The 50,769-nt window shown below is 34.1% G+C and overlaps 1 protein-coding gene across 1 annotated transcript; it reads left to right on the top strand.

The window, feature by feature from the left end:
• Nucleotides 1-2,135: 2,135 nt before the first annotated feature.
• LOC128870145 (purine-rich element-binding protein gamma-like) lies at nucleotides 2,136-20,479 on the top strand. The gene is made up of 4 exons (XM_054112749.1): nucleotides 2,136-2,270; nucleotides 2,340-2,495; nucleotides 19,601-19,732; nucleotides 19,802-20,479. Exons 1-4 carry the CDS (start codon nucleotides 2,151-2,153, stop codon nucleotides 19,961-19,963), a joined length of 570 nt encoding a protein of 189 aa, XP_053968724.1. The 5' UTR covers nucleotides 2,136-2,150; the 3' UTR covers nucleotides 19,964-20,479.
• Nucleotides 20,480-50,769: the final 30,290 nt, after the last annotated feature.

The following is a 50,769-nucleotide window of genomic DNA, read 5'->3' as shown; positions in this document are numbered from 1 at the left end:
AGAGGAGCGCCCCCTAGTGAGGGAAGTTGAGCTCTTATATTTCCTCGTAAATAGGACGAGCTCCGTCTTAAGAGGATTCACCGACAGGCCACAATTCGTGTTTGATATTTATTTTTTGAGGATAATATCTTTAAAATTTTGGCCGTAACTAAGCCATAATTCGCTTAGCCGTAAATACCAATTTTGAATGCCTCGCTGGAGGGCTTCGGTGGATATCTCGTGGATAACGTTAGTAGTGTTGACTTCAAATGCCTTAATCGAAGCTGGTTTATCCAAAAAGCATTTAGACTTTATCTACCCTCAGGAATAAAAGTCCAAGTGTGTGATATCACACGATCTTGGGGACCAATCCACTGCTCCGAGACGAGAGATAAATTGCTCACCGAAACGACGACGCAGTAAGTACATTGCTTCACGGGCTTCAACTTCCGGCATCAAAAAATCGTTTATTATGTCGCGATAGCGTTCGCCATTCACTGTTACATTGGTGCCAGCCTCATCTTTGAGGAAATATGGGCCGATGTTTCCTCCAGCTCATAGACCGCACCGAACGGTTGTTTTCAATGGAAGTAATGGTTATTCTTAAATGACTTCGGATTACTCGTGAGCCCAAATACGCAATGTAGTTATTGACGTAGCCGTTAAACCAAAAATGGGCGTAATCATAGAGCATCGATTTTCATAATACAGTTGTACGATTTGTAAACGTGGTAGAGGCGAGGGTCTTTCCATTATGAAATGTCAATGAATACTGAAAAAAAATGTATGTATGTAAAATGTCTATTGGAAAAAGTACCTCCAATCTGATCACTCTTTATTAATTAAATAACTCTGAGCAGAAAACTTCAGTCATGAATATGTCTAATTTTTTCCAGCTAACATGATTTTGTAACAGGGCGTTTACAGTGAATATTGTATGGAATCATTTTCGTCTGGACTCCAAGTTGATTGCATATACCCTTATTTCCCGAAATCTTTGACACTGTGTCACATATAATACTTTTGTGTAAACTCGGCTGTCTTGGCTTTCACTCGGTTTTCTTTTTATGGTTAAAATCTTATCTAAGGGAAAGGTGTTGTCTGGTTACAATTGAGAGTGAATATTCTGTTCCATTCATTGCCACTTCTGGGGTACCTCAAGGTAGTATTTTGGGGCACTACTTTTCGTCTTATTTATAAATGATATGGAAAGATGTTTTTTATTTACCAGGCACCTATGCGGTCGACTTAACATTTTTTGCCTCAATAGAAACCCAGAGTATGTGCTTAGACTCCAGGCTGACGTTAAAGAACCCTTTAAATTAAAAAAAAAAATTCAAATCCCTTACTCTAAATCACCTGATATTCTACAATCGTAATATAATATCTCTAATAATGTCCTCTAATCTGTGCATGAGATCAAAGACCTTGGTATTATTTTCGACTCTAATTTTTCTTTCTTTCAATTAGACCCAAATCTCAGACCCTTACTCGATGAAATTACTGTTTACCGCGTTTGATCAACATGGGTTGGAATATGCGTCATTTATTTGGAGACCTTATCACCAATTTGCTTTCCCAAGAGCAGAACGGGTACAAAATATGAGTCTTAAATTTTCCCTAAGATATTTAAATTTTTCTGTCCCATTTCCCTGTTATAGCTCCCGCTTGTTATTAATTGGATTAAAGTCGCTTGAGTACAGAAGGTCCATTCTATAGCTTTTTTTGTGTTTAATTTAATTCAATGTGACATGGATTGTGCGTTTCTTTTGCAACGCATAACTTTCTTATTCTGACGAGATCTTTACGAAGCTCTTACCTTTTTTATCGCAAGATATTCAAAACGAATTTCGCGTCCAATGCGCCTGTTGCTTGGTTGTTTTGATCAGGTTGTATTCTAGTTATAATTCGTTTTATTTGTTGTTTTATTAATAAATGTTTTCTGTTATTAGCACTAAGTCAATAGTGAATAAGAACTGCGGTTTTTTTTTTTAATAAAATTAAATAAATAATGCATTTTCATTGTTGAGCCGACGGTATTCTGTCGATTTCTAATAATACGATACAGGGTCCTTTGTTTTGATATCAGAAAGAAATTATTTTTAATTATAAGCTTTTTGAATATTTCCATTTTAATTATACATTTTTAATCGAATTATATTTACTATTATATGTATTTTAATAGATTTAAAGGTGATCTGCCGGAAGAACGCCACATGAAAGTGGACAATAAAAATTTTTACTTCGATATTGGACAAAATAATCGTGGCGTTTACATGCGCATTAGTGAGGTAAAAATATTTCAAAGACGAGTAATAATTTAAGCATACTCAATAATGATCTTTTTTGATCGATTTTAGGTAAAAAGTAATTTTCGTACTGCTATAACTGTGCCAGAGAAATGTTGGCTACGTTTTCGTGACATTTTTAATGATTATTGTGACAAAATGAAGAAATCGTCCGACACATCGTCTATCACTGCCGATAATAATATTCAAACTCCTGCAAACAGTCTAAAATAAAAATAGCGGCATAAAAATAAATAAAACAATTGTGGAGAGCTAAAAGTTGAAGAAAAAGTTATTTTTAACCAACAAAAAGGAGAATAAACAAAAAAGTGAAGCAAGATATATTTTATTAAAAATCCATACTTATTAAATTAAATCTTATTTCATGTTGGAATTTAATAAAAAATTAAAGAACAGAGAACTAGTTACTACTATAAATGTTAGATTAATTGATAACAAAAATGGAGGACACCAGTTGCGTTGATTAGAGGCTGCTCTAAAAGCGACGAAGTTGGTAGAATTTAAATTAACAGTCATGCTTTCTGAACTTTCTTGAACTTTTGAAGCCAATAGTAATTCTTTATATTATCATTTAGATGCTACATATGCAAACCCGCGCAGTTCCAAATAGTACCTATAATATATGGCAACAGATGTAAAATCTAAACTCTTATATTCATTATTTGATTTTCATATATATATATTTTAAGAAATGTACGATAGTTTTAACAATGCTATTATTTTATTCTAAAACAAAACTTTAACTGAATACAAACCCACACATATTAGAAAAATATTTTTGGTAAAAATAAAGTGGAAAGCTATTTCAAATATTCAGTGGTAATAAAAGGCCTGTTGTAAAAGAGATAAATATAACATATTAGAAATTATAAAATAATAGAATTAAAATAAAGTGATAATATTATATCAAAAAAAATTATAATTTAAGTTTTATGTTACTTCTAGCTTTTTGAAATCTTAAGTGTTTACATGTAATGAGAAAAGAAAACACAGAATCAAATTCTAAATGTGTAAAAATATATATTTTAAATTGTTTTAAGTAATTATAATTGTTGATTTAAAATTCTTGAAAATTTAAAGAGTAAAACAAATAAAACCAGAAAAATCTGTGAATGCTGCACCATTAACAATATTGTATTATATGCAAACGTAAAATAGAACAAAATGTTAAATAACTAAATTAATAAAAATAATTTAAAACAGAAATAAATTAAAGTGAAATTTAATGTGTAACTCGTAAATGTTAAGATCAATAGTATGTCAAAAACGGATATTTCAGACCAAAAAGTAAAAATAAAATAAATAAAGAAAACAGAAAGTTTTGTTAAACAGTAAAATAATCATTTCCGTGCAAAATGTTAAAAAAGTTTCTTAACAGTTATCAGATGTAGTATATCAAAAATTACTACGAACAATTTGATGGTACACACAGGGGTATAATATTACTGCTGTGGCAACTTCTGGTAGAAATTGCAACAGTCGATTTTTATTTTTAACGAATGAGAGCGGTTCATATTGTGCTCCCGTTATTTTTCCCATGCCGTTAATTTTTTCATTCCAACAAGACTTTCCTTCAGCGTGGTAATTAAAGACAAAAGTTCTTAATTAGTTGTAAAATTGGGCACTTATGTTTTGACCATTAATAAAATTTTTGTAATAAACTGTGAAACGTGTTATCATTCACGCACCAAAATTGGTGACCCCGCATTAGAACATTTTAATAAAAATGCGTTAGTGGGTGTGAACTTTAACAAAATGCCTAACTACGAGGAGCTCTCAACAGAGATTTAGTCGCTTAAAATTCAATTGAACGTGGCATTGGCAATCGGGGCACAACAATCGGCAGGTCAGATCAACTCATCTACATAAAGCCAAATAACATCGATCTTGGAAATCAAATTCACGTAGTTTTGCAAAATCATCGTAGAGTCACCCTTTGAGCCCCGAAAAGTAACCTGGAACAAGTCAAAGTACTTGCACACAGTTGCAAACTTATCAAACAAATTCGCATTGAAAGTAAGGGAATTGCTTCTAGAATCATTCTGCGATGACAAGTATGACAAATTGAAGCTACAACTCTTCAATTTACTCCGAGTCTGCGACTATTAAATTTGAGAAGTTGATTTCAAACGAACCGCTAGGTGATATGAAGCATTCTCAGGCACTACACAAAATAAAGTCACTCGCTTCGAAAGATGTTGGAGACGATTTCATCATAAACTTAAAGTTAAAAAAATTGCCGCAAACAACGAGAACAGTGTATATGTCTAGACCGGAAAAAACTCGACCGTTTGAAAGGATGCTGTAAGCAATACAACAAAAATTGGGCAAATTATACACACGGTTAAATGCAATCGAAACTTAGAACCGGACGACACGTCGACTGCGTGGCCGTTCATCCAGTACCAAGCGGAACGAAAAAGAAAGGATCGATGACAATGATTTGTGTTTGTATCGCCAAAAATTAGGAGATCGTGCCAAAAAATGCCATTCACCTTGCTCATTTAACCTACAACCAAAAAACAAATTCGTGCGTTGTCATCGACACTATGCACGTCTTCAAAGCGCCTGTTCATACACGATCTGCTATCTGAGCATGATTTCCTAATCGACTCAGGTGCTGATCACTCAATCCTAAAACTGAAAACTGAACTCTACGCAGTAACTACAATAAAATCAATACAGAGGAGTACGCACATTACTACGTCGCAAACCGATCGCCGATACAAACATATGGTAAACATATGCCTTGGATTGAGACGCGAATTTTCATGGAATTTCTCTATACCAGATTGCTCATTATCAATAATCGGTGCAGACTTTCTAAACGAATATGGTTTTCTTGCAGACATCAAACGTAAACTGGTAATCGATCCATTGACTGGAGCGTCTTCCGAAGGTGACGATTTCACCTCAGGTAACTACGGTCGATGCAACTAACAATTTTTTATTTCTTTTATCTGAGTTTAAGGAATTACTTGATGATAAAGCCTCTTGCGAGTTAAAGAACGAGCTAATGTAACGCACTTCATCGAAACTACGAGACCACCGGTCACAGCAAAAGCAAGACGATCATCACTAGATGAACTAAAGATTGCTAAAAATAAATTCAACGAACTGCTCGAACTCGGTATCTGCAGACCATCAAAGACCAACTACGCCTCGCCGCTGCATATGGTACTAAAAGGTAATGGGGACTGGCGTCCATGTGGTGACTAACGGCAGTTGAATTCACATACAAAAGCCGATAAAAATCCAATTCTTTACCTGCAAGATTTTCCAAATACCCTTTACGAAAGCGCATAGCCGCATCGACTTACGCAAAGGTTACCATCAAGTCCCAATCGAAGAGTCGCATAGTCCAAAACGGCCATCATCACCCCATTTGGCTTATTCAAGTATGTTTTTATGTCATTCGGATTGCGAAATGCGTCACAAGCATTTCAGCGATTAATTGACGAAGTACCACGGGGAATCGATTAGGTTTCTACGTACATAGATGACATTTTTATCGCATCCGAATCTTATGAACAGCACGTCGAACACATTCGAAACGTGTTGAAGCGCTTCTGTGACTATGGACTTGGATCATGGATCAACGCTGAAAAGTGTACATTTGCTACTAGCAAAATAATATTTTTAGGTCATGAAGTCACAGCTGAGGGTGTTAAGCCGCTACCTGAAAAGGTGGAAAAAATATTGTCCTTGAAAGAACCGACTATCGAAAAAGATTTAAAACGATTCATGTTAATGATTAATTTCTAACGTCGCTTTATTAGAAATGTAGCTGAAACGCAACAACGATTAGAAGTTTTAATTTGGAATAATAAGAAAAACGATAAGATACATATCTCGTGGACTGAAGATGCAAGACAGGCATTCCATCAATACAAGGAGCAGTTAGCAAATGCTTCGTTATTGGTTCACGCAGCTGCAAACGCTCAGCTAATTCTGGCAACGGAGGCCAGTTCAACTGCTATTGGAGGGGTTGTTCATCAAGTTGAAAACAACATTTGCAAACCGCTTGGGTTTTTCTCAAAATGGCTCAGCGACACCAAATCCCGCTATCTATCCTACGTTCGACAGAGTACTACTGGCGATTAATCGTTCAATAAAATACTTCGAGCACTTACTGGACGGACCCCACTTTGAAGTTTACTGAGATCACAAGCTACTGTCATTTGAATTCACTAAATTTAGCGAAAAAAATTATTCCACGTCGAGCAGCGTAATTAAGTTATATCAGTGAATTCACAACTACCACCATTCGCCACGTTCCAGGAAAGAACAACGTAGTTTCTGATTTGCTCTCAAGAATAGACTCTATTGAACTAAGAAACAATAATTTTGAAGAAATGGCCGTCGAAGAAGAAAACGACATGTCACTCTACTCACTACACAACAACAACATTACAAGTTTTCAACTCAGTCAAATCACAATTCCTGGTACTAGTACTGAACTAACATGCGATATTTCTGGTAACCGTATCCGCTCTTTTGTTCCTAACATATTTCGAATCCCGTTATAGGCAAACTCCACAGTCTAAGTCACCCAGGAGTACGTGCTACCACGAAGCTGATTCAGCAGCGATTTGGTGGGCCAACATGCGACGAGATTGCAAGCAGTTTTTGCGTAATTGCCTTGCATGTCAGAAAGCTTAAGTTCATCGCCACAAACGATCGTCAGTCGAACATTACAACACCAGATGTGACCGCTTTGACCATATCAACAATGATCTTGTTGGGCCACTACCCGAATCTAAAATCAGTTTTTATACATCCAGAGATGCTGAAGCCAAGGTCCGTTCTCGTCCGTATTAGCGGCCATAAAACACAATTGCAAGCCCCATTGAACGGCCCATTTAAAGTTTTAGAACACAGAGTTAAGCACTTTAAGGTAGACATCAATGGCGAGCATAAAATTGTTTCAACTGATCGCCTTAACCCTTTCAATACTGACGGGGCACATATGTCCCAATGAGTGTTTTCGTTTTACTAAATGCCAAATATTTCTTTGCATTGCTGTGTATTTTCTCCCATCAGTTTTTTACGAGATATACCATCAATTATGCTCCGTATGACCCGTTATACTTTGTATTTTTCTCTACACATGTTTTGGACAAACGACAATTATAGATCTACTGAGTGTTCATTACGGGTGGGACAATGTTTTCCCAGGACATTTTCTCAATTCCTAGAAATAATTTCTTTATTTATACAAGAGGATATACTATTTAGATCACTAGTAATAACTTTTCATGGTTAAATATTTTTTCCCCTTAAAAAAATCCGTATTGAAAGGGTTAAACCAGCGATTGTCGAGAACTTAATCGACAGACAAGCAATTAGCAGTTTCTAAACCTATTACAATCGAAACCTAGCCAATCAAATCTACAAGATCGGGTCGTCGAATCAAACTTCCTGCTCGATTGTGTAATTAGCGGGGGAGTCTTGTGGCAACTCTTAACGAACAGCAGCGGTTCATATTGTTATTGTTATTTTTCTCATTCCGTTAATTTTTTCATTCCGACAAGACTTTCCTTCAGCGTGGTAATTAAAGATAAAAGTTCCTAATTAGTTATAAAATTGTGCACTTATGTTCTGAACATTAATACAACTTTTGTAATAAAAACGGAAAACGTGTTATCATATGTACTAAATGGACGCAACAGTTTAATATAAATACTAATAATTATTATTAATGGTATTTATAAAACTTAAAATAATTAGGTAATGAATAATCGAACTGGCACAATTACGTACCGGATACTGTGGCAGGTTAGGTTTCTACCTGCTCAGGATCGACCCTGACCTACTCAATGTATGTAGGTTAGGGTGTCCCAGGCTACAAGGGGGAATTTTTTTTTTCGGAATTTCAATACGCATACCCTTTATTTTTTTCCATTTGACTCTAAAAACTTAAATATAAAATATTATTGAGATCGGATGCCATTAACCCGTGCCGACTTGATGTCAAACTTTAAGTTTAAAAGTTAGTATGAAAGCTATAGGCTCACAATAGAGAAAAGTTTAATTGAATTTTTAGATTAATTAAATAAATAAAAATAAAGCACATATTTCATATTTATTTTCTTTTTATTATAAAAGGGACATCAACCATCGAATTTACTATTCAAAGTTTGCTTTTTACAGTCGGGATATACCTGTCTGTGTTCTTGTACGCAACGTAATAAAAATTGTTTTTGCTCCTCTTGAACAGTGATCAAACCATGGAAGTCTTGCATTAACTTAACCGCTCTTTCTGCCGTATCATTAACTGCTTTCAGTCCTAGCAGCTTCTTTTTAGCCTGTAGAAACGAATCATCATTTGACCACGAAGAGGGGCACTTGTTCAGAAAACTGTCGGCAATCTGGAGTCGATTAAACAGGAACTTGCTTTTGACAGAGACGAAGTCATCAATGTTTCTCTCTGAAATTAAAACAGATAGATCAGTTATCAATTATGCCTATTAGCAAACTTAGTCATAGTACAAAATCAAAGCTTAATTAACGTACCAAAAAGTGGGCCACAGAGTTCTTCTTTGGATGGAATGTAACGTTTATTGTGGGCTGTTGGGTGTTCTCTAGTTAAGTTAGCAATCATTTTTACTTTAGTTTCTAGATCGAAACCATCATCAAATAAAGCCAGAATAGATACTTCATCTGTCAAATACCACCATTTTTCATGGCCTTCAAAAACACAAATCCTGATACGAGCCTGGTGCATAGCACCTGGAGGCCGAATCTTATATTTCTTCTCTGAATCTCGATTTCTTTGGTTTATTCAGTTTTGTAGAATTCTAGCAGCTTGCCAATTTCCAAAACATTAAAACAAGATAGCTTTCCTGTACAGCTTTGTTTTCTCTCGGGTTCGATATTTTTCCAGTTTCCTCGGAATTTCTTGAATAATGGGATGTCTGGGCTTGTAGTTACTTGACTTATTTTCGCTTCAAACATGCCTTTAAGTACTAATTCGTAAACGTGATGACGGCAAGCAAAAATAAGCACTTCTCTTCCCAGTTTTTGTTCGAGAAGTATACATGCTCCATTTATGCGGCCTGTGTTAGAAGCAGTAGTATCCCAACAGAGAATCTGTGCTTTGTCTTCAAGGTTCCAGCTCGTAATAGCATCCCAAACTGCGTCTGCCTGTTCCCTTTCTGTCGAGCTATCCAATTTAGGAACAGCAATAATTTGTTCTTTATTATCGTACGTAATAACTACCGGTAGGCGTTCTTCTTTACTTTTACGTGAATCTAGAGCTGGCAACAGTTTTCCGTCCCAGTGGACAGTTACCGTGTCCGGGACTTTGTTTTGAAAATCAATTTTTATAGCTTCAACCCGTTCTTTTCGCATTTCCGTACAAACTCTCTGGATGGAAGACTTGCTTATGGGGAATTCATCCGTATTGTGCCCCAGAGCCTCGATAGTAGCTTCAATTATAAAGACAGAATCCCTCACACTTAACTGACACCTGTCTAATGCGGCAACTAACTTGGGAGTTATGATATTTTTCCGCATAGAAGTTTTATCGGGCTGAGAGGAGGCTTCTCTTGCGCTGGGCCTAATTTCTTCTAATTCTATTATTTCAGAATCAGAAGATGACTTTTCTAGTGGTGGTTCGCAAGATGATGTTGATGGTGCTAAGGATGCAAAATTTTTAGCACGTCGCTTTTCCTCCTCGATGATTCTAAGGCGCGTCCTTTCCTCTTTTTTTTGTTAGTTTTTTGTCCACTCCGGCTAAGTGACCGGGCCGACCTGGTTCTCTTTGGCGCTGCAAGAAGATCTTATCTTCATTTATTTTAATCGATTGAAGAGCATTGGCATGTGCGATGTCAAACAAATTGTTTAAGTTTGAAACAAACTCCTGTTACGCTGTTCAAACACTTCTAGAGTTTTTTTCGCATTTTTTTGCAATTCTCTCCAAACTTGGTATAAGTTAACTAGTTTCTTAACACAGTTAGATATTTATCTGGTCGGTATACGTGCCTTTTCCCAATAAATAATACACTCACGAATTGTGAGATTTGCACTTTCATTGACACTTAAGTTCACTTCACGAATATTATAGAACAAAACTGCCAGTACTTGCCCGTTAGAGGGAAGTTTAGAACCGGTGATTTGATGTTTTACGTCCCCTATTAAAAATATCTCCTTTTTGGAACTTCGAAACTCCACTGACATGTAGACCACAAGAAAAAAACGCGATTACTAATAAACCAAACAAGTAATTACACGCAATCAATCCGACACTTCGCGCGCGCAGTACTATACAAGTACCGTTAGGTTTCCGCGCAACTCGGCACGGGTTGCCGTGATTCTAAAGAGACGAAACTTTATTTTTTGATGTTTTGAGACCATTCAAACAAAATAAGAGGGTATGCGTTAAAAAAAAACACTTTAATATTTTTTGGGACACCCTAATGTAGGTATGTTCGGCTTTTGATGGTACCCCGTATTAAAGATTGTCACTTCAGCGAGAATGGTTATTGGGAATGAGTATGATGTTGCACCAACAACTGGGTTGACAGACGTGCTTTTAACATGTTATTAGATGAGCTCAACTTCAATTGGCGGACGCACTGAGATTTTTTGGGGGAAAGTGGATTCCAATGTGCCTTGATAAAAAAGTTCTGGGAATATATTCAGAAAATTACAAGTTTATTCCTCAAAAGTGATATTATTTCCCTCAAAATACATCCCATCGAAGAGTTTATCTTATATTTTTTCTTTGATACACAGTTTGGATAATTTAAGTAGGCTGCTAATTTTTTGATCTGCCACATTTCTAATTTGAAAATGATGCTGAACCTAAACAATTCATTCATGTTCTGCTAAGTGCAGGGCAGTGGCAGTGAAATGAGTATGAGGAATAACGTAGCTAGCGAGTGAACGTTTAAACCTTTGCATATTCGGCTTTGGCCATAAGGCCTTTCAACTAGTTGTTCTGTTGTCATTAGCCTAAGTGCAGACTTCTTTGCAGAATTTTTTACTACTAGGTCTATTGGGTGGAGGTCAAGTATCTTGTCCAGTACTGTTGTGGGAGTGGTGAGCATTGCAATCGTTATACCCAGCTCTGAGACTCTTTGTACTTTCTACAGTTTGTTAGGGTATGCCTTCTTGTTCAAATTTGCCTACCATTCTAGAATGCCATGAAGCATTATTGGTCTTACTACTGCCGTATAAACCCAATGTGTAAGTCGTGGAGGTAAGTTCCATGTCTTACCGAGTATTTTTCTGCATGCGTATAAGGCATTGAGTGCTTTCTTCGTTCGTTTTTTCACATTGAGTTTCCACGTTAGTTTGCTATGCAGCATTACTCTTAGGTACCTAGTATATGTCTTAACCTGTAATGTAATACTGTCCAGACGAGGTGGGGTCTAGTTCGGAATCTTGTACTTCCTGGTAAACAGTACTAGGCACGTCTTCTCAGGATTGACTTTCAGTCCAGCTTCAACTGCCCACCCGCTAATTTCCTTGAATGCCTTTTCAAGAACTTGACTTATAGTTTTAGGCATCTTTCTGAGATGATAATAGCCAGGTCATCTGCATACGCAGTTAGCTTTGCTCATTTTAAGTAAGATCCTGTTTACTACCAGAGTGCATCATATAAAGGGGAGAGTACACCTCCTTGTGGTGTACCGCTATTAGCTCTCCGATACAAAAGATACCAAAGACCCCCACACTGCGCGACAAATCAATAGGTTGCCTATCCAGTTTTACATTGATGGATGTGTGTCAATTGACCCCAGACTCTCAATCAGTGCCTCCTTCGACACATTGTTGAAAGCTCCAGATATGTCAAGAAAGACTCCAATCGCGTATTCACAGCAATGTATGGCCATTCTTATCTGCAATACACAGACGCAGAAGTCTCGCCAAGAGCTCCTTTTGGTCCTCCTAATCTCCTTTTTTATAACCTGCGTAGTACGTTACATTCCCTCCAACACTCATCACAATCTGCAAGCTTAGCTAGCTTCAGAAATTCTCTAAGCTGTCTTCGTCTTAGACTTACCTCTGAGCCTTGTGAGCGAATAGGATTTTTGGTATGCAAGAAGAGTTTTTGAAGTTAGAAGTTTATAGCTGCTTTTATGTTTCTGCTGGAGAGTATTTGGGGGGATAAAAGAGTGTAATCGTTTCGCAAAATTTCATAGAGGTCCCAGCTTTTTTTCCTAGGATTCCTAAATGTTGCTTTTGCCTTCGGGATTTTGCCAGAAAACGTAAAACTAATGTACTTAGGATGTGAATAGGAGGGTTGCTGCAGCACTTTCCAGTTAAAGATATGTAGGTTATTACCGTAAAAGAGAGGGATATCCAAAACTTCTTCAGAACTTTGACCCTTAAAAGTCGGTATATTATCCCTATTAGCCAAACTTATATTGTTTTCTAATATATAGTTCAAAAGGCACTCACCAAGATCGTTTATATCCTTACTGCAGCATTAAAGGTGGTGCGAGCTTGCATCTACTCCTCCCCACTGATGAGCTTCTCTCATGAGGTGCCGTAGTTCAATTGGTAGTACTCCGACGTTATGGGCTATGTAGCAGCAAGCGAAGATCTTTTGTCCCTCGTTCCCCTCTAAGGCTATCACCGTCAGGTCATCCGTGCTTAATCTAAGGATAAAGTAAGAGTTAGTATTTTTCCTCACTAAGATGACAGATCTAGTCTTCCTTACTGTAGGTGAATAGAACAGTGGAAAATTGTTTGACTCTAATCCACATACCTTTTTGACGGAAGATATCCATGGTTCTTGGATTAGAGCCACATCGTAGTCACCTTCCTCAAGCGCAAGGAGGAGTTTTACCTATGCTGTCTTACTGTGGTGGAGGTTGATCTGCAGGTCTTTCCCTCCATTTGGATCAATGTCTTGTGCCATAGGAACGGCTATTTGCCGATTGCACCTTAGCACGAGGAATACACGGAATGTAGTCTCTGTCGACTATTTTCAGCTCCGAAGCATCCCACAGGCCCCTCAATATTAGAACCACTTCCTTTATTCATCTCAATGTCGTGTCGTCGTTGCATCTGAGCATATATAGCTATATACCTATGTACCAGCCTACGCCTTCAAAAGAGGGCGATGGTTTGTCGGGCTCATTGACCACTCTTGCAATGACGGCTTCTGAAATTTTGGTGTCAACCCGTTTCCACTGCTCCGCCCTCATCTGTTCATTAGGGTGATGAAGGTCAATCATGCCACGGTCGAATGCCGTTTGGCTATTTCACTGACCGCCAATGCCTTCTTCGACATCGTTGGCTGGCCAGCATCGTTCTTCATCTCCCCCATGGAAGTGACTGGCTGGTCCGCTAAGTTAACTGGTTTCTGCGTTTGCTGACGTTTGGCCTCGGGTTTTTCTTCATCCTTGGACCGCTTTCTTTTAGGCTCCTTCAAGCTCTTAGCGACTGCTTCTTCGTCGCGACTTTTTTTGTTTTGCGGGAAATGCTCTCTGCCTTTCGCTATTGTTGCGTTTGCCCATTTAAGGCCCTCCCGCTTCGTAGGCGAACGAGTAACCTTACCGTTCATGCGCAGTTGATTTAATTTGCTGCTTTATATTGAGCTAGAGCTTTCCGCCCCTTCTTATTGACCTATTTCATGGTCGCAAAATGCTGAAGGGAGACATGCATACTTTGCATCCTGTTTTTGCTAAGCCTGCTTTGCTTCCCCCATCCCTGCCCCCATACCAACCCAAAGTTTGAATACTTTGTTGTTAGCACAGAAACATGGGTGCGGGAAGCAAGATCTTGGATGAACTCACCATCTCTTCTGAAAAATTTAAAACACGAGATCAAATATCTTGAAGTAATTCTTAGCTTTAATTTTTCTTTCTCAAGCCACTATCAAATTTCTGTTTACCGCGTTTGATCAATATAGGTTGCAATATGCGTCATTTATTCGGAGACCTTATCACCAATTTGCTTTCCCAAGAATAGAACGGGTAAAACAGATGTTTCTTAAATTTGCCCTAAGATATTTACATTTTTCTGTCTCATTTACCTCCCACTTGTTATTAATTGGATTAAAGTGCCTTGAGTACAGAAGGTCCGTTATTCTGACGAGATCTTTACGAAGCTCTTACCTTTTTTATCGCAAGATATTCAAAACGAATTTCGAGTTCAATACGTCTAACAATTACTAAAATCAATTCTCTTCTTCGTTGAATGCACGATTCAATTCGCTAATGTAATTTTTGTTGTTTTGATCAAGTTTTATTTGTTACTAGCGTACCCTCGCCCGCTTCGCTAGACGATAAATTCAATGATTTGCTGAAAGAGAATAAAATTAATACGAAACAAAGCAAATTCTTTGATACAATTTCATTCGAACTTTATTGTAACACTTTTTGGTAGACAACGTTTTTGGTTTTTTCATCTTTCGCGTGAATAATGACGATGGTTTGCCAACTCGTGAGCAAGCTACATACAATTGTCCATGAGAAAAAATTGGGTATTCTAAATTAATACCGCACATTTGTAGAGACTGTCCTTGCGCCTTATTAATTCTCATAGCGAAGGCAAGGCGAATAGGGAACTGCAAACGTTTGAAATCGAATGGTAAATCCGCCGGAATCAGTGGAATTCAGGGTATCAAAATGTCTTCTCCTTTGTACTTCCCTTTCAAAATTGTTGCTTCGATAACGTTACCCATTAGCTTCTTCACAGCGAGTCTGGTACCGTTGCAAAGTCGGGGCACATTACTATTGCGCAGCATAATAATCGGTGCTCCAATTTTTAATCGTAAATTATGAGGTGGTAAGAATGGCAAATCGAGTGAGTTTAAGAATTCAGTTGGATAATTTACGACCTCATCTTGATCAGTAATAGTGTCCATTGACTTATACGCAACTATGTCACCAGGTATTTGATCTAAAATAGCTGAATTTATATCATTGACGTCCTAATTTGGTTTTTGTAATGTTGAACTATGTTTGGAAATACACTCTGTATCAATGCCTCTTTAGACTGTGCAAAAGTGCAGAAATTGTTAGGCAATGTTATCATTCCTGTTGTTTTTGAAAAAAGGTTTATTTTTTTTGGTTAAAAAGTGTTTTTTGAAGTTTTGAAAAACACTTCGCTCTAACAAATTTCTTCTCAGTTAATTGCTGAAAATTAAATATTTTGAAAAAACAATTTTTTTTTAATTTAACGTTTTTGAGAAAATTTTGTTCTTGAAAAAATTGCATACTTTTGTAAAAGTTTAAATTGATTTGTTAAAAAGGATTTTTTTCCGCTTTGAAAAACACCCCCTCGAAAAAATGTATTCTCTATTAATAGTGGAATATGAAATGCTTTGAAAACACCATTTTTTTTTAAATTTGGTAGGTTTTCAGAAAATTTTGTTTTGAAAAAATTTCATACCCTTGGAAAAATTTATTTTATTTTATTTGTTTAAAATTTTTGAAATTTTTGTTTTTGTAATTTTAGAAAAACATCTCTTCGAAGAAATTTCTTTTATCTTTTTGAGGAAAATTTGGTTTTGAAAAAATTTCATGCTTTCGAAATTTTTTTATTTTACTTTATTTCTTCAAAATTTTTGAAAACAATTTTTTTTATAATTTTTGAAAAACACCCCTTTGAAAAAATGTTTTCTATGTGTCATAGTGGTATTCCATTAACTTTTAGGATTATAGTCAAATACTTACAAATATCTACGCTTTCACAAATAGCAACAATAAACAAATTTCCTCAAAACCAAAAAATTTACTTTTTTCTAAAAAAATTCTAAACAAACAACGTAATAAATTTAGAATTTTGTGTTCACGAAAAAACAGTATTGTTTTTATTGTATCAACTGAAAACCAAAATGTTGCAAAAAATCAAAACAAAACTAAATAATTTTTTTGTGTTCATTTGGTCCATATGTTCCATAAAAAGTTGATATGGTAAATAATATGCAGGGTCTGATACACGCAAATTTCCATTGACCATTATAGTGACAAAATTATCGATCACCAATTCCAACAGGATTTCAAAATCAGAGTTGGAATGAGTTGTTGTGTGGTGTACTTCTGAAAAAATGAGAAATAAACAAAATAAATCTAAAAATTCGAATTCTAACTTTATCTTGTGCATGTTCTTATTACCTTTGAATTTTTCCAATGAAGCACCATTCATTTTAAATTTTCCAAGATTTTTTTTATCATTTCGGGTTTCTTTCCTTTTTCATTCGATTCCAACATTTGTTCATAGCCGAAAACATCGTTTGCAAACGCATTCATTTCCATATAGAATTGGTCAAAGAAAGCATTGCTCAATTGAATTGAAACATTATTTTCATAAATACTTAGGACCTTAACTAATGCACCTTGGTACATACCTAACGCAGATATTCATCGCGACCTTGACACCGATACTATTGATGAAACAATACAAAGCGCTAGCAGAAGACACATAAATAGACTATTAACACATACAAATCCTATGATGAGAAGACTACCAATTAAAGAAAAACCTACCCAAAGTCGGCTTAACCGTCAAACACCAACAGATCTTGCAAAATCCTTGTAATCAATTGTCAACTAATCGTATATGTCATTGTTTGTTAACCACTTGTTTTTAAATAATATGTATATATTTCTTCTAAATGAGCTTGGGGCATTGGCCCTTCAATATCACTCTCATTCCATCTTTTTGTAAATCAAATTACTTATTGTCTAACGACAGGTGTAATATTTTATGGAAGAAATAAAAAAAAAAAAAAATTTTCATTCGAATCATTTGAAATTTCTGTATACAATAACGAAAAATTCAAAAAAAGTTGTACACATAAAATGAATGTCAATTCGAAACTTACTTTAATCTAAGAATCGAGCAAGTTTTGTTTTGTACAATATTTTGATTTTTTCTTTTTTTTATATGAAGAAAATATTTAAAAGAAATTTTTTTTGCTAAAAACCTTCCCCTAGTGGATCCCTATAATATGAAAAAAGAACGAATAAAATTGGCCTCGTATCGGCCCAAAAAAATGCGTACAAACGAACATCATTTCATTTTTATATATATAGATTTTATTAATAAATGTTTTCTGTTATTAGCACTAAGTCAATAGGAAGTAGGAACAGTGGGTTTTTTTTTAACCCTAGAACGTCATCCTTATTTATTGTACACTAACGTCATCCTTCGTCATTTTGACTACGATGTATTTTAAAAAGCTGTAAAAAAAGTTGTCAACAAAAATAGGTATCAAAATTGATTTGTTATTTTTATTTAGATACTTTAAAATTAATATTTAACGAAACTCATAAAATTTTATTATTTTTTTGGCGTAAAATTAACATTGAATAGCCTTCTTTCAATTGGCATGGTTTTTTAAACAACTTATTATATAACATTTCAAATAAAAAATAAATCACATTTTTATCCATTAAGTCTTATAGTTTCTTATAAATAATACATTAAACTAAAAAAGGAACATTAGTTTTAAGATAAATTATTTCATATAAAGCATGAGTCACAAACTTCTATTTTGTGCTCGCCGCACAGCCTTTTCTTGCACTTTGCACAAACGACGTTTGTCATTCTTCGTTTAGCAGAAGGACAAAAGGCGCATATTTTTCTTTTTCCAGTTGAACTTTTTGGTATTTTGTTTTCAGATTCTGTAGATTTATTTATTTGAAGCTGATTCTCGATATCATTTCTCACAGTGGATGTTATTGTTGGCATAACAAGCCTGTCCTTTAGTTGCTCTTTTATGAGTTCCGCAAAAAGTTTTTTCATAAAATTAACGCGATTTAGTGGCTTTTGACCACCTTGAAACACATTATGGGTATAAATTATATATGAATTAATGAAAGCTATGTTTAAAATTCCGAAAAATTGACATAATGGCCATCTGTTAGTTTTTCTTAAACAGCTCATAACACTGCACATCTGATCGAATGTATCAACTCCTCCTTTGGTACTATTATAAAACTCCACCATGTTGCGTTTATTTGTATTGGAATTGATAGTGCCCTGTTCGTTACATGAGGATAAAAGATAAACCATTTTGTTTGGCTTCGGCTTATACGATAACAATGTTAAGTTGCTGTCGTAGCAAAACATGGCCGAACCGCACTTACGACCCCGAATATTTGGCAGGCTTATTCGGGATATACATCTTGAAACTGCACTTGCCTCGGAAAGCCAAAAGCTGTTCGTCCACTGTAAGGTATGGACCAGGACTGTAATTTTCCCTGCATTTTTTTACAAACATTTCCCATATTTTTCTGATGGGTGCGAATTTATCACCCACTAATTACAGGCGCAGAGATTTATCGTCGAACCGCAGGCAGGACATAAGAAATTGAAATCTGGCTTTGGTAAGAACGCTTGCGTAGATGGATCCAGAATAACACCTGTCAAATAATTCCTCCACAGATAAATGCTGATCCTTTTTAACAGCGGTCAACACCAATATACCCATAACTGCATATATTTCATTTGCATTTGTGTTACGTCGTTGTGTCTGATCCGTATTTGCTAGTAAGATTGATTGGCGTTGATTTATTTCAACATTTGTCCACTTTACAACTTCGTCGACGATATCTCCTGTTATGAACAGTTTGAAACAGTCGAACGGATCAATTACGTTTTTACACTGACGGGTAGGCCCTCGACTTTTATGTACGATATTTAGCCCATAATGATGAGTTGTACCTTTAACTGATGACCATTTATGACCATTTTTCCCTCGAAGTATAGTTTTCTCACATGTAATAACGTTATCTTCATCCTCATTAGTTGCTTCATCTGATGAGCTGGTGTTTGCAACGAAATCCTCTTCCTCAACTTCTGTGTCACAACCTATTTCACTGTCATCGCTTTCAAATTCATCGTTGCTATCACAACAAGAGAGAAATTTCTCAATTTGTTTATCTGTTAGTGATTGTTGATTAGCCATTTTAGAGTTACGATAAAATTATTCGTACTAAAAAAGTACCCCGTCAAAACTGGAAGTTACACATCTTTCGTCATTTTGACTACGGCAAAAAATTATAAGCGAAAAAAAAAAATACTTACAATGTGCGTTGTTTGCTGTACGTCTTCATCCACCAACAGCTTCTAACCAACTAACGCTATCAGAAAAATCAGACCAAAACAATCTAAAAAACCCGGTTTTAATTTTAAAATAAAATCGCGCGTAGTCATTTTGACGAAGGATGACGGAGCAGGGTTAATTAAATAAATAATGAATTTTCATTGTTGAGCCGACGGTATTCTGTCGATTTCTAATAATACGATACAGGGTCCTTTGTTTTGATATCAGAAAGAAATTATTTTTAATTATAAGCTTTTTGAATATTTCCATTTTAATTATACATTTTTAATCGAATTATATTTACTATTATATGTATTTTAATAGATTTAAAGGTGATCTGCCGGAAGAACGCCACATGAAAGTGGACAATAAAAATTTTTACTTCGATATTGGACAAAATAATCGTGGCGCTTACATGCGCATTAGTGAGGTAAAAATATTTCAAAGACGAGTAATAATTTAAGCATACTCAATAATGATCTTTTTTGATCGATTTTAGGTAAAAAGTAATTTTCGTACTGCTATAAGTGTGCCAGAGAAATGTTGGCTACGTTTTCGTGACATTTTTAATGATTATTGTGACAAAATGAAGAAATCGTCCGACACATCGTCTATCACTGTCGATAATAATATTCAAACTCCTGCAAACAGTCTAAAATAAAAATAGCGGCATAAAAATAAACAAAACAATTGTGGAGAGTTAAAGTTGAAGAAAAAGTTATGTTTAACCAACAAAAAGGAGAATAAACAAAAAAGTGAATCAAGATATATTTTATTAAAAATCCATACTTATTAAATTAAATCTTATTTCATGTTGGAATTTAATAAGAAAATTAAAGAACAGAGAACTAGTTACTACTATAAATGTTAGATTAATTGGTAACAAAAATGGAGGACACCAGTTGCATTGATTAGAGGCTGCTCTAAAAACGACGAAGTTGGCAGAATTTAAATTAACAGTCATGCTTTCTCGAACTTTCTTGAACTTTTGAAGCCAATAGTAATTCTTTGTATTATCATTTAGATGCTACATATGTAAGCCCGCGCAGTTCCAAATAGTACCTATAATATATGGCAACAGATGTAAAATCTAAGCCTTATATTCATTATCCGATTTTCATATATATATTTTAAGAAATGTACGATAGTTTTAACAATGCTAATAGGACTATGAATAAGTTCGTGCGGTTTTTTTTCGAAATTTGAAACTTTATTGACGTAAAATGGTTACAAATTTAATATTCAAAATATTGTCCATCGCTTACTACTACTTTTTCCCATCTTTCTGGCAATTCACGGATTCCCTTTGTGAAAAATTCGGTCGGTTTTGCCGCAATCCACGAATCGATCCATTTTTTGACTTCATCGTAATTACGGAAGTGCTGGTCAGCCAGGCCATGTTGCATCGATCGGAAGAGATAGTAATCGGATGGCGCAAGGTCTGGACTATACGGCGGGTGGGGTAGGACATCCCATTTGAGCGTTTCTAAGTATGTTTTGACCACTTGTGCAACATGTGGCCGAGCATTGTCATGTTGCAAAATAACTTTGTCGTGTCTATCGGCGTATTGCGGCCGTTTTTCTCGCAGTGCTCGGCTCAAACGCATCAATTGTTGTCGGTAGACATCCCCCGTAATCGTTTCATTCGGTTTCAGTAGCTCATAATACACAACACCCAGCTGGTCCCACCAGATACACAGCATAACCTTCAGGCCATGAATATTCTGCGCCGACGTCGATGTTGAAGCATGGCCAGGGTATCCATACGTTGCCCGACGTTTTGGATTGTCGTAATGGACCCACTTTTCATCGCCAGTCACAATTCGATGCAAAAAACCCTTTCTTTTGTGCCGTTGAAGCAGTTGTTCGCATGCCATAAAACGGCGTTCAACGTCTCTTGGCTTCAATTCATACGGCACCCAATGGCCTACCTTTCGGATCATTCCCATGGCTTTTAAACGTTTGGAAATGGTTGATTGATCAACTCCCAAAGTTTTTGCAACCTCTTCTTGCGTTTGAGCCGGATCTTGATCGAGCAATTCCTCCAATTCGGTATCCATGAACTTTGGCGGCGCACCCTCGCGTTCTTCGTCTTCCAAGCCAAAATCACCACTTTTAAAGCGTGCAAACCACTTCTGGCACGTTCGCTCAGATAGAGCATGCTCACCATAAACTTCCACCAAGATACGATGACTTTCGGCTGCTTTTTTCTTCATATTAAAATAATGAAGAAGAATTCCCCGCAAAAACACATTATTTGGCACGAAATTCGACATTTTCAAGTGTGGTAAAAATATTGTTGTTTACGCTTCAAATAAAAAACTTATACTGACGTTTATGCCTTACGACAGTAGCTCTCCAATGAATGTTTGGAAATGTGGATCGATGGAATAATAATCAAGTTACGCCATCTGTTGTAAAACCGCACGAACTTATTCATAGTCCTATTATTATTTTATTCTAAAACAAAACTTTAACTGAATACAAACCCACACATATTAGAAAAATATTTTTGGTAAAAATAAAGTGGAAAGCTATTTCAAATACTCAGTGGTAATAAAAGGTCTGTTGTAAAAGAGATAAATATAAAATATTAGAAATTATAAAATGATAGAATTAAAATAAAGTGATAATATTATATCAAAAGAAATTATAATTTAAGTTTTATGTTACTTCTAGCTTTTTGAAATCTTAAGTGTTTACATGTAATGAGAAAAGAAAATACAGAATTAAATTCTAAATGTGTAAAAATATATATTCTAAATTGTTTTAAGTTATATTTGTTGTTATAATTGTTGATTTAAAATTCTTGAAAATTTAAAGAGTAAAATAAATAAAACCAGAAAAATCTTTTATTATGGAATGTTTCAGAAATGCTTTCTTCAGTAGGTATGTCAAATATGTCTAACACAACTGTCGGGTCTGATTCAAATGAAGAATTTCGTTTAAAAAATTTCTAAAGCGCTGTTAAGATCCCGAGGGCATTTTTGATTATCCGTCGAGCTCGTGATAAGTATTATTACACTGCGTTATAAAAACGAACTTTTTTTCTTTCCTATGAACCAAATATACTATACTATACAGAATTTTTTTTTTATGTATAAAATATAGAGCTCGTAGTCCGCCTATGTGAAAAACTTTTGATCAATTTTTAACCCTTTTTCCGTGATCCAATCCCGCTGAAGTTCTGCAGGCAGACTCGTGGAAATGTTTTTATTATGTAAAATTAAAACAAAACAAAAATTTATCAATTCTCTGATTTTCTTGAATTTTTTTTTCTAAAAAAAAATTTTTTTTCTACATTTTCCGCATAACTTGAAGGGACTGCAAATTTTTAAACAACTTATTAACCTTTAATTTATTGTTTCATACAACACACTCTGTGCCGTTTGTGTGTTTGTTACAGTTCCGGAAGTTCCGATCATCTGACAGTTGCGCTACTAGGAGACGTATCCTTTGACGACAATTGTCTTAAGTTCTGTTGCGCGAAAACGTCTTTCTGTATATTTCATCTTACAAAAAATGCAGTGCCCGACTCGAAATAACTTTTGTTACGTTTGTGGCTTATTCGCACTAAGTAAAAATTTTAAAAATATTACGAAAACAGTGGTTAATTCGTTTCAGAAAATATTCTAGACTGCTTATGTTCCTTACTTGTGGTACTCAAACTAAAGGGTACCAATATTTTCGCCGCAACAAAATTCGCTACGCTAATGTAGAATCGGTTATTCTAGCGGTTCTGTACTCACCAGAAGAACGTATAGCGGCTTCAATGGAGATTTTTGATGATGTCCCCGAATTAAGGGATGGAGAACCAACAGTAGCACCAACAATGCTATCAACATTTCTTGCATCGAATGAGAGATGCGGGGAACCAAAAGTATCGGAATTTGTACCAACATCCAGTGAACTTGGGACTGCGGTGCCGCATTTAGTAACGCAAGCCGACTTCAATGACCTTGTACGAGAAGGAAATTTGTCAAAGAGAACAGCCGAACTCTTTGCATCACGCTTTAAGCAGTGGAATATAGTGGCGGCTGATTTTAAAATAATAGCCGCTCGTGATGATCCATCAGGACATTGCGGCTATTGAAAAGCGCTTTAAAGGACAAGACATTACGCATATGCTTGGCGAATACTGTTGGTCTATTTGTCGCGATACTGACACAAATGCTTACAAACGCAAAAATAAAAGGCCTAAGTTTCTTTAAAAGCATTAAAATTTTTAATGTAACAATTTTTAATTTTAATTTAATAAAATTAATAAAAAAATTCGGGGTTTTATATCTCTATTGTAATGCGGAGTGAAATACCTTTCTTTTGATACCCACATCAGCATATCTCATGCAATTTTTTTTTTATTTCGAACAGGTGGCAACCCTGTGAAACATTATCAGTGGCAACACCTAGGTGAAAAGCCTAGAAATGTGATACACTATCTGTGTGCCCAATTTCATTCAAATCCGTTAAGCTAATCCTGAGATCGTGTGGCTAAACAGATATGCATACAAGAATTGCTCGTTTAAAGTTATAAAATACAAAAAAAAAAAATTGTGACGTGTACATGAAAATCGCCGATACACGTGATTCTTATTTTTTATCCCCTTTCCGAAAAAGTATATTTGGTTCATAGGACAGAATGTGTGTAACGCGGTGTTATTTAACTAAAAAAGGTTCTTAATAATAAATACAGTCATTGTAGACAGCACATCCGGGAAGTTTAAGTTTCCTTGGAAGGGTTTAACAGGGGTTTGCTTTCATTTATACTCATTTGAAGCTGACAAATAAATGTAGCGTAGTTCAATTCACACAGCATCACAAGTTCCCGCCATAAATAAGTATTACTTGTTTCTAAATATTCTGTAAAAGGCTTGTTATTTTTATATTTTGAAGATTTAAATTGAACCAACTATTGAAAACTGAAGTCCGCGCGGTAAATTAAGAAAGCACAAATAAGTATAAACACCAAATGCAGCTAATATTACGTTTCCACCAAAAGCAAACACCGTGTTTGCAGGAGTTGTGTTTGGGAGAACTGTCAACTGTTTCCACCAGAAGTTTGGGAGAAATTGTGTTTGAACTGTCTTTTGTTGACATTGTGAAATAAAAATTATAAAAATTATAAAATGGTGCATAAAATTCAATTTGTTATGTTGATTTTATCATTTTATTTTAAAATAATTGATAGTGAGTTGGTCACATATTATTTAAAAAAAAAGGTTAAGGGAAAATAAAATAATTTTAAGCGTTGCTGCCAATTTAATGCGTTCGCAAAGTGTATGGTCTTTGGTATGGTAAACAGATTTATGATACATTATTTGTGTATAATGTACATGTATATTTTAGGAACATTCCAGTACCTTTTGGGAAGTAGACTGCCAGAGTAATGGGGACAAGTTTTTCAAAGATAATTTCCGAATGGAAAGATCCTGCTTTGAAAAATTGTGCAGCAAACTTGAAAAAATAGCCAAAAGAAAAACGAACTATCGAAACCCGATTTCACTAAAAAAGCGCGTGGCAATTGCTCTGTATGCACTAGGATTTTCTAGTGAATACAGATCAATTGGATATTTGTTTGGAGTAGGCAAAGCAACTGTTTGCAAAATACTCATCGAGTTTTGCAATGAAGTTGGGACATCTTTGGCTCCAATATATTTGAAAAATTTTCCACTGACAAGGGCGCAAATTGAGAATGGAGTCGCAGATTTTAATGCAATGGGCTATCCACAATGTATTGGAGCAATAGGTAGGTTTATAAGTAATGCGATAAAAATAACGTTTAATCAAAAGCATCTTTATTATACTGATGGATGTCATATTGAAATTCATCCAAGAAAGGAAGAAGCCATTGATTACTACAACTACAAAGGGTGGTATTCCGTAGTACTATTGGCTTTGGTAGACGCAAAATATAGATTTGTTTATATACATTGCGGCAGTCCTGGAAGATGCAACGACTCCGGAATTTTTGAAAAATCATCGCTAAAGCGCGAGTTGCAAAGTTGTGCACTTCTTGATGAATTGAGCTTGCTGTATGGATCCACAAAAATACCAGTCCATATTATAGGGGACTCTGCTTTTCGTCTCTCTCAGCATTTAATGAAGCCATATCCGCATAGTGTGACCAATACACCCGAACAAAAAAAATTCAACTATAGATTGTCTAAGTGCCGGCGTGTTGTGGAAAATGCTTTTGGCCATTTAAAAGCCCGGTAAATACAACTTAGAGATTCTAATATTTTTAAAAATTGGTAATACAGGTTCTATTTTAGATTTAGGAGAATTGGAAAAGGCGTGGATAACCACATCAAAAATGTAAACACAGTTATTTCATGTGCATGTGTTTTACATAATTTTTTGATTGCTGAGAAGGATTTAATTTTGGAAAATTGGCTGGTGGAAATGCATCGCGATTCCAGGCGCAATATTCAATACGGCACCAATGCAGTTGACCGATCTGAAGGAGAATCGATAAGAAATGCGTTAAAGGAATATTTCAGTGAGTAATACAACTTTTTTCATCTAGATTCTCCCGTATGTTTTATTAAATTAACCATAATTTATTGGTTAAAAAGGTTATTTGGTTTAAACAATTTTATCTTCAAACCAAATATTTATTTAAATATTTCGACCTACAAAAGCCACAAAGAGTCCAATTGATTGAATTTGAAAAACAACTTTTCACCAGAACAATAAAATTTCTAATACATAATTTTATAAAATAACATTTTATTCATTTTTGAAGAAAGATAGTAGTAGGCACATAGTGCAACTTTAAAAGGCACAATTCATTAAAACTTAAATATCATTTCACATATTAATTTTTAAGCACTTTCACAAACAATATTTCAAAGGATTTATAATTATAAGTTTTAGTTAATTAATTTCTCTCCAAGAAACTAACCACACTTTTTGTCAATAACTCAATAGCAGCAACCTTTTTTTTCTCGATTTCAATTAACTCAGCAGTTAATTTATTGTTTTCCGTCATACAAGATTTAATAGTTTCGTTTAATTCACTTACTTTCGCATTTTTTGTTTTTGCTGCAGGTGCGGAAGCTTCGTTCAGTGCTGGAGACGATGGTGGCGAAAATGAAAACGAAGCAGACGGAGCAGCTGAAAATGAGGAGCATGAAGGTGATATCGGCGAATTTGATGGAGCTGGCGAAGCAACCGAATCAGGCATGCCTACATATATAAATAGAAATTAACATTATACAATTAGATGTAAATACAAATAAAATTACATATATAAATAAAAGAAATACCTGTTATACTATCAACAACGACCGCATCAACATTATTTACTCTATCCCTTCCTATTATTTGATGAACCCTCCGATAGTGCTTCCAAGAAACAGAAGAACATCCAGTCCCCTGCTCTGCTTTGCATTTTCTGCAAAGGAAATTTTGAGGCTGTAACAAAATTACTTTAATGAAATAATATATTATATGCCTTACCTATATTTCATTGTGAAATTGTGAATTTTATATTTAACGTCAACTGGACGGACCTCATGTCCAAGCACTCCCAGCGACTGAGCCATCTCCGCATATATGTGTGAGTTCTTGCGTGGACCTCGCAATTCAGCTGCCTTCTCACCCCATATATCTAGGAATGCTTCGTCCGCGGAAGGAAGCCAAATAGTTTTAGATTTTTTAATGTTTTCCATTAAAATCAAGTTGATTCAGTATTCCTGAGGAAAGATTGAAGACTTATTTGGCTAGCTTAATATTATATTAATAAAATTAGGTGTAAATACAAATAAAATTACATATATAAATAAAAGAAATACCTGTTATACTATCCGCAACGAGTTGATTCAGTATTCCTGAGGAAAGATTGTAGACTTATTTGGCCAGCTTAAGAGCTAAAACGCCAACTCCAAATCAAGAACTTTAATTTTATATTTTGCGCGCACCACTTACGCTTACCACAAGAAAAATATTAAACGTCAATCAAATGTCATATTGACAAATTGCAATCATTGTTGCCATGTTTCGATAAGAATGCAATAATAAATGAGGAAAATGAGCAACATTGCCACCACTTAATAATTAAACTAGATGCAAACCCAACAAAACACGCTTTGAAAAGTGGGTTTAGGTATGGAGTTGTGTTTTAATTTTGTATGGGATTTGACAGGTGTTTTGTTTGGTGTTTGCGCTAAGAACACGATAGCGGCAGAGAACCCAAACTCCGACTGCGGTGGAAACGTAATATAAAGTGGCAATAAAGTGTGTGTGTATAATTTCTGGTGTTTGGCAGTTTCTATTGCTTTTCCTTATTGTTCCTTTGAACAAGTAATTTCCCTTCCTTTTGTAAATACACCTTATTTTTTTTTAAATGGTAGATACGTTCCTTAGAAAAGCGTGCAAAACAAAATCGGGTAAAAAAATACATGTGACATATGGTAAATTTGGGGATATGTTCCGCAAAACCGTGCAAAAGAAGTAATAATGAAATCCATATTACATAAAACAAAAACAATTCATTTTTATTGCAACAAAAATTAAAAGTAGTGCACAGTGAAAATTCAATCCATAAGTACAAAACATAAAAATTCAAATTGAAATTATGAATAAAAATCTATTTTGCAACTATTCATCGCTACTTGATAACAAGCGTACACGTTTGTTACGGATTGTTTCAGAAATGCTATCATCAGGATGTATGTCAAATATGTCTAACACAACTGTTGGGTTTGATTGAAATGAAGAATTTCGTTCGTTTTTAACGACCTCTGCTGGTTTTTGTGTTATAAAGTCTGTTATTAGCGGCTGTTTTTTTTTGGTTTCTCAAGTTGCTTATATAATTCTTGATATCCAGCTACACAAAACTTTGAAATTATAATGCACGCTGTATTTCAGGTAGCAAATATTAAGCCTTCGCGAATTATATCAGCCGTTAAACGCTGAACTTCTCCTCCCTTTTCATCATTACAGGCTTCTTTACTATCACAAACTGTCATAAATTCGATCAAATCGTCCTCATCCAAAGGGCTTTCTTGCCGTTTGCACGTTGTTGGAACCTTCGCCACCAATTGTATTCGATAGATTTATAATTTCAGAACACTCGGCTGATTTTTGTACTACGAAACTTCCACTTTCGACCCATTTTGGCAAAATTTTTTTCGAAGAAGAAATTTAGGGCGATTGGCGCGACTGTTTCATGGCAAAAGAAGCATGTGTAATACAATCCATAATCGTAAACTTTTCCCATGCTTCCATAACAATGAAATTTCTTTCTTCTACTGAATCTGAAATATATTTAAACGTTTACTTGCTGTTCGTTTTAAATTCTGCCACAATACTCTGATCGAGCGGTTGAATCAGCGAGGTTGTGTTAGGCGGCAAAAACAGTAATTGAATATTGGAATGATCCGGCACTGGGTGGCTGGGCGTATTATTAACCAGAAAAATATTTTGAATTCAAAACCTTTTTGTTCCATATATTCCTGGACTTCAGAAACAAAGCAGTTGTTGAACCAATTTATAAACAGATCAGCCGTCATCCATGCCTTTTTATTGCCTTCAAATGCACTGGAAGGTGTTCTTACCTCCTTAAGTTCGTGGCATAAGGGATTTGTTGATTATGATTAGGCTTTAACATTTTATCACCAGATGCGTTACTGCAAAACAAAAACGTCACCCGATCTTTGGCCTCTTTAAAACCACCAGCTGATTTTTCAGATTTTGTATGTACGTTCTTTTAGGCATATTTTTCCAGAACAATACCGTTTCGTCTGCATTATATGGTCATAAAATGACCGTCGGTTTGTTTACTTGTGGATACCGGGGGTTACGGTAATCTCCCAATTGTATTTTTTTGCTGTGTAGATAAGTTTTTATAAGACACTGTCAAAATTAGAATTACAAATTTTTTTCAGAGATTCGAGCTACAACAAAAAATGCGCGTAAAAATATGTATTAATTCTTACAAGTGAACCTCGTTATTTCAAAATCGTGTAAAAATACCTTGTAGAAAAAGAGTTGGGTGTATATACTTAAGAATTGAAAGAAGTCTTCCTTCTTCGGTAGGTTTCTTCAACTGCATTTATTTTCGCTTCAAAACAATTCTCAAGCTAAACTAACATTAGAAAATATATAAAAATACAATATATGTTTTTTTTGGCATTTCGTGAGAACGCTTTTTGTGAATTCGAATTTCGTTTAAAAAATTTCTAAAGCGCTGTTAAGATCCCGAGGGCATTTTTGATTATCCGTCGAGCTCGTGATAAGTATTATTACACTGCGTTACAAAAACGAACTTTTTTCTGTCCTATGAACCAAATATATGTACTATACTTTACAGAATTTTTTTTTTTTATGTATAAAATATAGAGCTCGTAGTCCGCCTATGTGAAAAACTTTGGATCAATTTTTAACCCTTTTTCCGTGATCCAATCCCGCTGAAGTTCTGCAGGCAGACTCGTGGAAATGTTTTTATTATGTAAAATTAAAACAAAACAAAAATTTATCAATTCTCTGATTTTCTTGAATTTTTTTTTCTAAAAAAAAATTTTTTTTCTACATTTTCCGCATAACTTGAAGGGACTCCAAATTTTTAAACAACTTATTAACCTTTAATTTATTGTTTCATACAACACACTCTGTGCCGTTTGTGTGTTTGTTACAGTTCCGGAAGTTCCGATCATCTGACAGTTGCGCTACTAGGAGACGTATCCTTTGACGACAATTGTCTTAAGTTCTGTTGCGCGAAAACGTCTTTCTGTATATTTCATCTTACAAAAAATGCAGTGTCCGACTCGAAATAACTTTTGTTACGTTTGTGGCTTATTCGCACTAAGTAAAAATTTTAAAAATATTACGAAAACAGTGGTTAATTCGTTTCAGAAAATATTCAAGACTGCTTATGTTCCTTACTTGTGGTACTCAAACTAAAGGGTACCAATACTTTCGCCGCAACAAAATTCCCTACGCTAATGTAGAATCGGTTATTCTAGCGGTTCTGTACTCACCAGAAGAACGTATAGCGGCTTCAATGGAGATTTTTGATGATGTCCCCGAATTAAGGGATGGAGAACCAACAGTAGCACCAACAATGCTATCAACATTTCTTGCATCGAATGAGAGATGCGGGGAACCAAAAATATCGGAATTTGTACCAACACCCAGTGAACTTGGGACTGCGGTGCCGCATTTAGTAACGCAAGCCGACTTCAATGACCTTGTACGAGAAGGAAATTTGTCAAAGAGAACAGCCGAACTCTTTGCATCACGCTTTAAGCAGTGGAATATAGTGGCGGCTGATTTTAAAATAATAGCCGCTCGTGATGATCCATCAGGACATTGCGGCTATTGAAAAGCGCTTTAAAGGACAAGACATTACGCATATGCTTGGCGAATACTGTTGGTCTATTTGTCGCGATACTGACACAAATGCTTACAAACGCAAAAATAAAAGGCCTAAGTTTCTTTAAAAGCATTAAAATTTTTAATGTAACAATTTTTAATTTTAATTTAATAAAATTAATAAAAAAATTCGGGGTTTTATATCTCTATTGTAATGCGGAGTGAAATACCTTTCTTTTGATACCCACATCAGCATATCTCATGCAATTTTTTTTTTAATTTCGAACAGGTGGCAACCCTGTGAAACATTATTAGTGGCAACACCTAGGTGAAAAGCCTAGAAATGTGATACACTATCTGTGTGCCCAATTTCATTCAAATCCGTTAAGCTAATCCTGAGATCGTGTGGCTAAACAGATATGCATACAAGAATTGCTCGTTTAAAGTTATAAAATACAAAAAAAAAAAATTGTGACGTGTACATGAAAATCGCTGATACACGTGTATTCTTATTTTTTATCCCCTTTCCGAAAAAGTATATTTGGTTCATAGGACAGAATGTGTGTAACGCGGTGTTATTTAACTAAAAAAGGTTCTTAATAATAAATACAGTCATTGTAGACAGCACATCCGGGAAGTTTAAGTTTCCCTGGAAGGGTTTAACAGGGGTTTGCTTTCATTTATACTCATTTGAAGCTGACAAATAAATGTAGCGTAGTTCAATTCACACAGCATCACAAGTTCCCGCCATAAATAAGTATTACTTGTTTCTAAATATTCTGTAAAAGGCTTGTTATTTTTATATTTTGAAGATTTAAATTGAACCAACTATTGAAAACTGAAGTCCGCGCGGTAAATTAAGAAAGCACAAATAAGTATAAACACCAAATGCAGCTAAAGTGGCAATAAAGTGTGTGTGTATAATTTCTGGTGTTTGGCAGTTTCTATTGCTTTTCCTTATTGTTCCTTTGAACAAGTAATTTCCCTTCCTTTTGTAAATACACCTTATTTTTTTTTAAATGGTAGATACGTTCCTTAGAAAAGCGTGCAAAACAAAATCGGGTAAAAAAATACATGTGACATATGGTAAATTTGGGGATATGTTCCGCAAAACCGTGCAAAAGAAGTAATAATGAAATCCATATTACATAAAACAAAAACAATTCATTTTTATTGCAACAAAAATAGTCCAGTCAAAAGAGACAAAAAAAAAATAGCCAACTAAGTAATTTTAGGAGTATGCGAGTTTATGGTTTTATTATGTAAAACCCATCACTGTGAACTTAAATTTGAGTTTTCGGGGTCGGGGGTGGTGTCCGGCGGCCGCCATCTTGGAAATAAGGGTGCAACTGGTTTTTGCGATTATCTCGTGAATTTCGAAAGTTACGAAAATTTTGTTTAATACTTTTTTGTAGATAATAATATTATCTACAACTTTCATTCAACACTTTTTATTGTAAAATTAATCATAAAAAAGTTATAAACAAAATTACGCGAAAAATTAAGGGATGAATTGTTTTAAAGCGTAATAACTAAATTACTAATTTTCTTGAATTGAGTCTTATTTTGCTTAAAATTTTGTCTCACACCATAAGTGTGCTGACTCACCACACCCCTACACTATCTAACCTTTGGGCAGACTCACACACAGCCCTAACCCCTAGAAACCACCCCTATCATACCGCGAGCAGGCTAACCCACTTAACCGCAAACAGGCTTACCCACAAACTCCATATTTCATACTATTAATCCATATATTTCAGGCCCTCAAACCCAAGAAAATTAGTAATCGACTATATCATGTCTATGTTATCTTAATCGATTTTCAGGTGTAGGAAAATTTCGAAACATGAAAATTTCAAAATGCGATATCTCTGCGAAAAAAAATGATATTTGAGCAAACAAAACGCCATTTGAAAAAAGAAGGCTTGTATTTAAAGATGCCATCCTTTAATTTTGGTGAAAGAAAACATCTGCAAGGCTACATAACCTCAAATATGGGCAAAAATGGTGTTTTTTGCACTTTTAGGTTCGGATATCTCAAAAACCAGAGCTGGTAGAGCGATTCTGAGGCCAGATTTGGATTAAGCGCATCATAAACCTTCGGAAATATATAGTCTTGTTTCTGGGTCTGAATGTTGGTTAAATTTTGTCGGCCTGTGTAATCATGTACACGCTTCGCTAATGTATTGGTTGCTCCGCTTAGCAGCTCAAAATCATACGACTAAATAAAGATAGCGGAAAAAACTTATAGACAAAAATGTTCAAAAAAGAATGCTCTATAAAAAAGCTCTGATGTATATTTTCCGTAAAATCAATAAAAAAAAGTTATTACGCTTTAAAACAATTCATCCCTTAATTTTTCGCGTAATTTTGTTTATAACTTTTTTATTATCAATTTTACAATAAAAAGTTTTGAGTGAATGTATTTTACAAAATTTTCGTAACTTTCGAAATTCACGAGATAATCGCAAAAACCAGTTGCACCCTTATTTCCAAGATGGCGGCCGCGGGACACAACCCCCGACCCCGAAAACTCAAACATAAGTTCACAGTGATGGGCTTTACATAATAAAACCATAAACTCGCATACTCCTAAAATTACTAAGTTAAATCTTCTTTTGACTGGACTAAAATTAAAAGTAGTGCACATAAAAATCTATTTTGCAACTATTCATCGCTACTTGATAACAAGCGTACACGTTTATTACGGATTGTTCCAGAAATGCTATCATCAGGATGTATGTCAAATATGTCTAACACAACTGTTGGGTTTGATTGAAATGAAGAATTTCGTTCGTTTTTAACGACCTCTGCTGGTTTTTGTGTTATAAAGTCTGTTATTAGCGGCTGTTTTTTTTTGGTTTCTCAAGTTGCTTATATAATTCTTGATATCCAGCTACACAAAACTTTGAAATTTTAATGCACGCTGTATTTCAGGTAGCAAATATTAAGCCTTCGCGAATTATATCAGCCGTTAAAAGCTGAACTTCTCCTCCCTTTTCATCATTACAGGCTTCTTTACTATCACAAACTGTCATAAATTCGTCCAAACCGTCCTCATTCAAAGGGCTTTCTCGCCGTTTGCACGTTGTTGGAACCTTCGCCACCAATTGTGTTCGATAGATTTATAATTTCAGAACACTCGGCTGATTTTTGTACTACGAAACTTCCACTTTCGACGCATTTTGGCAAAACTTTTTTCGAAGAAGAAATTTAGGGCGATTCATGGCAAAAGAAGCATGTGTAATACAATCCATACTCGTAAACTTTTCCCATGCTTCCATAACAATGAAATTTCTTTCTTCTACTGAATCTGAAATGTATTTAAACGTTTACTTGCTGTTCGTTTTAAATGCTGCCATAATACTCTGATCGAGCGGTTGAATCAGCGAGGTTGTGTTAGGCGGCAAAAACAGTAATTGAATATTGGAATGATCCGGCACTGGGTGGCTGGGCGTATTATTAACCAGAAAAATATTTTGAATTCAAAACCTTTTTGTTCCATATATTCCTGGACTTCAGAAACAAAGCAGTTGTTGAACCAATTTATAAACAGATCAGCCATCATCCATGCCTTTTTATTGCCTTCAAATGAACTGGAAGGTGTTCTTACCTCCTTAAGTTCGTGGCATAAGGGATTTGTTGATTATGATTAGGCTTTAACATTTTATCACCAGATGCGTTACTGCAAAACAAAAACGTCACCCGATCTTTGGCCTCTTTAAAACCACCAGCTGATTTTTCAGATTTTGTATGTACGTTCTTTTAGGCATATTTTTCCAGAACAATACCGTTTCGTCTGCATTATATGGTCATAAAATGACCGTCGGTTTGTTTACTTGTGGATACCGGGGGTTACGGTAATCTCCCAATTGTATTTTTTTGCTGTGTAGATAAGTTTTTATAAGACACTGTCAAAATTAGAATTACAAATTTTTTTCAGGGATTCGTGCTACAACAAAAAATGCGCGTAAAAATATGTATTAATTCTTACAAGTGAACATCGTTATTTCAAAATCGTGTAAAAATACCTTGTAGAAAAAGAGCTGGGTGTATATACTTAAGTGTTGAATTGAAAGAAGTCTTCCTTCTTCGGTAGTTTTCTTCAACTGCATTTATTTTCGTTTCAAAATAATTTTCAAGCTAAACTAACATTAGAAAATATATAAAAATACAATATATGTTTTTGTTGGCATTTCGTGAGAACGCTTTTTGTGATCCGTTCACATGCCGAATTTGAAGCTTTAATAACATACACCTGCATTTTGTTTACGTTTATGTCACGTCTTTAGAACTCGCGTGTAAAGTGTCTTCATAAGTATGTACGTATGTGTGTTTATTTGGATTTATGTATTTATATATTTATGTATGCAAGTATGTCTTTATGTTTATTTATTTAAGTATGAATTTATGTTTATGTATGTAAGTATGCCTCTATGGGGTGTCTCAAGTGGCCCATATATGACTCCACCACCCCTAGTTTCAACAGTCTCTGTTGAAGCAGGTTGTATGTTTAATTCTATATTTACAATTTTATCATTTATTTTAGCTTTATTTCTTTTATAGATAATATAAATTACAATAATTCCTATCAAAATCCCGATCAGTGCATTTATTGCGTAACTTGCATTTTTATGCATTTTCAGTTCGTCTATTTTTGAAATATTATCTTCTTGGTTAATGAGGATACCTGAGAAAGTTATCTGATTTTCAAAGTCCAATTCATTAGATGGTGTTTCTGGATAGAAGTACTTTTCGTTTACAATAGTTTTAGTGTTGTAGAATATTTCATTACATATTTCAATTTTACAGTTATAAAAATTTATTAAAACATTTCCTTTTATTACGATATTTCGGTTATCACAATTTTGTTTTATTTTCATATCGAACGCATTTTTGATAATTAAGGTATCTTCTCCAATATTTTCTATAATTGTTTTATTATTATATCTTAATTTACATGTGTTTAAGTTGCAAATGTTTGTTTTCTTCAGATTCTTAAAACTAACGCCTTCTTTATATTCGTACATTTTGTTATCTATATTGACAACATATTTATTTTCTTCTGCTATTTCTAAAAAATGTTTGTTTGGTACTGGAGTTATTAATGTTAAATCTCCTTTAATGTATGAAGTAGGCAGCTTTATTGCTAATATTAAAGAGTCATCTTTGTATGTTAAAACCTCATTTCAACTAATTTTAATTTATAAAAATCTATGTTAAATGTTTTAATTTCCTCCGCCTATAAAATACTAGGGTGTAAAATATTATATTTCGCAGACGCTATATTGTCTTGCAATTGTTCTATTTTATTTTCTAAATATTTACGTTTGAGCATTTGGTCTGTAAATAAAATTTGATTGGCTCTTCTGTTGTTTGTTAACCGTGATTCATTAAATGCATGTAGGTAATACTTTTGTTCTGTCATCTACTATAACCTTTTTTAACATATTAATAGTCTCATTGAAATTCTCATTAATATGGATCTGTTTGTTTACAGTTTTTATAATATTATGGTTATTTTTGTCTGTTATTTCTAAATGGTTTAATATTTGTTCTCTGTCGTCTTCGTCCATAAGTACAAATAACCACTTGTAAGTTGTGCCTGCAATTTTAACTAAACCCCGTTTTTTTCCTAGCGCTAGTTACTGGAATCAGATTATTTTTTTTTTCTCTAATTGTTTTTATTTCTCCATAAAGCATATTTCTACCATCTATATTAAATTGGTCTAAGTTACTCTCTATATTATTTTCTATTTTATCGATTAGATATATTATTTCTTTAGGATGAACAATATGAAGAATTGTTGCTGTTTTATTAACAATTTCTGTTTCCCTTATTTGTATTCTTGCGTATCCTGCTTCATTTTCTATCTGGTTTATTTGAAGTAATGCGTTGATGATTACCAGCGTCGTAATTAATGTCATAGCTTTAGTCAACATTTTCATCCTGAAATTTAAATTTTCGTTTTACTTGTGTTTTGTAAACTTTTTTGAAGTTATTATTATTTGAAATTAAATGGTCCCCTTCTCTTTAAAAGTTGTTTATTTTTTTATATTTAGGTTTCGATTTACTAACTCTATAGTTTTTTATATAATTATTTTCGAAATTCTGGTCATTAGTTCTATTATTTTTATTGTTCAAGGCTTTTATTTTATCTTCCTTTTCTTTATGTAGTTTTTCAGAAAACTTATTCAAGTCTTGCTCAGACAGCAAGTTATTTATAAAATCCATCGGTCTTATTCTTGTTGTCGAATGTATTGTGTTGTTATAAGAAATTACTGCTTTGGATGCCTTTCCTTTTAAGGGGTTATACGCAGTTATGAAGCAAATAAAAGACGGGTTGTCAAGGATTTATCCTGAAGAAACTTCAGAATATTTTAATTTGAAAATTTTTGGCGGTTATAAAAGCATCCTTCAAGAACGTAACAAAATTTTTTATTTATGAAAATGTTGATTATAGAGCGCGCTGCAGGCGATTTCTGGAACCTCCTTTAAAAAAAGACGATTTACGGGGTCCATCGTAACTCAGGATTGGATTATCTGAAATAAAAAAACCAAACAAATTTTGTTAATATATTAGATTATCTAGTAATTAATCGTTCGGCTAATCAAAATAGTGAATTTTCACAAAATGGCAGCTTTTAAAAGAAATGATTTCGATTTTTACGTTAAAATTTGGCCGTAAATTGATTATAAAATGGAAAATAAGTATCAGATTTACAAAAGGAACGATTAATTACTAGAAAATGTATCTTTAAAGATTGAGTTAAAACGGTTGACCGATCAAACAAGCCGTTTTCGAGATATCGTGTACACCGACTTGAAAAATGCCGTTTTGAAAAAAAACACGTTTAAAGTTTCAATACCTACCTTAAAATGTGCCGAGGCATCTCTACATATTTAGGTATAACTCCGAAAGTATTGCTTAGATCTACTTCAAATTTCGTGCGTATACTTTTGAATATATGTATGTACATTACAAAAATGCAATAAAAAAAATCGATTTTTTTGAAAGTCATAACTGCGTATAACCCCTTAAATCAACAACATTTTTCGCATCAGCGTTAAAAATTCTCACATGTTCATTTAGTGTGGAGTGCAATCTTTCTACATCTGCGTTACCGGTTTTGTTATAGGTTGTAGTTAAATGTAGTTCAATTTTATTATCTTTCAAGAATTCTCTTATCGGTGTCGTATCTAGTTCATTATCTGTTACTAGAGTTTTTGGCTTACCTAAATATTAGATTATTTGTTTGATTGCATCTAATATGGAAACCCATGTTCTGTCATTTAATAGGTGAGCTGTGGCATACTTTGTTAATTTATCGATACTTGTAAGGAACATTACGCCTCTTTGTGGATACCAAATATCAAAGTGAACTATATCATTAGCCTTCCCTGGAATTTTTGTAACATTAAGATTATGTTTAATAGGATTGCGATCGAATTTCGCTTTATTGCATATTTCGCAATTATTAATGTATTTATTTATTTCTACCTGTAACTTGGGGTAATAATGCGTTCTCTTTATTTCCTCGAATACTTCATTTATGCCTCTGTGATTGTTTTCTAAATGTTTTTCTTCGATCAATGTTGAAAGTTCTCCTCTATCTGTTATATCTTTCAGTATAATATTCGATTTCAGCACTCTCATCTTTGAATTGCTAGCGAAATAGTTTCTGTATAACTCTTGAAAATGTAAAAATAATTTATTGTCAGGGCAATATATTACTGTCAAACCTTTTTGAGGTAAGTTTACTCTCATTATTTCTAAGATGTCACTTTCCGATGTCACATTTATTATGGTTCGAATTTTTTGTTTATATAATATTCTCTTAGTTATTGACTCCTTCTGCTCGTATTTCAAAATTAATTGATTCTTAAATATGCTTATTGAATTTTCTGTTATTTTTATGAAGTAAGTAGGTACTGTCAGTCTCTGCACTGTGTACGGTACTTAAATCATCCTCAAATAGTTCATTTAAATTGACTTCTGCATCAACAACGATTCTACTCAAACCATCTGCAATAACATTTTCTTTTCCTTTTATATATTCTATGTTGAAATCGTATTCATTTAATTTTATTTTCCATCTTTGAAGTTTAGAGTTTGGCTCTTTTAAGTTATTCAGCCAAACAAGAGGTCGATGGTTGGTTTTTATTGTTAACTTCCTACCAAATAGGTATGGTCGAAAATATTTTGTTGCCCACACAGCTAATAACTCCTTTTCTATTGTACTATAGTTTTTCTCATGACCATTGAGTGATCTACTTGCATAGCAAATAACTTTGTTATTTTGCATTAAAACTGCTCCGAGCGCAACATTGCTCGCATCGGTAACCAGTGCGAATTCTTTTCTGAAATCTGGATGCATTAAAATAGGATCCGATTTGATCAGCAACTTTAGTTTTTCAAAAGCTTCAATGTAATATTTATCTTGCAAATTAATTTTTACATTTTTCTTTAAGTATTTTATTATATGATAGGCAACTTTCGAATAATCCCTTATAAATCTCATATAATAACCAGTAATCCCAAGAAATGATTTAAATTCTTTTTGGTTTTTAGGAAGTAGAATCTTATCTATTGCTTCCACTTTTTTTGGATTCGGTTTAATGCCTTATTTTGTTACCAGGTGACCCAAGAATTCTGTTTCTTGTTTCCAAAGATTGCATTTATTCAATTGGACCTTTAAATTCGTTTCTTTTAGACGTGATAAAATTTTAGCTAGTGATTCTAAATGTTCGTCTACGCTAGTAGAAAATATTAAAATGTCATCTAAGTAAACAATACAGATTTTCCCAATATATTCTTTTAATACTTGGTTCATTAGTCTTTGAAAAGTTGCAGGAGCATTACGTAATTCGAAAGGCATTCTTAGGAATTCGGAATGTCCATTTGCTGTAGAAAAATGCTGTTTTGTGTATGTCTCGTTTGTCCATTTCTATCTGATGGAATCCTTTAGCTAGATCGATCGTTGTAAAATACTGACATCTTCCTAATTTATCAAATATTTCTTCCATATTTGGAATAGGAAACCTATCCTCAGTAGTTACGCTGTTCAATTTCCTGTAGTCGATTACAAGGCGCCATTTTTGTTCATTTGACGCACCCAGCTTCTTTGGAACAATCCAAATAGGGCTGTTGTAAGGACTGGCAGATTCTCTAATTATACCCTGTTCTAGCATTTGTTCGATTTGTTTATTTATTTCATCTTTATGTATCTCTGGATACCTACATATTCTTGAATAAACTGGAATATCATTTTTTGTGTCTATACGATGCTTTACTTGATTAGTAAATGTCAAATTGTCATTTTCATTGTAGAAAACTATTTTATATTTCTTTAGAATGGTTATCTATTTATTTTTGTCGACGTCGTTTAAATGGTCTGTGTTTATGGATTCGCAGACATTATTATCTTTTACTGAATTTGTAAAGATTTCTATTATATTTCCTTTGTAACTTTTGTGCATATAAAGCTCTTCTTCTTTATTCATAAAAAAATGTACTACAGCATTATTAGTTCTTAACGTTCTATTGGAGTAGTCAATTTTACAATCCAACTTATTCAAAATGTTATTTCCTAAAAGTCCGTCAAAGTTCTATTAAAATTGCATTCAAGAAATTGGAATGCGCAATTTTCCTCTCTAAATTCTTTAAAGCTTGGTACTGCACATAGAGTTCTGACTTTATATTCATTTGTCATTGAGGTTACTATAGCTTCTATACTCGTTTTCCATTATGGATTACATATTCCTTCGTTAATCAAGCTGAATTCTGCTCCTGTGTCTATTATAAAATATAGTTTTCTTAGGGAAGCTGTTTACTCCCGTTTCGCAAAAATTTATTTGTGTGTTACCTATGTCCATAGGCTCTGGTTTATCGAACCTGCTACGATTAGTTTGTCTAGTTTGGCGTGAATGCGTGCGATTTTGATCACTTCGCTCATTGTATTGCCTATTGTAGTTCTGATAGTAATTGCCACTATAGTTACCAGTATTTCCTGTATTGTAACTTCTTCTGTTGTAAGTATTTGTTTCGTCCCTGTCTTGACCATAGCTCTGAGAGCAATTGAATTTTTTGTTATTATTTTTATAACTATTATAATTTCGAACTTCATTACTTTTAATTCGATTTTTCGCGTCTTGGTTTTGGTTGAAGTTGTAATTGTTTCTAACGTTATCACTAAAATTTCGTCTAAAGCTATAGTTTTTTCCCGTTGGTCCATACGCTGTATAATGTTGTTGCCTGGTGTCTACAATTATTTTATAAGTTGCTTCTAGAGTTTCCGGATTCCTCCCAAAAATCATGGTTTTCGTCGGCTCTGGTAAATTTTCCTTGAAAATTTTTAAAGCTATTCTGTTGATTTCGTCGGTCGTATAAATTTCGTCGTTATGCGTTAGGTTTCTGTTATGTAACCTATTTACTAATTGAGTTACGTTGTAGTGATAATTTTCAATAGTACCATACACTTTTAACATTTTTAATTTATCCATTAAATTGTTGGTATTTTCTTTTTCACCAAAGTTATTTTTTAAAATTTCTTTCAATTCGGCCCAATTTCGCGTATTTGTGTGCCGGTGCAAAACTTTTCGCGTGTCGCCTACACACTGGTTTTTAATGTAATCGAACAACACCTTTTTATTATTTGCGTCAAACGCTTCCACTGACGGCAGAATATTCTCGACTTGTGTAAAGAAGTCAGGCAACTGATCAACATCTTTGCCGTTGAACTCACTTATTTGTTTTATACGGTTTAATACAAGAGTAAGTGATCTTTCTATCATATGCACTTGTACGTATTTATTTATTTGTTGTTATCATTACGAGCTTCGTTTAGATTGAATGCGACATTGCTGCTCGTTTGCATAAAAAGTCAATTCCATAGTTTTAAGAAATGAAACGCACAGTTATATTTTTTCTTACAGCATTTACATGTGACTCATTTGCATTGCTGCTACACTTTAGCTTGTTGATATTTTTGCGCTCACACTTTTTTTTTTTGTTTTTGTTGCACTTAAAAATAAATGCATCTTACTTAGTTTGATAGTCCTTCTTTGGCTTAATTTGATGCTTGAAGTAGTCCTTCCTTGGCTTAATTTGATGCTTGAAGTAGTCCTTTGTGGCTTAATTTGATGCTTGAAGTAGTCCTTCCTTGGCTTAATTTGATGTTCGAATTAGTCTTCCCTTGGCTTGATTTGATGCTCGAATTAGTCCTTCCTTGACTTAATTTGATGTTCGAATTTTGTAAGCTTAATTTGATGCTTGAAGTAATCCTTCTTTGGATTAATCTGATGATCGAATTGATTTTTCTTTTCCTCGTCGCCAGTTAAGTGTTGAATTGAAAGAAGTCTTCCTTCTTCGGTAGTTTTCTTCAACTGAATTTATTTTCGCTTCAAAACAATTTTCAAGCTAAACTAACATTAGAAAATATACAATATTAAAATACAATATATGTTTTTCGTTGGCATTTCGTGAGAACGCTTTTTGTGATCCGTTCACATGCCGAATTTGAAGCTTTAATAACATACACCTGCATTTTGTTTACGTTTATGTCACGTCTTTAGAACTCGCGTGTAAAGTGTCTTCATATGTATGTACGTATGTGTGTTTATTTGGATTTATGTATTTATGTATTTATGTATGCAAGTATGTCTTTATGTTTATGCATTTAAGTATGCTTTTATGTTTATGTATGTAAGTATGCCTCTATGGAGGTGTTTCAAGTGGCCCATATATGACTCCACCACCCCTAGTTTCAACAGTCTCTGTTGAAGCAGGTTGTATGTTTAATTCTATATTTACAATTTTATCATTTATTTTAGCTTTATTTCTTTTATAGATAATATAAATTACAATAATTCCTATCAAAATCACGATCAGTGCATTTATTGCGTAACTTGCATTTTTATGCATTTTCAGTTCGTCTATTTTTGAAATATTATCTTCTTGGTTAATGAGGATACCTGAGAAAGTTATCTGATTTTCAAAGTACAATTCATTAGATGGTGTTTCTGGATATAAGTACTTTTCGTTTACAATAGTTTTAGTGTTGTAGAATATTTCATTCCATATTTCAATTTTACAGTTATAAAAATTTATCAAAACATTTCCTTTTATTACGATATTTCGGTTATCACAATTTTGTTTTATTTTCATATCGAACGCATTGTTGATAATTAAGGTATCTTCTCCAATATTTTCTATAATTGTTTTATTATTATATCTTAATTTTCATGTGTTTAAGTTGCAAATGTTTGTTTTCTTCAGATTCTTAAAATTAACGCCTTCTTTATATTCGTACATTTTGTTATCTATATTGACAACATATTTATTTTCTTCTGCTATTTCTAAAAAATGTTTGTTTGGTACTGGAGTTATTAATGTTAAAGCAGCAGCTTTATTGCTAATATTAAAGAGTCATCTTTGTATGTTAGAAACCCCATTTCAACTAATTTTAATTTATAAAAATCTATGTTAAATGTTTTAATTTCATCCGCCGATAAAATACTAGGGTGCAAAATATTATGTTTCGCAGACGCTATATTGTCTTGCAATTGTTCTATTTTATTTTCTAAATATGTATTTAAGTTTGAGCATTTGGTCAGTAAATAAAATTTGATTGGCTATTCTGTTGTTTGTTAACCGTGATTCATTAAATGCATGTGGGTAATACTTTTGTTCTGTCATGTTCTATAGCCTTTTTTAAAATATTAATAGTCTCATTGAAATTCTCATTAATAGGGATCTGTTTGTTTACAGTTTTTATAATATTATGGTTATTTTTGTCTGTTATTTCTAAATGGTTTAATATTTGTTCTCTGTCGTCTTCGTCCATAAGTCCAAATAACCACTTGTAAGTTGTGCCTGCAATATTAACTAAACCCCGTTTTTTTCCTAGCGCTAGTTACTGGAATCAGATTATTTTTTTTTTCTCTAATTGTTTTTATTTCTCCATAAAGCATATTTCTACCATCTATATTAAATTGGTCTAAGTTACTCTCTATATTATTTTCTATTTTATCGATTAGATATATTATTTCTTTAGGATGAACAATATGAAGAATTGTTGCTGTTTTATTAACAATTTCTGTTTCCCTTATTTGTATTCTTGCGTATCCTGCTTCATTTTCTATCTGGTTTATTTGAAGTAATGCGTTGATGATTACCAGCGTCGTAATTAATGTCATAGCTTTAGTCAACATTTTCATCCTGAAATTTAAATTTTCGTTTTACTTGTGTTTTGTAAACTTTTTTGAAGTTATTATTATTTGAAATTAAATGGTCCCCTTCTCTTTAAAAGTTGTTTATTTTTTTATATTTAGGTTTCGATTTACTAACTCTATAGTTTTTTATATAATTATTTTCGAAATTCTGGTCATTAGTTCTATTATTTTTATTGTTCAAGGCTTTTATTTTATCTTCCTTTTCTTTATGTAGTTTTTCAGAAAACTTATTCAAGTCTTGCTCAGACAGCAAGTTATTTATAAAATCCATCGGTCTTATTCTTGTTGTCGAATGTATTGTGTTGTTATAAGAAATTACTGCTTTGGATGCCTTTCCTTTTAAGGGGTTATACGCAGTTATGAAGCAAATAAAAGACGGGTTGTCAAGGATTTATCCTGAAGAAACTTCAGAATATTTTAATTTGAAAATTTTTGGCGGTTATAAAAGCATCCTTCAAGAACGTAACAAAATTTTTTATTTATGAAAATGTTGATTATAGAGCGCGCTGCAGGCGATTTCTGGAACCTCCTTTAAAAAAAGACGATTTACGGGGTCCATCGTAACTCAGGATTGGATTATCTGAAATAAAAAAACCAAACAAATTTTGTTAATATATTAGATTATCTAGTAATTAATCGTTCGGCTAATCAAAATAGTGAATTTTCACAAAATGGCAGCTTTTAAAAGAAATGATTTCGATTTTTACGTTAAAATTTGGCCGTAAATTGATTATAAAATGGAAAATAAGTATCAGATTTACAAAAGGAACGATTAATTACTAGAAAATGTATCTTTAAAGATTGAGTTAAAACGGTTGACCGATCAAACAAGCCGTTTTCGAGATATCGTGTACACCGACTTGAAAAATGCCGTTTTGAAAAAAAACACGTTTAAAGTTTCAATACCTACCTTAAAATGTGCCGAGGCATCTCTACATATTTAGGTATAACTCCGAAAGTATTGCTTAGATCTACTTCAAATTTCGTGCGTATACTTTTGAATATATGTATGTACATTACAAAAATGCAATAAAAAAAATCGATTTTTTTGAAAGTCATAACTGCGTATAACCCCTTAAATCAACAACATTTTTCGCATCAGCGTTAAAAATTCTCACATGTTCATTTAGTGGGGAGTGCAATCTTTCTACATCTGCGTTACCGGTTTTGTTATAGGTTGTAGTTAAATGTAGTTCAATTTTATTATCTTTCAAGAATTATCTTATCGGTGTCGTATCTAGTTCATTATCTGTTACTAGAGTTTTTGGCTTACCTAAATATTAGATTATTTGTTTGATTGCATCTAATATGGAAACCCATGTTCTGTCATTTAATAGGTGAGCTGTGGCATACTTTGTTAATTTATCGATACTTGTAAGGAACATTACGCCTCTTTGTGGATACCAAATATCAAAGTGAACTATATCATTAGCCTTCCCTGGAGTTTTTGTAACATTAAGATTATGTTTAATAGGATTGCGATCGAATTTCGCTTTATTGCATATTTCGCAATTATTAATGTATTTATTTATTTCTACCTGTAACTTGGGGTAATAATGCGTTCTCTTTATTTCCTCGAATACTTCATTTATGCCTCTGTGATTGTTTTCTAAATGTTTTTCTTCGATCAATGTTAAAAGTTCTCCTCTATCTGTTATATCTTTCAGTATAATATTCGATCTCAGCACTCTCATCTTTGAATTGCTAGCGAAATAGTTTCTGTATAACTCTTGAAAATGTAAAAATAATTTATTGTCAGGGCAATATATTACTGTCAAACCTTTTTGAGGTAAGTTTACTCTCATTATTTCTAAGATGTCACTTTCCGATGTCACATTTATTATGGTTCGAATTTTTTGTTTATATACAATAATATTCTCTTAGTTATTGACTCCTTCTGCGCGTATTTCAAAATTAATTGATTCTTAAATATGTTAATTGAATTTTCTGTTATTTTTATGAAGTAAGTAGGTACTGTCAGTCTCTGCACTGTGTACGGTACTTAAATCATCCTCAAATAGTTCAATTAAATTGACTTCTGCATCGACAACGATTCTACTCAAACCATCCGCAATAACATTTTCTTTTCCCTTTATATCGTCCCCTTAGTATTAAAATAGCCTATACATTTTTTGATGTTTTGAGAAAATGAATTTGAAACTTTTTGTCGAAAGTAGCTCTCACTCAAATCTCGTTGTCTGTAAATATTTATTATTTTTTGACTGACGTTTTGACCCACTTTGTGGAACGAGAATTTGACAAAATTTTGACCACTTATAAAATCGACGATGGAGAATCCAAAAATTCAATAAAAAAATAATAGCCTATGAGCACATAGGCTATTATTATACTAAGGGGACGATATATTCTATGCTGAAATCGTATTCATTTAATTTTATTTTCCATCTTTGAAGTTTAGAGTTTGGCTCTTTTAAGTTATTCAGCCAAACAAGAGGTCGATGGTCGGTTTTTATTGTTAATTTCCTACCAAATAAGTATGGTCGAAAATATTTTGTTGCCCACACAATAGCTGATAACTCGTTTTTTTTGGACTACAGTTTTTCTCATAACCATTGAGTGATCTACTCGCATAGCAAATAACTCTGTTATTTTGCATTAAAACTGCTCCGAGCGCAACATTGCTCGCATCGGTAACCAGTGCGAATTCTTTTCTGAAATCTGGATGTATTAAAATAGGATCCGATTTGATCAGCAACTTTAGTTTTTCAAAAGCTTCAATGTTATATTTATCTTGCAAATTAATTTTTACATTTTTCTTTAAGTATTTTATTATATGATAGGCAACTTTCGAATAATCCCTTATAAATCTCATATAATAACCAGTAATCCCAAGAAATGATTTAAATTCTTTTTGGTTTTTAGGAAGTAGAATCTTGTCTATTACTTCCACTTTTTTTGGATTCGGTTTAATACCTTATTTTGTTACCAGGTGACCCAAGAATTCTGTTTCTTGTTTCCAAAAATTGCATTTATTCAATTGGACCTTTAAATTCGTTTCTTTTAGACGTGCTAAAATTTTAGCTAGTGATTCTAAATGTTCGTCTACGCTAGTAGAAAATATTAAAATGTCATCTAAGTAAACAATACAGATTTTCCCAATATATTCTTTTAATACTTGGTTCATTAGTCTTTGAAAAGTTGCAGGAGCATTACGTAATTCGAAAGGCATTCTTAGGAATTCGGAATGTCCATTTGCTGTAGAAAAATGCTGTTTTGTGTATGTCTCGTTTGTCCATTTCTATCTGATGGAATCCTTTAGCTAGATCGATCGTTGTAAAATACTGACATCTTCCTAATTTATCAAATATTTCTTCCATATTTGGAATAGAAAACCTATCCTCAGTAGTTACGCTGTTCAATTTCCTGTAGTCGATTACAAGGCGCCATTTTTGTTCATTTGACGCACCCAGCTTCTTTGGAACAATCCAAATAGGGCTGTTGTAAGGACTGGCAGATTCTCTAATTATGCCCTGTTCTAGCATTTGTTCGATTTGTTTATTTATTTCATCTTTATGTATCTCTGGATACCTATATATTCTTGAATAAACTGGAATATCAGTTTTTGTGTCTATACGATGCTTTACTTGATTAGTAAATGTCAAATTGTCATTTTCATTGTAGAAAACTATTTTATATTTCTTTAGAATGGTTATCTATTTATTTTTGTCGACGTCGTTTAAATGGTCTGTGTTTATGGATTCGCAGACATTATTATCTTTTACTGAATTTGTATAGATTACTATTAAGTTTCCTTTGTAACTTCTGTTCATATAAAGCTCTTCTTCTTTATTCATAAAAAAATGTACTACAGCATTATTAGTTCTTAACGTTCTATTGGAGTAGTCAATTTTACAATTCAACTTATTCAAAATGTTATTTTCTAAAAGTCCGTCAAAGTTCTTATTAAAATTGCATTCAAGAAATTGGAATGCGCAATTTTCCTCTCTAAATTCTTTAAAGCTTGGTACTGTACATAGAGTTCTGACTTTATATTCATTTGTCATTGAGGTTACTATAGCTTCTATACTCGTTTTCCATTTTGGATTACATATTCCTTCGTTAATCAAGCTGAATTCTGCTCCTGTGTCTATTATAAAATATAGTTTTCTTAGGGAAGCTGTTTACTCCCGTTTCGCAAAAATTTATTTGTGTGTTACCTATGTCCATAGGCTCTGGTTTATCGAACCTGCTACGATTAGTTTGTCTAGTTTGGCGTGAATGCGTGCGATTTTGATCACTTCGCTCATTGTATTGCCTATTGTAGTTCTGATAGTAATTGCCACTATAGTTACCAGTATTTCCTGTATTGTAACTTCTTCTGTTGTAAGTATTTGTTTCGTCCCTGTCTTGACCATAGCTCTGAGAGCAATTGAATTTTTTGTTATTATTTTTATAACTATTATAATTTCGAACTTCATTACTTTTAATTCGATTTTTCGCGTCTTGGTTTTGGTTGAAGTTGTAATTGTTTCTAACGTTATCACTAAAATTTCGTCTAAAGCTATAGTTTTTTCCCGTTGGTCCATACGCTGTATAATGTTGTTGCCTGGTGTCTACCATCTATCTTCTATCTATCTATATATATAAATGTGAAAATCTGTTCCTATGTTCGCTTATAACTCGAGAATGGCTGAACGGATTTATCTTATCTTGGTCTTGAATTATTCGTGGAAGTCTAGGGAAGGTTTAAAAGGTGAGAAAAATTCGAATAATTGCCGGGAAAATGGTCAAAACGTGGACCCGGGTAACCTTCAGATGTGTATATACAATATGGGTATCAAATGAAAGCTGCTGGTGAATGCTTTAGTTCAGAGTATTTTTCATGCCGCTCCGTGACTAGGGTCTCGAGATAGAGACCAAAACGTGGACCCTAGAATGTGTTTGTACAATATGAATATCAAATTGAAGCTGTTGGTGAATGCTTTAGTACAGAGTATTTTTCATGCCGCTCCGTGACTGGGGTCTCGAGATATAGGTCAAAACGTGGGCCCGGGTAACCTTCGGATGTGTATATACAATATGGGTATCAAATGGAAGCTGTTGGTGAATGCTTTAGTTCAGAGTATTTTTCATGCCGCTCCGTGACTAGGGTCCCGAGATAGAGACCAACACGTGGACCCTAGAATGTGTTTGTACAATATGGATATCAATTGGAAGCTGTTGGTGAATGCTTTAGTACAGAGTATTTCTCATGCCGCTCCGTGACTGGGGTCTCGAGATATAGGTCAAAACGTGGACCCGGGTAACCTTCGGATGTGTATATACAATATGGGTAGCAAATGGAAGCTTTTGATGATTTCTATAGTATAGAGTATTTTTCATACCGTTCCGTAACTAGGGCCTCGAGATAGAGACCGAAACGTGGAGCCTAGAATGTGTTTGTCCAATATGGATATGAAATGGAAGCTGTTAGTGAATGCTTTAGTTCAGAGTATTTTCCATGCCGCTCCGTGACTAGGGCCTCGAGATAGAGACCAACACGTGGACCCTAGAATGTGTTTGTACAATATGGATATCAATTGGAAGCTGTTGGTGAATGCTTTAGTACAGAGTATTTTTCATGCCGTTCCGTGACTAGGGCCTCGAGATAGAGACCAAAACGTGGAGCCTAGAATGTGTTTGTACAATATGGATATCAAATTGAAGCTGTTGGTGAATACTTTAGTTCAGAGTATTTTTCATGCCGCTCCGTGACTAGGGCCTCGAGATAGAGACCAACACGTGGACCCTAGAATGTGTTTGTACAATATGGATATCAAATGGAAGCTGTTGGTGAATGCTTTAGTTCAGAGTATTTTTCATGCCGCTCCGTGACTAGGGCCTCGAGATAGAGACCAACACGTGGACCCTAGAATGTGTTTGTACAATATGGGTATCAAATGGAAGCTGTTAGTGAATGCTTTAGTTCAGAGTATTTTCCATGCCGCTCCGTGACTAGGGTCTCGAGATAGAGACCAAAACATGGAGCCTAGAATGTGTTTGTACAATATGGATATCAAATTGAAGCTGTTGGTGAATGCTTTAGTTCAGAGTATTTTTCATGCCGCTCCGTGACTAGGGTCTCGAGATAGAGACCAAGACGTGGTATTGAATAAATAAATAAATAGTATGAGAATAAAGAAATAAATAATATGAAAACCATATCTTTTCTGTTCTAAACCATATCTATTCTATTTTAGTGTGCCCAGCGAAGCGGGCCGGGTTTGCTAGTATGTATATAAATGTGAAAATCTGTCCCTATATTCGCTTAAAACTCGCGAACGGGCTCACTTATCCAAACCAAATTTTAAGGCTTTGTTTGGACTATTCAGTAGATGGTTTGTGTTTTAAAATTTTAAGAATCGGATACCAGGGTCTCGAGAAATAGGCCAAAACGTGAACCCGTGTAACCCTAGGATGTGTTTGTACAATATGGGTAGCAAATGGAAGCTGCTGATGATTCTATAGTATAGAGTATTTTTGATGCCGCTCCGTGGCTAGGGTCTCGAGGTATCGCCCAAAATGTGGACCCCGATAACTTAAGGATGCGTTCGTACAATATGGGTAGCAAATGGGAGCTGTTGATGATTTCTATAGTATAGAGTATTTTTCATACCGTTCCGTGACTAGGGTCTCGAGATACAATCCAAAACGTGGACCCGGGTAACCCTAGGATGTGTTTGTACAATATGGGTAGCAAATGGAAGCTGCTGCTTATTCTATAGTATAGAGTATTTTTGATGCCGCTCCGTGGCTAGGGTCTCGAGATATCGCCCAAAATGTGGACCCCGATAACTTAAGGATGTGTTCGTACAATATGGGTAGCAAATGGAAGCTGTTGATGATTTCTATAGTATAGAGTATTTTCCATGCCGCTCCGTGACTAGGGCCTCGAGATAGAGACCAAAACGTGG

This window comes from Anastrepha ludens, chromosome X (genome assembly GCF_028408465.1).
Source record: "Anastrepha ludens isolate Willacy chromosome X, idAnaLude1.1, whole genome shotgun sequence".
Taxonomy (NCBI): Eukaryota; Metazoa; Arthropoda; class Insecta; order Diptera; family Tephritidae; genus Anastrepha; species Anastrepha ludens.
The sequence above is the reverse complement of the archived record's forward strand: the minus strand, read 5'-3'. Positions and strand labels throughout refer to the sequence as shown.

Excerpts from the sequence above, each read along its gene's own strand:
- LOC128870145 (XM_054112749.1), top strand. The coding sequence starts at position 2,151 with ATGTATTTTAATAGATTTAAAGGTGATCTGCCGGAAGAACGCCACATG. Across the intron at positions 2,271-2,339 it reads TTTACATGCGCATTAGTGAG|GTAAAAAGTAATTTTCGTAC; the intron begins GTAAAAATATTT and ends GATCGATTTTAG. Across the intron at positions 19,733-19,801 it reads CTTACATGCGCATTAGTGAG|GTAAAAAGTAATTTTCGTAC; the intron begins GTAAAAATATTT and ends GATCGATTTTAG.